Genomic DNA, 61,351 nt, shown 5'->3' on the forward strand with positions numbered 1-61,351 from the left:
ATTACAACTAAAATAAATAAATATGCACATTGGGGTTAGATCAGACCGCTCAGAAGGATTAGCCACAAGTAAAAAAGAAAAAGCCAAAACAAGCACTTCTGAACTTACTCCAACTCGCTGAGTTATGTTGTGAATGTATTTAAATTGCAGCTGCATGTTTTATTTTATGCAAGACATTTACACATTATATTGATACCCAGAAATGAACCATTAGGGTCATAATGAAATACATACATAAAACCAAAAACGCACAATAAATCAGACAATAGGTTATATTTAACCATGGGTAAAAAAATAAACACCTGACAAAAAGTAAATTTTTTTTATACTTTATTACCTTGTTGTGCATTTAATATCAGGTAATCTGAATGGAGGAGGATACAGCCCACTGTAGCGCTCGCTAGAGTATTTATTAACCCTACAAAATATCTCTGGAAACAGAATGTCTTTCTTCCAAATGGAGATGTAAAAACCTTCCATGGCATGCTGTGTCATGGTAAGGACCTTCTGACGAAGTAAAACGTTCAACTCAAAAGGCAAGAACCAGAGGGTAAAGCGGCCAAGTGCTGCTCAGAGTGAAGGGGGCAGGATGGACGCTCCCGGTGTTGGATATAGGGGCAAAAATCAGCAGCAGCCAACAGTGGTACGAAATTCTCCTTCCACAGCAACCAGTATTAAAAGGCACTTGGCTGGATGTTAACAAGGAATTTGTTGGAGAAAAAGAGAGATGCCTGGTGCTCAAGAATTAAAATGAATCTGGTGGAGGGGGGGAAAAAAAAAAGCAAAATGAGGGCTGGGTTATTGTCATTATTACACAAGATACTAAATCAGAAACTACAGATTTCATTTCATTATTACCTGCTATAGGGACTACAGATCTCCAAGTGGAATGATTTCTTCATTGATGAAAAACTCAATGGTCTCCTCTTCCCAGTCATCGACATTACTGTCAAGTTCATCTGTGTCCACATCTATGAAAAAGGGAAAAATAAATAAAGTGCATAGATTGCAATAATTTTTAAAAGCATATTACTTCTACAACATGCATTATGGAATTGTATGGAAAGTTAAGGAGATACACCCTGCTTCCACAAGGGTCCTAAAGGGTTAAAAAACAAACAAAAACACAACCCTAACATAACATCCATTTCATTCATCATCCTCTTCAACCTAAATGTATCTGAAGCATTCACATTTGAGACAACAGCATTCATATTAACACATAGCACAGGCACGTTTGTCCTGAACAGACACATTTACATGATGTTATGAGAGTTGAGTCAGATAACCATTCTGTTAAATTTAGCTCAAGAAAATGGCATCATTGTGCTACATTGTGTCGGCACCTCTCTCCATTTTCTCCCCTGATTGTGAAATTTAAAAATAGACTCTGACAAGTGGAAATTCTGGGACGCAGCCATAATCTCCAATCAACGCACCTCCTCTGAGCTCAAGGCGGAGAGTTCTCTGCTCCTGATACACCTTCATGGCGGCCTCGCGGTACTTGCGATAGTCCTCCATCATTGAGCGTCTCTTGTCGACCAATTCCTGCACAAAAATAAATAAATAAATAAAATTTGCCAGCTAGATCCATAGGGACAGACCAATGTAACAAACATAAGATAATTATTTTATATGGCTAACCTTTGAAGCCTTTGATTGGCTTAGTCGATCTTTTTGCTCAAAGATCTTGGAGTACTTCTTGAGGTCTTTCTTGATGGCCTGGTAGATTCAAAAGAATAACAAAAACAGTGCTCAGCTTGGTAGGAAAAATTAATTGATACATTTTTATTAAGTAGATCTTGTTCATTCAGGCATCACCTTTATCTGATCCTGGGAGAGGAGAGAAGGAGGACGAGGCCGCCACAGCAGCTGGCAGAAACGGTCTTTGTTGTTTTTCTGCAGTAGCCGCCCTTGAAACGTCCAAAGCCAGTACGCATTGTCTACCTGCATTTTTATATATAAATGTTTTTAGTTGCAGAAGAGATCAGTGGAGAGTTTTTTTTCTGTTAAATCAACAGATCACTTTAAGCCCCAAAACATTTTACCTTGTGGCTCCACCAAGAAACAGAGGTGACAACAAATCTGCCAGTTGGGTCCCATTCCACATCAGATGCCATGTAATGCTCAGCGATGTTCATCATGGTGCAGTCTGAGGTGTCTACGAATGCCAGAGCGCCGTTCATGCTGTCAAGCAGGAACAAAATGTTTAAAGTGAGAAAACAGGAGAAACTAAAAGTTGATTTTTATTAACTAGTGAACCTTCTGAACCTTCCCAGAAACCTTCAACTGCACAGCTACGTGTTCCAACTGAATCATAAATTCAGAACATGTCTGCCAAGGTGAATAATGTATATATATACTTGAGTACCAACCTCCTCAATCCAGCCAAGACCAAGAACTGGCCCTGAGGGCTCCAGAAAATGCTGTTGGCCTGCTGCTTGTCAAACATTTCTTTAAAAAAAGATAAGATGTTCAGGTTCAAAATATTGTTGTCAAAAGATATTAAGCTGTACATGCGTACGGATATAACTCACTGATCAGCTCGATTTTGCCATTGCTCTTTACGTCATAAAAGGATGCATTGATCCTGGGGGATTCCCCATGCAGCACTGCAAACCTGCTCCCATTCGGTTCCCAGGCAAAGGCAATAATGCCCTCTGTAACAGACAACATTTTTACATTAACATTAAAGTATTACAGATTTATGCTTCAGCAAGTCCCCCCCCTTTAAAACCTCCACACTGCTAACCAGAGTAGAAAAAGAAACAGCCAAAAAAATCAAACTAATGAGACCTCAGATGCTTGACTCTTAATTTGCAAACTTCTTTTTTCAGAAAAGAGACTACTTTTAAAGGAGACGAGAAAATTAGGTGCCTCTCTGTGTGCTTGTTTGTCCTTGGATACCACAAAGTGCATGAGATCAGGAAGAATCGCACCGTTGCACCGATTTTTTGCTCAGCACATCAAAACAACGAGCTGTTTGAAATGCAGTAAATAGAAATGAGGTTTAATACCCCAGAGACTTTGGGAGGTAAAAAAAAAAAATCGGAGCTATCCCTCCTATCACGTTACCTTTCATCTCGACAACGTCGACAGGAACCTGCTTCTCCCTCATCCTGAAGAGCTCAAAATTTGTGACGATTCCCTAAAAGTAAAAGTGGCATACTTCAGAAAGAAATCACTGCATTTATATTCAAATACAGCAGGATAACAATAATTCTTCATAATGTAAACGTTAATATACTTCTGAGATACTGAGAGTTATTTTATTTATTTATTTATTATATATAATCCTGTACCTGTGTTCCCTTAGGAGTCCTGTCCACCTTTACGCAAAGATAATCGCCGTTCTTCTGCCAATGAAGTTTGCAGTCGACCACGTTAAACAGATTACGCACTCGGATCTCATTCCTGGATGGAAGCTGCATGAGGGTCACCCTGGCTGGGATGTCTTTGTCCTCAGGAACCCAGAATGCAATGATGTTATCACCAGGAGACCAGGAGAAATCTCTGTTGAAGATTAGCACAACGAGAGTGCATTTAGGGGCATTCTAGCTTCTGATTACTTGTAAAGTTCTGTTATACAAATAGGTACAACACACACTGAACACTGTACCTATTTAACTTACTTAATTCCATTAATCTTCAAACTCTTCTTGTCCAAAAGACCCATTGACTAGAAGAAAAGCAAAACATTTAGAAATGTCAAAATGTGCATCAATAATAATAGTATAGAATATAAGAAAAATTACTAAACATTACAATTAAAACTGCTAGACAGGCAAATTTTATAGCTCCACTTGGCCTAATGTAAAATTTACCGGTGTTTCATAGATGCTGAGGGTGTCCTGAGTCATTCTGGCAAAGAACTTCCCATCCGGACTCCACCTGAAAATGAAACGTACAATAAACCATAATTCCTTTACATCTGAACAAACAAAAAAAAAAAAAGTACAGCATATATGTGAAAATGTATTTATACTGACTTGAAGATCGGCCAGTGGGCAGAGCTCTCACAGTGGAACCCTCTCTTTTTCTGGCCAGTCAGAACATCCCAGATTATGATGGCCTGTGGGTCGTCTTTCGTGTCCATCAGGGGACTAAATGTTACCACGTACCTGCCCAAAAAAAGGGAACATGAATATATATATATATATATTTTGGAAAAGCAAGCTGCTTTACAGAGGATTCACCAAATCATAATTGTCCATTTATTTTTTTTTGTCTGTAAAGTTTAAAAGTGAACTAAAATAAACATTTAAAAAGCAGATAAAAGAATTTGTATGAGAAATTGTGCTGTATAGGATTATTGCAACATGGGCTTTCCTTTACGCTTTGGCCTACATTCAGGATTGATACCTAACTGCAGGTTAAAAAGTCAATGTTGGTTAACCCGTCTATTGAGGAGAGTATTAGTACTGAGTATTAGCACCAGTAAGCAGCTCTCAGCATTATATCTTGATGCCAGATTATGGGAGCCGTCAAGGCCTTACGAGCTCTTTATAAGTGCGAGTACTTCTTGTGGAGAGTCGTAAAAAAATTTAGCAAGCAGTGGTTTGAAGTCCCCATGGAATCAAACTAGAACATTTGTGGCTTTTAGTGTTAGGCTTCAGGTTATCCATATACATATCGCCCAGGCTGTGAGGTAAGGTAAACAATAACTGCCTATTTAAAATCAATATTGGAAATTTGTCAATATTTATTTCCCCAAGTTTCTCCCTTAGCACATCACTCCATTCTTTTCAACTTGAACACCCAGACTACACAAACCTCTCGCAAGGGGAAAAGTCGATGAGCTGCACTCCCTGATGGCTGAACCTCTGAATCTGTTTGAACTTCTCCCCGCCCCACAATGCAATGCCTCTCTGATGAAACGTGGCAAGGTAGGTGCCTTTAGGAGACCAGCGCACGTACGTTTCGGTCCAGCGCTGAAAAAGACACGCGTGTTTATATATATATTTATTTAAAAATTATAAATAAATAAATAAAAAAAACACAATACATATGGACAAATAAATAAAAAATATATAATTTCTCACCGCTCTCTCTTCAATCTCAATGGGTTCCTTGCCATCATTGGCGAAGATGCCCGTTTTCTCACCAGAATCATAGATCACGCTGTACTGATCACGACAGTCGGGGTCCTCCAACCAGTGGCGCAAATTTCCCTGTCAAGAAACAAACAGAATGAAGTATCTCACAATGCTGTGTAAAGACTGACTGAAGCCTGGGTCATGCTTTAATTAAAAAACAGGCTTTTGTGCTGAGGGGGAATGCTGCTCTGTGGAACTCCTGAAGAAAATCGCTTCCTGGAGAACAAACTGTCCATTACAGATTTGTGTTGATTAAAGTGAATTCATTAGTTTAAAATGTTTCCATTTCTGAGGTGCCATTCTTTCTAGATACAATATTTTCATTGTGCTTTATCATACAATGCATGATGAAAATATCGTACATTGGATCAATCAGATGGTTGGAGATTGGTTTCTTTGTTTAATCAGAATATTTATAAAGATCTAATGTTAAATGACCCCATCAAAATAATTTTTAAAGCATGTCATGGGATGCATTTGAGATTAGTAACACAATGGTTCAGCTTTACTCAAGCAAATACCTTACAAAAATGCAGGAAAAATCACTCAAGTAGGAGAAAATAATAATAATAATAAAAAAAATGTCAATCATTAGTCTAAAAGCAGCCGTTTGAATGAATTTGCTCAATCACACAAAAAACGAAAACCATACTTTAACCTTTATAAAAAATTTCAAAACAATTTTAATCGAATGTTGATATCTTGTAAAAAATAAATAAATAAATATATGCTTACAAAATCTTTAAAGGGCTGCTTCTCGGGTGCTTCCCATTCATCACTGATCGTCATGTACCTGGAGAACCAGCAGAGAAAAAGCATTAAAGACTAAACAAAAACGAACATCTTTATATCTTGCTCATTAAGTGCACCATTCAGTATCACATAAAAACTCATTTTCAGTTTTGTAATGACGTAATGAACACATGATCAGATGGAGATAAGTGGCAGTTACTAATGACTTCATGTCAGTGAGTATGGTAGTGAAATGAAGCTGAACGTACTTGTCGAAATCAGTGAACAGGTTGACACGGAAGGTATGCTGCTTATCCAATTTGTAGCCGTCAGCGTTCTTCACTGCTTCGTGTGCGTGGCTGGGGACGGAGTATTCCAGAAAAATGTACCTGGAAACGACAGGGATCATTAAAATACACAATTAACAAACATCTGCAGATCTGACAAGTCAATCCAATATTATTTGTACACCCGTTTTAACAGCATGGTGAATTGGTGTGAATTATAGTTATTATATTAGAATTTCTTTTTCATACTAAATAAAAAAAAACGTGGAACATATTTTAGCTGTTGTGCAGTATTACACCTCTGGTCATCCATAGTCTTATTTACCCCTTGGTCTTTCCATCTGCTTCTGGGTAGAACTCATTAGTGATTTTGCCGAACTTGGAGAAGATCTTGTGGATGACGTTCTTTAGTTTCTCTAGACGATCGGGTCCTACTTGGGGAACGTTGTCGACGACGATGACCGAGTCGATGCCATCAGCCTCTTGAGGTTGCTCTCTCAGGACATCTCCCAGCAGCTCTGCATTGAAGATTTCATTCAGTACTGCCATCTTAGACACTTTGCCATTAGATTCATTGCTTTTTTACATGCATTTGGGGACAAACTAATCAGACATCAGTGACTCTCCCGAACTCATTTCCACTCTCCACAAGCTGAGACAAAGAGGGTTCACTCGACTCTCAGCTTGTAAAGCCTGAATGTGTTGCCTTAATTCCTGTTGGATAACTAATAAAAGTGTATAAGCGGTTCCTTGCTACTACACGACGCCTCTCTTTGTTTGCGCTGTATTTTTAATAAAGTGTTGTGTAAATTCATGAAAAGTTCTCTTGTGCCATAAGCAGACAAGCCGTCTTTCAGTAAGAAGTCTATAATCATTAGGATGGATTTGGACTGTAATAAATATCAACAGTCTGCTACAATGTCCTAGACTGCGATTTACATTAACATTTCTGCATCACTAAACAGGACCCCTCAAACAATGATAAAACTATAATGAATGAACATTTGGTGCCACCTTGGTTCCCTTTTAAGTCTGGTCCCTCAGTGAGTTCTTCCTCGCCACTGCTGCCACTGGCTCGCTCATTAGGGTTTAAACTCACAAAGAACAAACTTATAAGTACTAAACTATACATTCCAGCTTTATAACCTCCATCTCTGTAAAGCTGCTTTGGGACAATGCCCGTTGGTAAAAGTGCTATAAAATAAAACTAAATTGAATTATAGTTCACTATTTTACTTTCAAACAAACCACTATTTGTTCTCACTTTTGAATTTAGAATCCAAGGGGCACCATTTTTTGCTAATGAATATGCAAATGAGCCTGATGAAGACATTAACAAACTGATTAACTTCTTTCCATCAAGAAGGAGTGATACAGGAACAGTCGCACCAGAACCAGCAGGTTCAGAGGGGGGGGTCATCTCCCATAATCGTACTGAACTCTACACTACAACGTTAGGACACTGATGTCGCCCTGGTGCTGTTCTGATTCCTCCGCCAATAATCGTTACTGCACCCCGTATCGTCCAATTCATCCAGTCCTAACAAAGCATCTCCGGATAATTATAACTGTATATCATTGTCAATCCATGGAACATCCTACAGTATCTAGATATCATCTGCATATACGTTGTACAACTTTTGCACAAAAAAAAGATGCCGGACTTCAAATCAGAAGGTTGCGAGTTCAAATCCCAGCACTATGCTGTCCTCCAAATCTTCCAGATCTCACGTCCTACATTTATATATCCAATATTTCTCTACACGTATTGTGCCTTACACACATCACGAGAGATTAAATCTAAATCACACACTACTGTGCACTTACTCTACAGCTTCTGCACATGTTTTCAATACCCATAACCTTTATATTGATTTACTTTACATATATTTACATATTAATCTGCACTTGTCAGTTTGGCATAATGCTCTTATTTACCCTTCTTGTAGATGCTAGAATGCATTTGTATAATTGTGATGAATGTGTACATTATGCAATGACAAATATCCATCTATCCATCCATTCATCCATCTATATATCTGCAAACGAGCCTGTGACGTCACAGCGTGCCCATTTTCGCGTGCTGCATTATCTACTTTTATGACAAAGCTCTTAATATACAGAAAAATCATTTTAACAAACAAAATCACGTTCCTAAAAAGAAAAAAGAAAGAAATTTAGAAGCAGAACCTAAAACCAGAAGTAGATTTGTGGGGGAGGGAAACTCGTTTTGGTGGGGCTTGTTCATGGCAGATAAGGTAACGGACTGACTGAAAACCAGTCGGACAACAACGAGAGCAAGTATTAAGCATCCAGCGAGCATGTTTAGCGAGGAAATTGTATATTAATGTATGAATTTGGCATCAATGTAGCTGTTTTGTTTCAGGAAACCATGTCGTTTTAGCAGCGGAATTGTTAGCAAGTGTAAAATCGCAGGCTGTTGGGCTTCATCCCATTCAGCGACGTGCTCCCTAGATAAGTGACCTACACTCCGTTCAACACAACAGAACGCGCCCCCTAGGTAGAGCACTATCTTACTGACAAAGCGTCATTTAAGATTCGGCCCGGGGCCTAAGTTACATCAAAATGGCTGCCAGAGCGAGCTAGACAGTTTCTTATAACTGGCGTTCTGGGCCAAATACGGAAAATAGCGAAGAAAATATATATATGAGGTTCACTACCTAAATGATCAGTTTTAATGTGAAATTGTGAATCGTGATCAGACCTTTGCAGGCGGGGCCTGGCTACAGCCGGCTGGTTTCCTTTAGAGACCTACCCTGATCACTGATATCATCCTCAAAGTCCTCAGGGTCGCTGAACGAGGGCTCGTCGCCTTCATCGAACTCTACTTCAGCTTCCATTTCGTCCGTGCCTCTCATCGAGGTTGTAGAAACGCGCACCGTTTAATCAGAAGGCGCTCTGTTACACGAGCTTCTCCAGCACCACCATGTGCGCTAGAGCCGGCGCAAAGAAAAGGAACGTACCATGTCACCGAAACGGTCTTCACCTACCCTCAACAACGACAAAACAACAATAGTATGTACAGATTTACAGAATGCGATATATAAAGAGCTTAGATATTAAATGACGTCACAAAACCATTTATTGAAATATTCCCCATATTTATTGCTGTAAAATAAAGCTGGTCTAAAATATATCCTCAAGAACCCCCCTCTGTCTTGTTCCAACTTGGTTTTGCCCAGTAAAGGCTCACTTCCTGTGCGTCAGTATAGCACGCGACGCAGCGTTCAGCTTCAGCGATATACATCTCATATACACACGCGACATCTGGCTAAGAAGCGTATGTACGTGGGATTTGAGTATCGCTGCTTTTCAGCGGAAGTCGGAGATTTTGACGCGGCCGACGTGTTTTAGAGGGAGAAGATGGATAATAAAAGTGTGTTTCTGGAGAATGTTTTATATAATAAAAGTCTCGACGATGCCTATTCTGGAACGGTTTGTGTCTTTTTAAGCCGGATTTTACAGTTTATTCAGTCTTATTTCCTTATTAGCAATCAAATAATAAAAATAAAGAAATAATAATAATTAGAAGTATAACCCTATTGTTATTATTAATAATATTAATAGTAATATATATATATATATATATATATATATATATATATATATATATATATATTTTTTTTTTTTTTACAATTTACACAGAACTATTTTACACTATCTAAGAAAAGTGAATTGTGATTAGAAGCTTCCAAGGTGTACTTGTCCAAAAGTTTGTGGACACCTGACCATTACACCAATATGTGCTTGTTGTTGGATGTCTAATTCCAGATGTATTCCTATTTGCTGTTATAATAACCTTCACTCTTCTAGGAAAGCTTTACCATTTATTCATTCTCTCAGGGTTTTCAGTGCGGTTAAGGTCAGGTCAGGGCAGGATACACAAGTTCTTCCACTCAGGACCTTCTCACACCTTGGAGCTCAGTAAACAGTGTGCATTTTAGTTCCAGTGAAGGGAAAATGTATTGCATTAAACATCCTTTTATAAAATTGTGATTAATGTTTAAAACTTTTTTTATGGCAATTAGCAGACGCTCTTTTCCAGAAAGTGCTTTGAACTCTATCAGTGAATAAATCAACACTGGTTCACCGAGCTGAAGACTCGGGATACAATCAGCCTAAAACTCTTCTGGGAGGAATTACAGCACACCTTTTCTTTTTTTTTTTTTTACATAAATACATAAAACAAACAGAGAAAATAAGTGCTAGTTAAAGTGTTTCAGGAAGAGATACACTGTACAAGTCATTTACACTGTTTATGTTTATTTTGGATTATCTCTTCTGTGTGTGTTTCCGCTGTAGACTGGGTACTGAGGAGGTGCACAAAGTTTCTAAGGCAACAAAACACGGTTTATGTCCAAATGATGCAATCAGAGGGTCAGTGAACGGAGATGTTTTTACTATCAAGAGGTTTGGATGCGGAAAATAACAAAGTTATAACAAAGAATGGAATTTAGTTTTCTTCTCTATTTAGTGTGAAAGCTACTTTTTTGTGTTGTGATCAGTATCTACATGGTGTAAACTACAGTGGTACAAAGGGTTCTGTACATGTGGTGAGTGCGATCGAGTGAATGATTATTCAGTTGTATGCAAAAGTTTAGGCACCCCCGACAATGTCCATGATTTTCATTTATAAACATTTGGGTGTTTGGATCAGCAATTTCATTTTGATCCATCAAATAACTGAAGGACACAGTAATATTTCAGTAGTGAAAATAGGTTTATTGGATTAACAGAAAATGTGCAATATGCATCAAAACGAAATTAGACAATTAGCGTAAATTTGGGCAGCCTTCTCATTTTGTTGATTTGAATACCTGTAACTACTTAGCACTGATTAATTGGAACACACATTTGGTTTGGTGAGCTCATTAAGCCTTGAACTTTATAGACAGGTGCATCCCATCATGAGAAAAGGTATTGGAGGTGGTCAATTGCAAGTTGTTGTTCTCTTTGACTCTCATCTAAAAGTGGCAACATGGGGGTCTCAAAACAACTCTCAAAAAGGGGAAGGCTACAAAAAGTCATCGCAGAGATATAAGCTGTCAGTGTCCAATGTGAGGAACATAGTGAGGAAATGGAAGACCACAGGCACGGTTCTTGGTAAGGCCAGAAGTGGCAGGCCACATAAAATATTGGAGAGGCAATGGTGAGAACGGTCAAAAACAGCCCACAGACCACCTCCAAAAACCTACAACATCCACTTGCTGCAGATGGTGTCGCTTGAGGTATGCAAACGCACATTTGGACAAGCCAGCTTCATTTTGGAATAAGGTGCTGTGGACTAATGAAACAAAGATTGTTATTTGGTCGTCATAAGGGGTGTTATGCATGGTGGCAAAAGAACTCAGCGTTCCAAGAAAAACACTTGCTACCCACAGTTAAATATGGGCGAGGTTTCATCATGATGTGGGGCAGTGTGGCCAGTGCCGGTACTGGGAATCTGGTTAAAGTTGAGGGTCGCATGGATTCCACTCAATATCAGCAGATTCTTGAGAATAATGTTAAGGAATCAGTCACAAAGTTGAAGTTACACCGGGTATTACAAGTTACGCTAGATAATTTATCAAGACAACGACCCAAAACACTGCTCAAAATCTACTCGGGCATTTATGTAGAGAAACAAGTACAATGTTCTGGAATGACCATCCCAGTCCCCAGACCTGAATGTCATTAAACATCGGTGGGGTGATTTGGTGGGCAACCATCAAACCTAACTGAACTGGAGATCTTTTGTAAGGGGGAATGGTCCAATATACATTCATTCAGAATCCAGACACTCATTACAGGCTATAGGAAGCATCAAGAGGCTGTTATTTCTGCTAAAGGAGGTTCTATTAAATATTGATTTTTTTTCTTATGGGGTGCCCAAATTTATGCACCTGTCTATTTTCGTTTTGATGCATATTGCGCATTTGCTGTTAATTCAATAAACCTCATTTCACTACTAAAATATTAATGTGTCCTTCAGTTATTTGATATATCAAAATGAAATTGCTGATCCAAAAACCCAAATAATTATAAATGAAAATCATGGACATTATCAGGGTGCATAAACTTTTGCATACAACTGTAGATGCTTTAAGAACATCATATGGATGATATTTCAAGCTTTTCAGGGGTTTTACTCAACTGAACACTGGTGTAAGAAATGCTTTCACTCAGTTCACATCCAAAATAATGATCCATTTACATTTACTTACATAATTTACTTTCTCAGTTCCTCCACTTACTCACACACTCACTGTCTCTCACTCCATCAGTCTCTCACTCCATCAGTCCCTTACTCCACTTACTCACACACACACTCACTGTCTCTCACTCCATCAGTCTCTCACTTCATCAGTCTCTCACTCCACTTACTCACACACACACACTCATTGTCTCTTACTCCATCAGTCTCTCACTTCATCAGTCTCTCACTCACTTACTCACACACTCACTGTCTCCCACTCCATCAGTCTCTCACTCCATCAGTCCCTTACTCCACTTACTCACACAGTCACTCTCTCACTCCATCAGTCTCTCACCCCACTAACTCACACACTCACTGTCTCACTTCATCAATTTCTCACTCCTCTTACTCATACACTCACTGTCTCTCACCCCATCAGTCTCTCACTCCATCAGTCTCTCACTCCACTTACTCACACTCACTGTCTCACTTCATCAGTCTCTCACTCCATCAGTCTCTCACCCCACTTACTCACACACTCACTGTCTCTCACTTCATCAATTTCTTACTCCACTTACTCACACACTCACTGTCTCTCACTCCATCAGTCTCTCACTCCACTTACTCACACACTCACTGTCTCTCACTTCATCAGTCCTTCACTCCACCTACTCACACACTCACTGTCTCTCACTCATCAGTCTCTCACTCCACTTACTCACACACTCACTGTCTCTCACTCAATCAGTCTCTCACTTCACTTAGTCACACACTCACTGTCTCTCACTCCATCAGTCTTTCACTCCACTTACTCACACACTCACTCCATCAGTCTCTCACTCCACTTACTCACACACTCACTGTCTCTCACTCCACCAGTCTCTCACTCCACCAGTCTCTCACTTCATCAGTCTCTCTCCATTTACTCACACACTCACTGTCTCTCACTCCACCAGTCTCACACTTTTGTACACAATTCTTTTGAGATTTAGCTGTAATTCCTCCACCAGATGGCACTTTTGTCCTCAATAAATTTTATTAGCAATTTTCACAGGCAGGAGGCAATTTCCTAATACTCCCAATACATGACTCATTCCAGATTGGAAGTTCATCATGTGGAAAAAAAAGGTGCCTTTCTCCTTTACCTTCTTTATGGCAAACTGAAAGAGCACATTATTATGATTTTAGTCAGCTGAATGCTTTGGCAGATCCTCAACAGCAGCTGCTGCTCACACTGATTGCTGATTAACTAAATATCAGAGTTCAGCATAAGACCAGTGAAAGTCAATGTGAGGAGAAATGCAAGGATAATCAGAGTCATGAGTATTAATTCATGGAAACAAGCCAGCTTCAGCATGAAGAAAGAGACGATTGTGTGCTCTGACATCCTGTCAGTGCTTTATGTACTACTTTGTTTTGTGTGCGTGTGTGTGTGTGTGTGTGTGTGTGTCAGTCAGTAACTGGATTCACTTAAACATTGATATTTAAAATGACAATACCAGCGTACCCGTGAAATGAATCCAGGGTTGCCAGATCTCTGACAAGTATGCTACAAATCAGAAGATTCCAGATGAACATGTGGGACACATTGTAATGTAGAGATGTTAATGTTAAATCTAGAGGGGGGGAAACCCAACCCTCATAGGTTACACATTAAAAGTGGCACAGATCCCTTGAGGGGAGGATTTAGGGGATTTTTCTTTTGCTGGCGGATGGAGATGTGGACGTGACTGCACACTGGTGTGGTAATGTTTTGCGTAGAATATATGTAAGCAATTTAAATGTCAGTTCACTGAACGGAAGGTCCTCCTGGGTGAAGACTAGGGGGGGCAGGAGGTGGGTTCAGGGGTGGCGTTCAACAATGAGATCTATCGTAGCTTATGCAATTCATCTGTTTGGATTTCTGCTCTGAGGGATTGACAGAAAAATGCAGGGGCTCAGTTTTCTTGGGGGGCAAAATGATCATCCCATAAACCATAAGACCAGCATTTTTTACCCCTTCACCTCAAATTGAAATAAAAGAGCATGGGGCAATGGAAACTTATAGTGGCCAATTCCCATGCTAGTGAGCTGCCTGCTGAATTCATCACATGCCTGCCTCGAACCGCTGCAGGTTATTCATCTCAAATAGCTTTGCCTACGAGGTCTTTGTCACTAATACTAAATTAACTGTAGTACCTGCCATTATAGCTCAGATGCTCTTGTTAGATTTACATACCTAATTCATTTACATGCTTCTAAGCATCGTGCAAAAATCATGCATCTCTTTTGGCAAGAGAGAAGAAATGATAAAACCCTAATCTTATAATCAATTATTAATACAACAAACTGTTTGAGTTCTCAAATCTGATTGGTCAGAGGGGTTTCTGATTGCAGGCCAGAGTGTGATTTAATGTTAGGTGGTTCTATTATAGTGCATCATTATTTCTAGCTGGCCAAAATAAAAATATCTTGAATAAATATCAATTACGGTCAGTTTATCAATTTAAAATATCAAGTTTTATTTTATTAATGTGGAATGTTTTTGTATTACTTGTATAATAAACCACCTTTTTTATCTCTGTTTTATTGGCGGATAATATTGCTCATTTTAAGCACTGACTTGTAAACAAAGGCAACTGTAGAATGAGCTGGAGAGGAAAATGTGCTTTCTGATTAGCTTTTCTGCTCATCATGGTTGTAAAGAGGGTTTATTTAAGTTAACGTCCCCTTAAACCCACAGCTGGATCCATAAGTATTCCCATTTGTATTCACCACCTTGATTGTCTTCACAATTTACTGTGTCAAAAGTGTGATTACATAAGTATTTACCCCCTTTGCTGCAAAACCCTGACAGCAGTTACCATCAAAATTCAAAAGACAGCAGCAAAAAAAAAACATAAAATGTTGTATTAATCATATAAATGCATCTGTTCCTGGTAGGCCATAAACAGAGCTTATGTCAGGGAGCTTGTCTAAACATCCAGCATCCTGAAGACCAAGGAGCTCTCAAAACAAGTCCAGGACAACATTTTTGGAAAGTAGTAATCAGGGATTGTTTTTTTTTTTTTTTTAAATCCCAAGCTTGAAAGTATTAATAGTTTACTGTTCATATACTGGACAAAGATGACACTATATATTTTTTTTACTGAATTTATATAGTTCTTATATACAGGAGTACAGTTCATCTGAAATGTTCACAATTTTTTTTACAGTCACTAGAGGAATAAAAAAAGAAACCATTTAAAAAGTCACACAGAATCTGTAAAGAAACAGTACAGTGAGTCAGAATGAGTCAGAGGAAATGGATCATATTACCAGTGATCGCTATTAGTGAATATTTATCAGAGCAAACTCTCAGGGCATTTCCTTTTCTTTTCTTTTTTTATTTTGCTTCTTGACACAGTACACTGACGATTTACAAAGTATTTTATTCTTAATTATAAGCACAAGTTTGAACACTTTAAAAGTATTTTTTACCCTCTCGTTCTCAACAACAGGACTGTGTGTGTGTGTCAACTGCTAGTCTGATTTTATTTCCAAAAGTTATGAATTTATATAATCCCTCATTCCAACAGGTTTCTCTCTTGAAGGCATAATGTCGGTGTAAAAAAAAATAAATACGTGTAAATTAAAATGAATAAGGCTTTTGCGAGCTGTTTACTTTTGGGAAGATATGGAAGGCAATTTGAACCGTCTGAAACAACAGCATGGTTTCGGACCCCCTCCCGGCCGCTTCAAGAACATTTTATCAGGGGCAGATGGACTCTGCTTATTTCTGACCAGGAGTAAAGTTGTAATGTTTGTCAAGCCTGAACTTGTTTCAGACAAACTGATGAGAAAGCATCCCAGATACTCATTGTCTTCCTCAGATCAAAATAATTCGCCCCCAGGACAACAGAAAGAAGGGATGGACGTGTCGACATGTCTTGTACACAACACCGAAGAAAAAAAAACTCCGCCAAAACAGCACCTGTGTGTAAAAGCCTTATTTGGAGGAGGTGATATGTTACTGCAGAGTGCATGACTCAGCACTGCTTGAAGAGGGGAAAAAAGGCAGCCATGGAAAAAGTCAATCTGCTGCATTACTGATTTCTCAACGTTTGTAAATCCCCCCTGGGAGTTCATAGTGTTCCAGCAGTGGGGGAGCTCTGGAACTTTGTAAAACACAAGACTGCTGGTCAAATGAGATCAGTGTTGTTTTGGGTCAGAGCTGTGGGAGAAACTCTTCACCTCCTACGAGATCAGAAGCCCCCTATTTTTTTTTCTAGAATCCTGCTTGGACCGAGTCTTCTTCTATATTAGTCAGACAAAATGCAATACACAGCATGAACCATTAAAACACAAAAACCTACTGGGTAACTTTTCCCAAAATATAAAGTACACACATAGTGCAGAAATCTCAAGACACTCTCACCAGTGTCTTAATCATTGGAAGTTAGTGATGTTTGGAAAAAAAATTATATATATATATTACCAGTGATTTGACACCAACTATCAAAAGTACTTGTGACCCAGACCCAGAGATATAAGTGGTATTGTTAAAAGTGTCTAGAAAAGAAAAAATAATAATAATCCTATGTACAAAATGACACATTTATACACATCTCCAGCTTAATTCAAATATAATATTTAGTAAGGATCATCTTAGGTTCGGATATAAAACTGCAGTGATCTGGAAAACCAAAGGCTCAAACTCAATTAGTGCAGAAGATCAGTTTTTGGTTGGTCCTTATTGAAGAAACTGTAGAGTTGTAAAAGAACTAGCTTGTAACAGAAGTGCTTGGAGTTTTATCCTTGATCAAAAAGCAAAATACAACCGTAAAGAGATGCTCAAACTTAGTCAAAAGTCTTTTCCTTTTCAGCCATTTCGAATCGGAGAGCGTCTTCAGCCGCAATTTGGGGGAAAACAGGTCTATATTTAATCGACTGTATGACCATTTACTCCAATGCATCTTTTCGAGTCTGGGAGGATTCGGCAAGTCGATGCCATGAGACCTTCTTTGCTGCTCGTCTATTTCCTTTTGCTCATGCGCACATACACACAAAATCTTTCATTGTTCATTTTTCCCCATCAAATATGCTCATATACATGTACCACAGTTTCAAATCACACTTCCTAGATGCCTTATCTACATAGTGGTTCACCGGGCCAAAAGCACACACAAGAGTCAGTCAGCTGATAATAACTCAGTAATGCACAACAGTCTTGTGCATCTACTGTATCGGTTCATGTGAAAGTGTAGACATGGTGTGCAGAAAGCAGTCTTGTCTCGCAGTGGTGAGAATTACAGTGGTCATGTTGTGTGTCATGAAGGTGAGTTTTGTCAGTCACTGTAGCATAATGTCTTTCAGGTTCTCTTGCAGAATGGTGTCTTTGACGGCATGGAAGACGAAGCGGATGTTCTCCGTGTCGATGGCCGTGGTGAAGTGGTGGAAGAGCGGCTTGCTGCGGTTGCGGCGCTTGCGCTTGAAGCACTGCACCAGGTAGTTCTGGACATCCTCCAATCGATGCGGGTCTCCGCGGAAGTCGGGGAAGTGCTTGCTAATGCTCACCTTGGACACTTTTTCCACCAATAGGTCCATTTTGTTGAGAAACAGGATTATGGAGACGTTGGAAAAGAGCTTGTTGTTGACGATGGTCTCAAAAATGTTCATGGACTCCACCAGGCGGTTTGTGTGGCGGTCCTCCATCAGCACCTGGTCGTACTCGCTGGATGAGACCATGAAGAGGATGGAGGTGATGCCGTCGAAGCATTGGAACCACTTCTGCCTCTGGGAGCGCTGACCACCTACATCCACCATTTTGAATGGGATCTTTTTGATGATGAAGTCATGCTCCACTATGCCCTTGGTGGCCTTGCGGGCCAGGAGGATGTCCTGAAGACTTGGGAGATAATTCTTTTTAAGACACACACAAATATTAAAAGAAAGGATTAAAAAGTTATAATACACAATTCACATATTTCACATACATAACAGCAGCATTTACTGCATTTAGAAAATCATATATACAGAAATATAGTTTTTCGAATAAAAATTAGGGACACCATACGATTTATATGTGTTTTTGAATATCCCTGAATATTCTACATTTATTCCCTATTTACTGTTATAATAACCTCCACTCTTCTGGGAGGATGTGCTGCTATATTTTGTAGTGTGCTGGTTAAGATTTGTGCTCATTCAAACACAAGGGCATTAGAAATTCAGATACTGATGTAGGTAAAGAGGCCTGGGGTGCAGGCAGTTTTCAAATTAATCCCAAAGGTATTCAATAGGTTTAAGGTCAGAGCTTTATAGCAGGCCACTCCAACCCATGTAAACTATATATTCATGTAGGTGGCTGGAACAGATTTGGGTCTCCTAGTTCAAGTGTAGGGAAATTTTAATACCACTGCATCCAAAGACACCCTGAAAAACTGTGCCTCCAACGTTGTGCTAAAAACCACAAATGGCTCCCAGTACTTTTGTCTGTATAGTGTGTACCGTAATTTCCCGGACTATAAAGCGCACCATATATAAGCACTGAATTTGACAAATATTTTTATTTTGAACATAAATAAGCCGCACCTGTCTACACTAATGGACTTTACACAGGCTTTAACGAAAGACACGTTACACACGGTGTAACGGGTGAAATATGTTGCGCTTCCTTTAGGAGCATAGTGGTATTTTGGGAATAGCATGCCACTGCATTCTTTCCAGTATTACTGCGTGTGTTTAAGACGAGGATTATGTCCTTATTATTTTCTGATGCTCATTTCTAAGTTTCTTTGACTAACCCATAACGCTGTTGACAAGAAAAATAAAAAAGCACGAGTTTTGGAAATCTGTCTGTGCTTATATGATTTCTGTTGCAACTGGAGTTAGCGAGCTCTCCCATGACCCTGATTCAACGCGTTACAACGGCTTGTATCTAAACAGTAGCCTACCAAGAAAGTCATTGTTCACTGTCTTCCTCCTTCCTTTCACAACTATTTCTCTTGGGAGTTTATCTTTTAGCATCATCTTGCGTTTAAAAAAAATGTTTTTTTCTCCCGAAGCCGTGCAGCTCAGAACACAGGTGAGGTACGTTTATTCGTTTCCGTTAGAAATTTCATTGGTTTAATGATATGGGGTTCAGTTTTTTGGCTTGAAGTTTGTGAAACCGGGAAAAACCCAGGAAAAATTCATAAATAAGCCGCTTCGTTGTTTAAGCCGCGGGGTTCAAAACGTGGGAAAAAAGTAGCGGCTTATAGTCCGAAAAATATGGTGTATATATTAAGTGATTTATTTCCTCTTATCTCGCAGCAGTTTAGGAATTAATGCATTTTTGGGATTAAATGGTGCACATTTATTTGTTTTTTTTAACATGAAAGTTTCTGTTTTACTTAGTGTGTTATAACATCTCAAAACAGTTGTTCTCTTTTATAAGGAGAAATACTGTTTATTGAAAACTTCACCATAGCTCCATACAATTTTCTTTTAAAAAATGTTTTCTTTATTTTCTTGAAATTCTCCATTCATATCTAGTAATACAGTGGAACCTCGATACTGACAATCGAGACCTTGATAGTTTTTATTTTCATAAGAGTAACCCGTGAAAAATCCGATAGTTCGGGAGAAGCCGGATCACATTTCAAAACAGAGTTTGTACTAATAAACTACATAAAAGTGTTTGAAAACTATTGCATTACTCATTTAAAGTAGTAATTAAAACATTTAACATGTAATTTACAATTTTTGTTGAGTTTACAGTACAGTACATGTACAATACAATTTGACAATAATTTCATCTCTAAACACCAGCTTACATTCGTTGAAAAAAAAAAGTTAGTGACTCTTTAAAGCCTCTTCTTACTGTCACTTTTCAGTCATCTCATAGTAAATAGTGATGCTGTGTCATCATGAGCTCATGCTCCCATCCATATCAGTTTTCATTTGTCCTAACCGGTGTACAGAACTACAGGCCAAAGAGTGGGCATTTTGACAACAATGACTCCTCATGTAAATCTATCTGACAAGAAACAGAACCAAAAATATGTGCTTGTGCAATTTCACTGGAAAGATCAGAGAACTATTTAAAAAAGCACTGAAGGTGTCATGACTTACCAGCTGTCCGATCTGATCCAAGTTGTCCAGGAAATACTTCACTGACTCACTCTGGAAACAAAAAAGTTGATCACAAAAACAATTTAATGGTGCAGCATAAGAGTTATCATTAAACAGTTTCGGTTTTAGAATGAGTCATATTTTATAATTAAATCATAACAAAAAACATTAAAACTAGAGCTGCAACAACTAATTCGATAAAATCGATAATAATCGATAATTCAATTTGTTGTCAATGAATGCCGTTATCGATTAGTTGGGCTGCAAAATTACAAAGCTGTTAAAAAACACAGCGGTTCATCTGTCTCCATACCTCCCTGTCCTCTACATCTGCCTCATTCAAACCAACTACCTGCATGTCTTCTCTCACCACATCCATTAACCTCCTCCTTGGTCTTTCTCTTTTCCTCCTTTCTGGTGGCTCCATCCTCAGCATTCTCCTACCGATATACCCCATGTCCCTCCTCTGCACATTTTCAAACCATCTCAATCTCACCTCCCTCACCTTTCTCCAAAACGTCCTACATTCGCTGTCCCTCTAATAAACTCATTTCTAATCCTGTCTAACCTCATCACTCCCAACAAAAACCTCAACAGCTTCAGCTCTGCTACCTCCAGCTCCACCTCCTGTCTTTTACTCAATGCCACTGTCTCTAAACCATACAACATCACTCTTGCAGATACCCTTCTATCACAAATCACTCCTGCTATCACTCTTCTCCACCCACTCCACCCTGCCGGCACACTTTTCTTCATCTAAACTCCTCCACCTTCTCCACCTCTTCTCCCTGTAACCACACCACTCCACTGCCCTCCCTCTCATTTACACACATGTACTCTGTCTTACCTCTACTGACTTTCATTCCCTTTCTCGCCAGCGCATACCTTCAGCTCTCCAGGCTCTTCTCAACCTGCTCCCTACTCAACCCACAAATCACAATATCATCCGTAAACATCATAGTCTAGGGAGACTCCTGTCTGACCTCGTCCTTCAACCTGTCCATCACCACTGCAAACAGGAAAGGGCTCAGAGCCGATCCTTGATGCAGTCCAACCTCCACCTTAAACCAGTCTGTTGTTCCTACTGCACACTTCACACTGTCCTCATGTCCTGCACCACCCTCACACACTTCTCTAAAAGCGTTGTACGCTTTCTCTAAATCCTCAAACACACAATGCAACTCCTTCTGACCTTCTCTATACTTCTCCTTCAACATACTCAAAGCAAATATTACGTCTGTGGTGCTCTTCCTCTGCATGAAATCGTACTGTTGCTCACATATGAGAATTTTATATACCGTAATTGCCAGACTATTAAGCGCACCCATATATAAGCCGCACCCATTGAATTTTTCAAAGATTTTTATTTTGAACAAAAATACGCCGCACCTGTCTAAAAGCCGCAGGTTTCTACACTAAAACTAATGAACTTTACACAGGCTTTAACAAAAGACAGTGTCTGTTACACGGCTTGTATCTAAACAGTAGCCTACCCAGAAAGTCATTGTTCACTGTCTTCCTCCTTCCTTTCACAACAATTTCTCTTGAGAGTTTATCTTTTGGCATCGTCGTGCGTTTAAAAATCACCATCGGTGAAGCTTTTCTCCCGATGCCATGCAGTTTAGAACACAGGTAAAGTGTGTTTTTTTTCATGCCTGGTTGTTTTCAGTGTGACGAATGATTCACATTTCCTGTTGCCAGTCCGAGTGAGCGGCAGGTCAAACGTCAGAGAAACATCATCCATATTTATGATGTGGTGTGGCCCGATTCAGTGGGAGCGCATCTGATTTAATATAAAGAGTTTCATTGGTTCACCTGAACCCGTTTGGCAATTTCATTGGTCTAATGTTATGGGGCTCAGTTTTTCGGCTTGAAGCTTGTGAACCCGGAAAACCAGGAAAAATCCATAAATTAGCTGCTTCGTTATTTTCATTATTTAAGCCGCCATGTTTAAAGCATGGGAAAAAAGTAGCGGCTTATAGTCCGGAGAATACGGTAGTTATAATATACTATATAATATACAAAAACTTAATTCATTTTTTAAAATCCGAATAATCGAAATAAAAAAAATAAATAATAAATAATAATAATATTCTCCCCATAAATCGATCATGAAAATAATAGTTAGTTGCAGCTGCAGTTGCTTAAATCTGAAGCTAATAATATGGATTATTGCATTACAGTGGCGTCTGTATAGGAGTAAAATTTATTAGGCAACAAGTCCTCAAAGCTGATATGTTGGAAGCATGAAAAATGGGCAAGCACACCAAGTATGCTCTTTCAAGTCAATAACAGGATAATTGTGCTCTGCTACACTGCAAAATGGTTAATGAATGTTTTGAGGAACATAATAAAAGAGTTTAAAGTGTTGAACTGGTTGCTGTATTCCCCAGATCTCATTTCAATCAAGCATCTGTGGGATGTGCTGGACTGATCCATCCAGGTTCCACCTCACAAATTGCAGAACGTAATGGATCAGCTGCTTAGATACTGTTTAATGTTTTAGCAGATTGGTATAATTATCCTAAACATGTCTCCCTATACACTGTCGCATGCAGCAGCAAAGTAAAATAAATACCATGCTTTTATTATCCTTTGCACAAGTTCCATTATTTCTGAAAAAAAGGGGAAAAAAGGTCCAATTTTGGACTGGAAAGTCTTGCACTAAGATAATGTTCCTATCTTTGTCTGAACACTTCTCCAATACTCTGCCTAAAAGCAAAAACCAAAATTAGAAAAGAACAAAACCAAAACCAAGCATTTGCTTATTAAATCCAATCGTTCTGCGCTTTTTTTGTACTCGTTTGTAAAGGTTAATGGGATAGAATATATAAACATTATTGTGCCAGAACCAGAATAAACTAATAACACTTATCTACTGATGATTAATTTTTGTTGCACAACTCTGAAATTTCCACTTGTTTCCCATAAAAAAGCTCCCAAAATCTTTACCCAGGCTGCAAATGCAGAAGCTAAATAAAATTAGTGTTGAGTTGTATTTCCTGTGGTTCTTTTCTTTTCACTGGGTATGGATAGTGGCCTTGGTATTTCACTGAGCATTGTCTATGAGAGCCAGCCATATATGTGTGTGTGTGTGTGTGTGTGTGTGTGTGTGTCACACACCCTGACCTGGATCATATTCCCAACAGGAAACAGCTGTGTGTGAAAACAGAGAATTAATGAGATAGAACCACCCTTCAGTCACAAGCTACAGGCCTACACCAAACACCCCACACCCCAACATCTCTCTATCTCTCTGTCTATCACACACACACACACACACACAAAACATCGGGCCTACACAGACAGGAAATCGGGCAGATATCTGATAGCAGTGCCTGTAGCTTTTATCAATCCCTTGCTTGAAAAATGCACACAGAATCAAAACATTCTTTGCTCCCTTGCAATAATAAAAAATCCGGGGCTGTCTTCAGACGTTAAAGCCGCAGCTCAGAGCTCCAGCTGAGGTCGAGGCCCTGCGGCGCACTGAGGCGAAACTTCCGCTACGTGGTGCCTATATGTATAAATCTGGTCCACTTCTCAGCAAAAGGGCACAAACCTAAATGTTAACATTGGTGTAAAGCACTGTTGAGGGAGTACTAATGCTTTGAAAATATAACCAGAGAGGGAGAAAGAGAGAGAGAAAGAGAAACAGTTTGTCGCCTCCCCCAACCCTCACTACCAAAAAAGCTTTCTACAAGTGTGGGAAAGCACATGACCATGGACTAATGGGCCACAGTCATCAGCTTTAGCGTAGCGTGCTCAAGCCATCCCCTTGGGTATTCCTTGAGTGAGAAAAGGGAAAGGATGATTAAGCAGAGCCAAGCAGAGAGCTGGTAAGAAACAAGTTGGAGGAAGCTATAACCTCTTCCTCCCCAGTGGTAATTCACGTCAGCCAAAGGAACAAAGTTTGAGAGCTGAACAAAGGAAAAAAAAAAAGTCAAAAAAAAACAAAGATAAAGATAACTCAGTTTCTCAGTTCGACATCATGGGCAAGTAAATGAATCATTATTTTATGTAAACAAAATGCTGAAATTATTCAGTCTAGCTAAACTCAATAAATTGTTGATATGCATTCGGGTCCAGCTGAGCTAACAAAGACCTGCACCCGAACCTCTGAGTCAACAAATTTCACGTCGAAAACAAACATCATTACTTCTGCTTTATATTTTTTTTAGTATGATACTTATTGTATCATATTATTGCGATTTTTATCGATGATCTCGCAACTTCTCTAAACGTATCCAAGGAATTTTATACATAAGCTATTTTCTGGAATAATGAATAGATTTGCTCTCTGCAACTTCAATTAACGTTTGATATGACATTCAAAAATATTAAATCCATAACAATATGGCAATTGAATGCTCTGTTGAAACTCCTCCTCTGTGGCCTGGAACAGAGGCCAATGTCTCTGCTTCTCGTCCGAGTAAATGTAAATAATCCTCATGCAAAACAAACCAATCTTGAGTTCCAGATCCCTGGAGTGAGATTAATTGTTTGGCTTGGACATAAGAGAAGAAATCCTATGAATCCCCCACATGGAGTTGTGGCACCTTCTCCAGAACATCTCAGCTCTCCAGGCCTACCAAGCCCTGTTGATTTTACTGTAACTGTAAACCTCATCCTTTCATCTTTATATTATGTTTTGACAATGGCAGACCTGTATAAGGAAAATGGATGTGTTTTATAAACATATCTTAGCCTAAAACACAATGTGTGAAATATGTAAGCAATTACACAAGCTGTGCAAAAAAAAAACTATTCGATGTGAAATACTTCACAAAAGTTGAGGATGTTTGGAGACTTCTATCATGATTTTTTTTCTGCTATAGTGTTCTGTTATATCTCCAGAGCTGAGATTAGGCAGTATCGATATGGGAAGATAGGTCCTGGAAGATAGCTGGTTCTGCAAGGTTGGATTTCTACTTACTTGTTTTTAGAGAAAGGCTTCTGTTAAATCACTGATCTGGCATTTTCCGTGTGATGATACATAAGTCTAAACAGTTACGATGGTAGTGTAGCATGATCATCTGCAAATATGATACAATTCTCAATAATATCATATATAACTTCAAATATTAAAGCCTATTAGTTAAAGAAAAGCATTTCACTGCATGTCGTACTCTGTATGTATGTGTATGTGACAAATAATTTTTTGATTTTTCGATAAAGAAGGAGAGACAGCAAAGTACAAATCAATGTGAGCTAGCTAAGCCAGCTAGTCGACGGGCTCTGTGTGTAGGTGTTTTGTGATCGATTTTCTTTAGCACACTAAAAATAAACAGAACATTTAAGAATATGTTGACTGAAATATCAGTGATTCTTTGCTACAGTAATAAAACTGTTGTATTATGAGTAATATAATTTCAATTCACACTGAGTTGCCATGGCTGCTCATCAGGGATAAATACACATCGTTCACCTTAACTGTTCAATTCTGTAAAAGTGCTTTGAGATAATGTCCGTTGTGAAAAGCGCTATAGAAATAAACTTGACTTGACTTGAATATTGGCTGTGATTCTCTACGGCCTAGTCAAATCAGTGCCTACATGACCTGATGAACCATGACTAGTTAAACACAGCTCAAACGCAAGCTGAGACTGAATTGAAGTGATGTTTAAATAACCAGAGTATAATGACCATCAGATGAATCTAATTGGTAGCTGTGGAAATCAATCTGCAACTAATTGCAGTGTACAAACTTCTTTATTTCAATCCCTAAACTTCTGTCATATAAATAGCTCCAGATTGTTCATTGTAGGCAGTACAATGGAGGAGCCTGATCAAACATAGCTTCAGTCTGAAAGCAAAAAACAGCTATGAAGATAGCTTGGTTTATGCTGCCTTAAAAGTCAGTGTTTTGAAAGCTATGAAGGTGTCTGGGTTTTGAGACATGTTTTGAAAGCAACATATTGTACATGATCAAATTATTGCCAAGTTACTGAGATAGGAGTGGTGGTATTCCCAAAGTCCTGATGGATAGAAGTTCCAAAATTGTGTTAGGACAGATGGAATAAAGTATTGTTAGGAGAAACAGAACAAATGTTGTGTGACTGTGCCAGCTATTTCTCATCAAAACAATACAGATAGCACTGCACAAAAACTGCATTTCTCTTGGCTTTCTCACCATTTTTATAGACTTCGTTCTAAGTGACAATATTATGTGATACATTAGATATTAGATAGCCAAGTATGCACTTAATAGCCAAAAGTTTGTGGACACCTGACCTTCAGACCCACATGTACTTGTTGAACTGTGCATTCCAGATTTGTTCTTATAATAAGCCCCACTCTTCGAGGAAGGCTTTGCGCTGGATATTGGTGTACAGCTGTGGAGATTTGTGTTCATTCCGCTCCAAAAGCAAAAGTGAGATCAGGCACTGATGCTGGATTAAGAGGTTTTGAGAAATTTCAGTTATTGGAAAATGTACAGCATTAAGAATATAAATGGTCACCAAACAAAAGTTTGTGAGTGATGGTTGTATTATGGACACCCCTCTAGCTGCAAGCTGTTTTCTGTGAACCCCTACCAGACTCAGGACTAGAAAACAGAATATTCTGGTCACAGGTGTAAGCCATTAACTAGTGAATCAGTAATTAACCCTGTGACCAGGCAGACACCGAATTTCTTTGGCAGATCCTCATCTGGTTTCTATTGGTGAAGCCAATAGAAGTTTTAAGTTCAAGTTTATGAGTTCAAGAAGTATAACTTTAACTTCTCCAAAAGGCTGTGGCTCACACAGGTTTACTGTCCAGCTGTGTCATTCCATCTGTCCATTTGTTCGAGTGCCTGCACTCTTCCATGACAGCTTCATTATGGAAGCCCCATCTGGCCCTGTTCGCCATCAACATGCAAATACACATAACACATTAACACACACTCACACAAAACCTCTGATCTTAAACACGACATCTTTGACTTCTTTTCTAAATGCAGTAACACACCACCCTACTCTACCTAAGCTAAACATAGTCACGCTTTTTGCTTAAATTTCAGCATGTGCCAAAAAAAAAAAACAGTGCTACACTTTATCACACATTTCCCAAATCATCATAGTGGGGCATTCAGTAGTGTTATGATCACTGACCGGTATGTAAAAAGTAAATAATGAAAGAAATAAATCATAAGCTTTCAATAGTTTATTTAGCCTCAAAAACAGCAAGTTTTTTACTCTGTGTTATTACAGTACATATGATCACATGCTGTGTATATATACTGTATAACTATGTATAAATGCTTGAAACTAGTGCTAACAGTAGCAACTACTGAGTACGTTAGCGTGAGAGTGAGGCTAGAGGGCAAGCACAGGGCAGAATGGCGAGGTCAGCCACTTCAGCCAGGTCAGCATGATTGATTGATTAAAAAAGGCTGTGACTTGAGGGATTTTGTAAACGATACATTAGAATATATTAAGCTCTGTGGCAACGCCAGATGCATTTTTCTTTGGTCAGAAATAGAGCTCTCAAAGTTAGCTAAATGCCCTACAGCACATACATGGTCATTTAAAAGATACTGAAGAACTCTTTTGTTTTATTTTTATAATGATGCACATGTCTGTTGTTGCAATCCAGACTTATTGGGCGATCAATTGAGGTTACCATAATTTATCTTAAAATAATTTACAAGACTAGTCAGACTTTGTCCCCTGGTGGTCTAGTGGTTAAGATGCAGCGCTCTCACTGCTGTGACCCGGGTTCGATTCCCGGTCAGGGAACCATCCCCAGCCACTCTCAGTGCCGGTCCCAAGCCCGGATAAATTGGGGAGGGTTGCGTTAGGAAGGGCATCCAGCGTAAAACATGTGCCAAATCAAAAACGTGCGGAGGATCCGCTGTGGCGACCCCTAATGGGAGAAGCCGAAAGGAAGTTAGTTAGTCAGACTTTGTCCCCCAAATTTTTGGAAAATGGAATAAATATAATGTTTGCCATATATGATTAATATAATTAATATAAAAGTTTAATATGGTATGTGTTATAAAATGTATTGTTATATTGTGTTATAAGAGTTGGTACCACCTCACAACCACTGGCCCTCTGGGATGCACCTGGTTTGATTACCAGTTATGGTGCTTGTAAGAAAACGCAGCTGTCTCACCCAATAGCCCCATCCCAATTTTATTTAAATGTGTTGCTTGCATCCAAAAAGTACAAAAATATTTGTAGCATTTGATATGGTGTACTTTTCTACTTTTAATTAAATATAGGTTTTTAAATAATTTGTATTGTGTGCCTTACACCAGTGTACACTATTAATTCAAACACAAAAAAGAAATCCGAACCAGTTTTCCTGAAGCACCTCCCGTCTCAGAAACTATCCTGTCACATTACTTTTTCTCTTTTTTCTTTCAGTCTGCTTCTCCCAGACGTCCTAGCTCTATCTTATCCTCCTGAGACCTGCCTAACTGTAGACAGGCCTGGAATCAAGCACTCATGGCTAGATTTAAACCCAGTGAGAGACAGGAAGTCTGAACAAGAGAAAAAACAGACACCAAAAACAACGAAAGATGACGTTCCTGACAACACCAAAACAACCACAGATCCATGAAACGCACACATTTTTTTCTTCCTCTCTTCTACTTATCCGCTCCCTAGGGTGAGGGCGGTTGTTGAGAAAATAAAGCCTACTTGACATGTGCTTCACAAGAGCTTATAGCTTAATATCAAATGAAAATCCTTGGGTTATCCCTGGACACCTTCTCAACATGAAACAAGTGGTTAAGTGAAGTCCATGTTCAAAGGAAGCCACAGACAGGATTCACAGGTGGGATTACTTATAATGCTACACAAAGTCTTTCAGAAATCTCGCCTGATTCACTGCAACTTCAATTTAGTGAATGATCCAAAAGCTCACTTCCAAAAAAGGGATACTGTGTAAAAACAGAACGCAATAACTTAGAAATCATTTAAGCCCTATTTAACTAAAAACAATACAAAGGAAATATCCAAACAAATGTTAAAATTAAGAAGAAAATATTATTGTTACTATTAGTAGTAGTATTTTGATTATTGTCTCATTTTCCAGATGCCAGCGACATTTTTCAAAGGGAAAAATCTGGAACAGGGGCATGTTTACCACCATGTTGCATCACCACCCCTTTTAACAAAATGGTTTGAGAATTGAGAAAAGCAACTGGTGTAGACTGGCAATAAAAACATTTTTTCATTCTTGCCTGATAAAGAATTTGAGCATTTCATGGCTCCCTTTTTTATATTTATGTGGCTCCCTTTTGAATATATTTTTGTTTCAATATAATAGTTTTCAGTGGGTGACAGGTTTAGACTGCAAGCAGGCCAGTGTAGCATCTGGACTCTTCTACTGGAACCATGCTGTTATAATACAAGCAAAATGTTGCATGACATGGTCTTATTTAAATAACTATAATTGCCTAAAAATAAGTTTTATATTTATTAATAATTGCTTTAAAATATAACAAATATGCAAGACCTTCCAAAATAAAAAGACATCACCTGGATGGCAGTGAATGTATCTCCAAAACCCAAGCATCACTCCATGTTAACTGGGGCACTTACAGATGTGCAAGTTACATATGTTATGTGTGTTATAATGCACCCCAGTTACAGTTTTACTTGTATATGTAGATGCAGTGACAAACTGTGCTCACTGACAATGGTTTTCGGAAGTGTATCTAAATTTCCACTACAGAATTGTGTCTATTTTTAATGCAGTGCCACTGGAAGGTCTAAAGAGCAGGTCTTTCCAATACAGTTTTTTCGACTGTGCGCTTTGACTTTCTCATATTCAACATTAGATATGCTGTCTTTAGACTACTTTCGATTCAATATACATTATTGAAATCATTGCATACTGTTTATATTTACTTGTTGTATCACAACTTTATTCGTACACAGGATTGTTAAAAGAAACACACTGAAAGAGACGGCAAGTCAGGAATTAGTGTACAGTCTGTTACATAACTAGTCCAAATGAATAGATGTGTGAAATGTAGTATGAGTTATAAATCTAATCCTACATTATAGCAAAACATCCAGGTAGTTTCTTCATTGTGGTTTATAAGATTATAGTATGTTCTAGTGACAAGCCTCATAATATCTTTCAACCTTGGAGAGCTGCAAAAAAAAAAAAAAGGACTAAATATACTAGTATAGGTTGTAATCTCCAGTCAGAGGATGCCAGGGATTTATGAGCCATTGCCAGGTTCATATCGAGTTCCAGTGATAGCTCAGGAGTAGAAATCAGTCAAAATATAAAGACCTAGATAGGAGTGGACAGAAAGATACAAGAACGGAAGAGTGCTCTAAAACGAGCACAGATTTATGGCTCATGACAGAGGCTGTCCTATCTGCAGATAGCAAATGACACGCAAGAGATCTAGGCTTAAAGCTCCAGTGACACTTTTCACAGTCACACGCCATTCTGCCCTGTCACTTCCACTGTTCATCTAAAGAGAGAGAAAAGTGCTAAAGCAGGATGTGAAGCCTTTATATAACATGGGCAATTGAAATAAAACAGAAGTGTAAAGCCACAATTTATTAATATGAAAAGTGTTCTTTCTTTACTGGGCACCATACAGAGAGTCGATACACCCCTTATTCAACCCTACAGGAGATTTAGTGTAAACAAATCAGCTACATGTGTATTCTGGTGAAAATGGAAGGAAACTGGAGAATCGTAGACACAAAGAGAACACACAAAAGCTCAGGGTTGGTCCAGGAAGCCTTGATCTGTGAAGCAACTAATTGAGAATTGTTACATTTACTAAAAATAAAAGCTGACATGACATCAAAATTAACAAGTTTACAATATTAAACATTAAAGTAAAACATTAACTGCTTTGTAAGTGCCTAGGGGTATTCTATAGCATTATTATTTCAGCATATTAATTACAATGCTCATTCATCCAGAACAAAGGCTAATTGAAGCCTCCCTAAATATCAGTCAAATCCTTATATTAACCCGGTTTTGCTAATACAAGTTCAAAGCAATCCTCTGCAGACATTCTTGCAGTACCACAGTCATGCCTAAATAAATTATATATAATTAAAATAAAAGATTTAAGGTTCAAATAACAAAAGACACATCTAAAGCAGCACAACCTTTAAACATATTCCTCACCCTAAGGCAATGAAACAATACAGACCACAAGTGCAGTCCTGAAAAAAAAGAAAGAACCAGGTTTCAACTTATGGCCACAAAAACACAACTATGAACTGTACTGTAGGATTGAGGTCTATACTTTTAATTCCAAAGCTGCAATGAAACCCTGTTGTCTTGTATATTTTATTGTCAGGTGTCTATATATTCAATGGAAGCATTTCATTGCTGTAAGTTTTCTTGTAATAAATTAAAAGGCAAATTAGATTAGTCTTCTCCTCTCCTTTTTTTTGCTGATCCAAAAAATTATCCGATCCGTGACTCATTAAGATTAGTAGAGCATGACGACAGAATACTCTTGTAAATGTTTTAATCATGGTGTTTTAAATTACGCAAATCATCAGGACACCAAACTGAACTTTTACTATGTATCCACACGGACGATTTTAATTGCCGGATGTGTGCACCAGGGCGGAGTTTGGTGCTTGATTTGAGACTTCAGTAAAATAAATATTTAGTGACTAGTGACTATTTAAACTTTACACTTTGGAGTGTATTATAATTTTTTATATCTGAGTAAATCTTCTATATTAATTTATATATATTTTTAAATCGCACGTTAATAAAATGAGTGCAATTAAAATTGATTTGCATTAACGAGTTATTAACACATTCGTTTTAACAGCCCTGATATATATAAATATATATATATATATATATATATATATACTGTATAATAGATTCTATGTGCTTTTCCACAATCTTTTGTTCCACTAGATTTTGTAGAGTGGTTGTAGAGATTTAGCCACAAGGTCATTAGTAAAGTTGGTTCCTAGACTTGGCAAGAAGTACTTGGGTGCATCCAATGTTCCAATTTATCCCAACCCATGTAAACCATATCTTCATGGATCTTTCTTTTACTGCATCCAAAGTCATCCTATACAGTACTGTGCTTCCAACTTTGTGGTAACAGTTAGATAAAAAAAGATATATGGCTGGAAAAGTCAGGCACTTCTCTCTCTCTCTCTCTCTCTCTCTCTCTCTCTCTCTCTCTCTCTATATATATATATATATATATATATATATATATATATATATATATATATATATATATACATACATACAGTACAGACCAAAAGTTTGGACACACCTTCTCATTCAAAGAGTTTTCTTTATTTTCATGACTATGAAAATTGTAGAGTCACACTGAAGGCATCAAGGGCTATTTGACCAAGAAGGAGAGTGATGGGGTGCTGCGCCAGATGACCTGGCCTCCACAGTCACCGGACCTGAACCCAATCGAGATGGTTTAGGGGTTAGCTGGACCGCAGAGTGAAGGCAAAAGGACCAACAAATGCCAAGCATCTCTCGGGGAACTCCTTCAAGACTGTTGGAAGACCATTTCAGGTGACTATCTCTTGAAGCTCCTCAAGAGAATGCCAAGAGTGTGCAAAGCAGTAATCAAAGCAAAAGGTGGCTACTTTGAAGAACCTAGAATATGACATATTTTCAGTTGTTTCACACTTTTTTGTTATGTATATAATTCCACATGTGTTAATTTATAGTTTTGATGCCTTCAGTGTGAATCTACAATTTTCATAGTCATGAAAATAAAGAAAACTCTTTGAATGAGAAGGTGTGTCCAAACTTTTGGTCTGTACTGTATATATATATATATATATATATATATATATATATATATATATATATATATATATATATATATATATATATATATATACCTATTTTACTTAGTTATGCTACAAATCTGCCAAAGGTCCAAATATCAGAAAGTGTACAAGCCTAGCAAATTCAGGAAAAACTACTTATCCTTTGACTTCCAAGGAAGTTCATTATCCAGACATCTGGAAAGAAAATTTGGAAATAAACACCAAAAATGTGCTGACTTCAGAAACCGCAAAGGAGACGTTAAGTACTGAATCCATAAATTTTTATCAATAACAATTAATCAATGCGCTAATAAGTCACAATGATAATAAAAATGTTGCCAGTTTGTACAGTTAGCAAGGCAGCTGCATAGATAAAAATGAGACACCTGAACTTCCCATATCTATGCTATGCAACAAGCCTCCATAAATATTCCTTTATTTCTTATGCCAATTGAAAGATTTAGCAGGACCAGTGGATACTTTGTTATCTAACTGATCAAACTAATCTTAATATCAATCATATACCTAATCCTTTATAAGCTTCTTGGGATGTTAGAGTCTAGAGTCTAGTTTGAGCCTGGACTGCAGTCATGAAATTGCATACAATGTGGCACAAACATGCTGAAAGCTTAGAAATAATTAGAGTCTTGTATACCCCTGGATGACCTGAATGACCTTATCTATATCTGATGAATATTCGCATATATTTTTCACACACACACACACACACACACACACACACACACACACACACACACACACACACACACACACACACATATATATATATATATATATATATATATAAGGGCTGTCAATAGATAACTCATGATTAATCGCAACCTAATTTCCACATTCTTTGTCTGTTCCAAATGCTAAATGTACCTTAAATCAATACTTTTTCAACAAATATGATGCTTTATGCAAATGTATGTTAATTATTAGTGAAACCATACTTAACATAGAACATGAAAAAAATATGGTTTAAAGTAATTATTGTGTTTTGTGTTGAAGGTTTTAATTTTGCCTCTTTTATATTAATTAATTTGTATTTCTTTTATAAAAATGGTCAAACAATAAAAGTTGTGTAGTTAAAATTAATTTGTTATTAATGCGTTAATTTTGACAGCTCATATAGATAGATAGATAGATAGATAGATAGATAGATAGATAGATAGATAGATAGATAGATAGATAGATAGATAGATAGATAGATAAATAGATAGATAGATAGATAGACAGACAGACAGACAGACAGACAGACAGACAGATAGATAGATAGATAGATAGATATGTATAAATAACAGTGAAATATATAATTTATATTGTTATTTGCTTAATAACTACTTACTGCTCATTAATTTTAGCCCCAATATTGCATACTGAAAAACAGCATATAAAACAAAGCGATGACATGCTATAGACTGTCATCGGGGTAAATCCATTGCCATTTGAAAAATCCATTAGTAGAAGAAGAGTAAGATTTAAACCTTTACATATTTGTACGCACATTTGTAAGACAAAAACAAATAATGACATACTGAAAAAAAACAACAGTGGTAAAAACTAGGGATGCACCGAAATGAAAATTCTGGGCCGAAACAGAAAACCGAAAAAGAGAAAAGCAAGGCCGAAAACTGAAACACCGAAAGAAATTATGCCAATTATTATTACCATTGCTTTTATGGCTATGACTGTGTACTAACCTAACTAAAATCAAGGCATTTTAATTGCATAAATTAATATTACATTTTCAAAGAATAAATCAATTACAAATTATGAAAATATTTATTTATAGCACATTGCAACAATGCACAGGATAAAATACATTTAAATTCAAACTTAAATGTTTAACTTAAATGCGCTCATGTGTACATTAAATAATAATGTACAGGCCCTCTGGCCTGCTGAAAGGTTGTAAAATTAAATATGTTCTTTCATAAAAACAAAGTGCATTTAGAACAAGTGCAACTGCTTAAAGATACAACAATAAATACTATCACAGGGAAACTTCCTGCCTTTCCAAAAACGTCCGCCACAGACGGAGTGCGCATGCTCAGAGGGGTTTTGCTTTTCTGTGCCGCGTTTCTCTCATATTCAGCATAGCGATCGGGATGTTTGGATTTCGGGTGATAAATTAAACCCAACGTGGAGAAAGTCTCTGCAGACGAAATTTCGGCATTACATGTTTTGCAAATTGTTATCCGTGGGTCTTTCTCAGACATACTGAAATACGTCCACACCGCAGGCATGTTGTTTTAGACATGCAAGTGCGGGCCACGGTTTCTGGTTGCGTCATCACAACAAACTGTTTCGGCCCTGTTTTTTCGGTGATCAAAGTCTTTCGGCCGAAAACCGAAAATGCACTTTTGGGCGATTTTCGGCCGAAAATTTTCGGTGGCCGAATATTCGGTGCATCCCTAGTATAAACCGTAGACAAAAATGTCTACATCTAATCAATATTCATTAATTACATCCATTATTTTACAGTAAAACCTCATTCACCAAATTAAATAAACAAATCTGATCAAAAAGATGAATTAGATTAGATAGAATGGCGTGTCTGGGTGAATACGTCTGGCTGTGTTCCGGGGTGGAGTGTGTTCCCCTCAGCCTGGTCTTGCGTTTACTGAAGCCTAGCAGGGCAACAATGGCCTATTATTTATACGACCTCGGTCACGAGCAGAAGGCACCGAACAGAGGGACGTCCTTCCAGATCCTACGCCTCCCTAAAAAACTGCTCATTACACACACAAACACCAAACCCCACACATAAACACACACTTCAAAATGAACACATGCTCAAGGACGGATTTCCTTTAATTACAGAGTGCATTAAAACCAAGCTGCGATTGACTCAGCACACTCGGTTCAAGCAGATTCCACCACATCCTCAGAAGCCTAAACCAAAAAAACTCCAATACACCCAGCATATGACACAAGTGTAGTAGATGAAGAAGCAGCAGTAAAAAGCTGGATAATCAGGAGGCAGAAAAACAACTATTCACGGCAGTCAAAAGCAAAAACCTGCGAAAGGAGAAGACCTAAAATGTTAATTGTCACGGTCTCTTCAAATTTGGCACTGGCTAAAGCATGCTCTGTTGCAGTAGTTTCTTGGCTGGACACTGAGCTCTGAGAGGTGGTTCACATGGTGCACCAACTGGAATGCGAACCCTGCTGGTTATCAGACGGCTATTTAGAAGAGCTTCAGTTTTCTAATGCAGCATACACACACACACACTTCAATTGAATAGAATCCATTCACTTGTTTCGGACTGTCCGCCTTACAACATCAACCATTTCAACCAAACCCTCTCTTTCTATAAGTAGAAACATTAGTCCAAGTCTTTAGACTTAAGCTACATTCACACATGCAAGGATTTTATGGCTGCAAATCACCAGTTCCTCTATTAATAAGTAGCCTGTAGGCGTCTCTCCAACTGGTTACTACAGTAACTTTTATGCAACCAGAAATCCACTTTTGACAGCAAATCCATTTTCTTGCGGAAAAAAATTAAACATGCTGGAGGGGGGAGCTTTGTGTATGTAGTTTTGCAGTGTTTATATGCATAATTATAGGGCATGAAGAAAAAGCTGTATGTTCCATCTATGGAAAAAGCAGGAATCTCAGACTATCAGTAAATCACATTTGCTCTACTAAATGTATTCCCTTTCGCAGCCTCCTGCCTTACATTGTGTTTGTCCACCTTTTGCTGCCAAAACAGTTCTGACCCGTCGATCATTAACAGCATTAACTTCAGCAGTTTAAGCTACAGGAGTTCGTCTGTTGGATCGGACCACACGGGCCAGCCTTCGCTCCCCACTCACATCAATGAGCCTCAGCCGATTATGACGCTCTCACCGGTTTACCAGTTCTTTCCTTGGAAAACATTTGATAGTTACTGACCATTTCAGATCGGGAACGTTCCTCAAGAGCTGCAGTTTTGGAAATGCTCTGACCCAGTCAACTACCCTTTACATTTTGCCTCTTGTGAAACGCTAGCTCAAATCCTTACGCTTGCCGATTATTCCTGCAACTCTTAGGAGAAAATGTTCACTTGCTTCCTAATACAGTGCCCTCCACAATTATTGGCACCCCTGTTTAAGATGTGGTTGTGGACTTCAAAAATAAAAAAAAAGAGAAAAATCCAACCTTTTATTTAAGTACATAACTTTGGTGGTAAAAAAATCACACATTTAGAAAAAAAAAAACTTGAAATCATGTGTGCCACAATTATTGGCACCCCTGATGTTAATACTTTGTACAACCTCCTTTTGCCAACAAGACAGCACTTAATCTCCTCCTATAACATTTCACAAGATTGGAGAACACAGAGAGAGGGATTTTTGACCATTCTTCTTTGCACAATCTTTCTAGATCATCCAGTGTCCTGGGTCCTCTCTTATGCACTCTTCTGTTTAGCTCGTCCCACAGGTTTTTGATTGGGTTGAGGTCTGGGGACTGAGATGGCCATGGGAGGACCTTGAGTTTGTGACTGCTGAACCACTTTTGTGTAGATTTTGCCACATGTTTTGGATCATTATCCTGCTGAAAGACCCAATGACGACCCATCTTCAGCTTTCTGGCAGAGGCCATCAGGTTTTTATTTAAAATATCCTGGTACTTCAAAGCGTTCATAATGCCATGCACCCTAACAAGGTTCCCAGGGCCTTTGGAAGAGAAACAGGCCCACAGCATCACAGATCCTCCACCATACTTCACGGTGGGCATGAGGTGCTTTTCTCATCTTTTGTTTTACGCCAGACCCACTTAAAGTGTTTGTTGCCAAAAAGCTCAATCTTAGTCTCATCTGACCAAAGCACACGATCCCAGTTGAAGTCCCAGTACCGCTTAGCAAACTCCAGACGAGGTAAACTTGGGACCTCTTCCAGCCTTGTTTGTCACTGTTCCAGTTGTTTTAAACTTCTTAATGATTCCTCTGACTGTAGATACCGGCAAGTTAAGGCGAGTGGCTATTTTCTTGTAGCCATTGCCTGACTTATGAAGGTCGACACACATCTGCCTTACTTGAATGGTGTGTTCTCTTGTCTTTGCCATGTTGACAAATGGGTAAGAGAATTAGGCCTCTGTGTCACGTCATATTTATACCCCAGGGAAACAGGAAATCATGAATTACTAATTAAAAGTCCCTAGATACCCTGACCAACCTTAGCAACTACAGAAAAATATATATAAAAAAAAAAAAAAATTAAATTTTTCAGAGGAATTGTTAGGGGTGCCAATAATTGTGGGACACATGATTTCAAGTTTTTTTTTTTTTTTCTAAATGTATGATTTTTTTTACCACCAAAGTTATGTACTTAAATGAAAGGTTGGATTTTTCTCTTTTTTTGCATTTGGGTTCTATGTTGTTTTAAAAAAAAGAAGAATTTTTAGAAGTCCACGACCACATCTTAAACAGGGGTGCCAATAATTGTGGAGGGCACTGTATAAACCCCTCCCACCAACAGGTGTCAGGATGAAGAGTTAATCAGTGTTCACTCACTGGTCATAATGTGTATTTGGTTTGCTTTGGAGCTCAGTAAGGTATTCATTTATTATATATTATCTTTGACAGTGGTTCTAAATTCTATATCCTTGTCAATACAGAAACTGATCAATATACAGTGAACCGATTAATCACATTTTATTTCCCATTTTTTAATTAGATGTTTTGAGGTTTTTGTTTTTTTTTTAGTTTGAAGTAACAATTCCTCAGATGTACATAATAGTTTCTCAGATATTTTTTTAATGTTTTGACTTACATATGTGATCTGAGATCTGCTCATATTACTGCCAAGACTCTGATGGACTTTTGGTCCAAACAAGTTTGTTGTCAGTGTATAACAATGTACAATTCAACAAGGGATTTATTCAATGACAAAAAAAAAAAAGGTTTTAGATTTTTGTCTAAGTGGTAATATTTTCAGCCACATCCTCATGGTCTCGATCTTCTTACTGGAATGTTGGCTGACAATAAGGAGTAGTGGATGTATTTATCTTGGGTTACATATTTTGAAAAAAAACAAAAAACAAAAAAAAAAACAGGATTTTAGTTTTCTTTGGGTCTTCTTGAGATTGAGTAAAACTCCAGTGCCTCAACTTTGTACCTGTGTTAACTTTACTGGTGATGGAATGCTTTTGTAAGCTGCAGGCTCTATTTAGATGGGCAGTGGGGTTTACTCTGATAATAAAAACTAATGCTTTCAGGAACAATGTGAAGACAGGATAAACCTCATTGGATTGTCACTTTGGAGAGCCTCTGTGTTTAAACTAAGGTCTTGTACTCTTCTAACACTCCTCTGTCTGTCTTGTATTGGCTCTGTATTCTATCTTCATGGCTGCTTTTGTTGGCATATATTCCTGCTTTCGTCAATATCAATGTTTACTTACACTTCACAAGCATCAATTCATCGTTGTTTAGTAAGAAGTGAGACAGTTATAGTACACCTAGTGAGTGATTATCAACCAAGCTGAGACCCTCGACTCTCTTTATATGAATCCTGATCACAAAAATGTTCTCGGAGGACAGCTTTAAGTGTTGCATGACTCATTTAATAAATATACCTAGATTAAAACAGATGAGTAGTGTGGAGAAGGAAACCTCTATCCACCTCCTCATCTTTAAATCAAAGGGAATTAGCAAGTTATTTGCTTAAATAGTACTTCCTTTATTTCTTTCTTTACTTAAGCTGCCAGCAGGCATTATAATGGATTATTCATCATGAAGAAAGCTAGAAGCCAGAAGTTTGTTTTTTACATATCATTAAAGTCTGGTTATGAAAGCTCAATCGTCAACAATATTATCTTCACTTTACGCGTCATAAGGAAAATTGTTCATGAAAGTGTTCATGAATACCCTGGTTTTTACCAAATATTATCAAACTCGACATTTTCTCCAAGCCAGAATAGATCAGAACTGGTTACTGGAGTTGTTCAGAAATGTCTTTGTAGTGCACATTTCCCTTTAGCTAAGTAGCTAACTATGACAGTGAACTTGTCATGTTAACAAAAAATCTTAAAAGCAGAGCTTGCTAGATAGAAACATTGCTTGCCTAAACTCTACATAAGGGAACCTTGCTAGGCAATGCTAGATAGCTAGGTCATTTCCTTACTGAGAAGCTGCCTATAATGGAGAAGCTTTTTTTCTCAAACCTCTCGAACTTAAATAGCTTATTCAGCTTATCAATGTGTGATGGCATCTGTTACAGCACCTCGGCTCCACAGAACACTATATCTGAACATTAATTTTTTTTAAATAAAGCTCTATATAGTAAATAATGAATGAGTAAATGAAGTGACAGAAAGCAGGTTTTAACTGGAAGCAGTGACAGTACATTTGGCTGAAAGGAATATTACTGTATGTTAGTAAAATGAATCAGGACTCTGACTCAAGTCTGACTAGAGAAGCAGACAGATTTGTTCACTAGTCTGCACAATGGCTGCAAGCCAATGTGGTTTTCTGGAGGTGGCAATGTCAACTTTCAACAAAGCACAATTACAGACTTCCTGTCCATGAACTCTCTAAAGCTTTTAAGCAAAGCAGTGCTCACCTCCAATCATAATATACAAGAATACTTTTCTTGGAAATGTGTGGGGTCTAATGATTTTAGGTGTCTAGGGAAATAAATAAGATCTGTTCGTCTAAGGGTCTTTTATGTTTTAATGAAAGTTTTCCACTGTTTTAAAGATGTTCAATCAAGCCTTTGCTTTAAATTTCTTTCATACTCAACAGTGGAATGATATGTAATGCTTGTGAACTGTGACAAGACAAGCCATTCTGCCCTAATAAGAAGTGATAGAAAGTGAAAAGAAAAACTCTAATTTCAGAACAATTCTTCCCTAAGCTTATGAACTCTATGCAATAGTGCCACAAATGGGATATTTTACTTTAGATAGGGTTACAAGCAGAAAGCAAAGTTTCATTTTCTCATGGACTGTCAGTGCCTTTTTAAAATAAGCATTTGTTTAAAAACAATAAAATGGATTCTCTGATACACTACAACATCATGAGAGGAGAAAGCAGGGGACAAGGAAAGTCCAAGACCATCGCGATAGGCTGTTTTTTCTGCTTAAAATAGGTGGGGAAGACATACTCTCTTCCCCTGATAATTTTATTAACACTAGCTAATCATGGGCACATGTGAGCTCATGAATGAGGAAGAGTGTGACATACCATGAATTTAAAAAGATGCAGTTGGTTGGTTACACAAAGTGTTTTTCAAAAAATTGTAAGGTAAATAGTTTGAAATATATATCATTCAGTAAAGTCTGGTCTTTATTTAAAGATGGCAGCAATATACAGATACAAAATTTTTTTAGCCTACCTTTGTTACTCAAACAAACTTTGATGTTATAATGTTTTGGTATACGCCATTGTTCACTGTACTTTGAATTTGAATTTAATTGGTTTTCTATCCTTAACTAGCTATTAAGGTTACAAGTTATTACACGTTTCTCATTTTGTTGGCCAAGAGCAAAACTGAAAAAATAAAATAAAAAAAATAGGGGACTGGGCAGCATACCGGAGCTTCCACTTGCCATCTGGGTGGTCTGATAAATGCATGATTTGTCCAAGTTTGGTTATTTAAACTTTCTGAAATATATAGTAGGACAGTATTGTGAACCATGAAATACTAAAATATATATGATACATGAGCTCAAAAAGTCATAGAGTAATTTAGCTGTAACAACCAACCAGCCAAATACATGCCAAAAAGATCATGAAATATGAACTAATAGCATAAAAATTTGAAGAAGTAAAAATGCACACAAGCACAGCTTTGTCCAGTAAAAACATTAGGAGCAGAAATAAAGCCTTTGGCTCTGGCTGATTAAAAGGCATGCGGGTTGTGCAGTTCACTAGTGTGACTGAACACTGTAACATCCTCCCACTCAATGTGCCCCAGACTGTTCCCATAACAAGAAAGCCCTCACACAGCAGAATGGGAGAGCAAAACAAAAGCTGTCAGTACTCTGACCATGCCTTTTTACAGATTTGGTTCCTTCACACAAAACACTGGGTTTATTCCAATGCTGAAGACGTCATTTAGTTATTATTAATGCACATTATGCACATAACTGTTGAAGGAAGACCCTTGTATACAGCCACAAAGAACAGGAAGGCAAAATGTTTTGTCCCTGGGAGTGTCATATGAAATGTAAAAAAAAAAAAAAAAAAAAGCACAAATCTCAAAGACATCGTCTTAAAACACATGCTGTAAAAATGCAGTGTTGTGGAAAATAATTCCCCCTCCTGATTGCCTGATTTTCTGTTCAAGCATATTTCTCACACAAAATAGTTTCAGATCCTCATAAAAAAATGCAATATAACACATTCAGGTAGTGAAGAAGAAAAAAAAGCTGTATGAAAAACTTCTTTTAGCAACAACTGCGAGTAAAAGCTTAAAGTAACTGAAAACCTGTGTGGAAGTATTTTAGCCCACTCAAATTCTGGATCATTGTCTTGAGCACTTAAAGGAGCATTGTGATAATTGTGGTAAATCATCCATACCTCAAAGCAGCACAGCATCCCCACACCTTTACACTACCACCACCATGCGATGATCTTATCTTAACAGATCATCATCCCAAATGGTCTGGTGTTTACCAGGCTGTTTTATAGAAATGTGAGTGTTTTATTATATTTTTCTTACGTAAATAAGCCTAAGGAGGGCTGTGGATTCTTAGATGTTTCTTTGTTTCTTTGGATTATTTTTGACTTCCTGGATGAGTCATTAAAGTACTCTTGGAGAAGTTTTAGTAGGCTGGTCACTTCTGGGAATTATCACCACTGTCTCTATTAGGAGATAATGGCTCTGACTGTAAATCGCAACAGCCCCCTTGCCTCAGAATGACTCTGTAACCGTTCCAGAATGATATATATCTATAACATCCTTTCTCTCCGCTTCTGGATCACAACATAGTGTAATTAACACTGCATGAATCTAAGTACGTATTGTTGATCTTTAGATTCAACAGGCCTAAAAATAATAATGCCTGAGTGTATATAGTCTAATAAAAGCCTATTATGAATTAGTTATGGTTTGTATGAGTAAATACATTATTAAACACAGGATAATCTCATGTTACTGAGGGTGATTTTGTCTTTATGTTTACTGTTTTAAAATCTGGAGGAAAAAAAATGGCATGACAAATATGCACAAAAAATTAATCAGGAAGTCAAAGCCCTGTAAAAGTTTAGAGAAGGTTGTCTCAAAGAGGAGAGTTAATAAATCAATACTGGCCCCTAAATCAATTCTGCCTTAATTAAATTGTCAGACCTGAGGAAAAGTGACCATGTCCTGTCTTATTTCATTTGTGTGCAATGGACGTAACAGATCAGTGATGATGAGTATAAGAATAACAAGCATAATTTATTAAAGTGATTCAAGAGTGTGAGCTGTGTCTATCCTTTCGCTTCGTTTTAAGGGATTGATATGCTCATCAGCAAGCAAAGGTCGTTCTCTGCTCATCCATGCGTTGCCATTTTGTTCTCAGAACTCTCAGTAACAAGCAATTACGGTTTCTTTCTTCCCTCAAGATGAGCAAGTGGAAGGGTTTGTTATTTAACCGTATGTGAACAGCAGGAGCCAGGTACAATAAGGCACAGCACAAAAGTAATACATAACTACACAACTCTACATAGCTTGAGGGGTTAGAATTTTTGCCCTCCATTCTACTACTCTTACCTAGTTGTGCAATGGAGAATAATTTTGAATGATCGAGAAATTTGCTGACAAAGGCATCTATACCCCTTCTTGAAAAGGCAACTTAACATAAAATAGAGGTGTGCTGTTAGTGAAAAAAATAATCAACAATGTAGTTCACATACCAATCCCAAATGATTATTTTTGATTATTTATTTATTCTGTCTCAATGTGGTTTGTTGCCTTTGAACCACAGCAATATTCATGCTATTATTTTTTTATTAATTATAATAAAAGTATACTGAAAAAATGATTTAGAATTTCTGTCTGCAGTTAATACTTGAGGGTTGGAACATCTACAAAGTAGGTATTTCCTGTTATGACGCTCCCATACCCGGTTCCCTTTTTCTCTCTCTTGAAGTAGAAGATAAATGCAGCTTGTCATGTGGAAGGAAATTTTTTTTTAATGCTTTATGTTTGGAAGACTTTCCTGCAGTGGAAAACTTAAAGCACCTACCACTGACAGCTTGCTGACACTAGAGACTCCTTCCATGAAATGCTGAATAAACATCTCCTTACAGATAATACATTTAAAATCCATTTATATAGAGTGTCCAATATAGAAGTCTACTACAAACACAAAAAAGTATTAGAACAAGTGTTCTTTAAAACCTGTGGCCTTCCTCGCAACTGTTTAAGCAGTGGTGCTATAGAAATAAATCAACACCTTCTGACTAATCAGAGAATATAATACCACTGGATCTTTATTACCAAATGTTTACAAAGTTCCTGCTATAAATACATATATTATGAAAGTTTTTATATTAAAACAATCACTTTTTGTCAGTATTTTGTTACAGTAAGCATCAGCATTTACCATTAAAGACAATTGATAGTATATATATATATATATATATATATATATATATATATATATATATATATATATATATATATAGTAGATTTTTAAAAGCAAAAGTAAGCACAGAAGGCTTTTGATGAGGTCACTGTCAAGGTTAAACTTCAGTTCTTGTATGTCAAGTTGTTACTGCCTTCAAGGTGAAATTGTAGTTCCCTGCCTACAACTAGCAAACCACAGAAAACACCCCCTCAATTTTATCTTACCATTTAAGGTAGTCTTCTAATCTATCAGTTCTTTTGCAGGTCAAATGAAAATGGCTATTGTGTGTTACTTTGCACACAGTATTTGGGTAAATTAGCCATAATTGAACTCATTATTGTTTTTAGTCCAAAATATTGAATAAATTTTTTAAGTTCATTACAGTAGAAAGAACCAAGGTTCCCTGGTGGTCTAGTGGTTAGGATGCGGTGCTCTCACCGCTGCGGCCCGGGTTCGATCCCCGGTCAGGGAACCAACCCCAGCCACTTTCAGTGCCGGTCCCAAGCCCGGATAATTTGGGAAGGGTTGCGTTAGGAAGGGCATCCGGCGTAAAAACATGTGCCAAATCAAACATGCGGAGGATCCGCTGTGGCGACCCCTAACGGGAGAAGCCGAAAGATAGTTTACAGTAGAAAGAACCAACAGCCACACAGTCTTATAACCGTGATTTGTAAATGTAGCTGCTGTTGCTTTCTACCCTTTTTTTAATGCTCTGAAATAATAAAAACATGACAGAAGTGTATGTTTTTTCCCCTCGCTAATTACCACCTACATTGATAAACAGCAAGTACGAAGCATAAATAAGATGCGCTAATGTACTCGTATCTCCTTCGCACTCCATCTGCATGCTGATAAAGGAAACATAGTTGTTTGCAAATCACAGAGTTTCTTTTTTACCCGAGTTGGCTTTTTCAGTATAATGACATGCTTAAACAGGAATCAATGATCTGCACTGACACACCTTTAAGAATGAGTTTATTTATGTTATACTTTATCAGCAGCTGCTTTCAAAAATCTTTCATGATCAGACCAAGCGTGTAAGTATGAGACACTCCTGTCTGTGTATGCATTTTTGTATATATGTGTGTGTGTTGTGTAGTTACTCACCAGCTGGAATTCGCTCCTGCGGCCATAGGCCGCCTGGATGCCCGAGTCAGCCCAGAGCGCCTGGAGGGCAGGCACGTACAGCTGGAAGGTACAGGGCTCCACTGGCATTCCCGCCTTGTTCTCGAATGACATAACAAACATGCCATGTTTCTCATTTTCCAAGTTCTGCAAACACAACCCAAGCTTGTCCCGGGCATCCACCAATACCCTCATGCCCTGAAAGAGACCAAAAGACAAAAAGTGTTTAATGGATAAGTCACTGATGAGTCATGCCTTGCTCATTCTAGACACAGTGGCCTCAGCCTCAGCAAAAAAATGCTTTGCCCCAGGGGTTAGCATGCAAGTGAACTTTAGACTACAGTACAGCTCGATTCCCAGAAACTGCAGTGAAATCATTACTCTGGCGACAAAATGCCTACTGTAACGCAATACATACTAAACACTTGAAAATAGAATTTAATATGTTATTTGTCAGTAATATGTAGTGTTTCCAGTACGTTATGGCTTCACTCAGTCTCAGGGCTTTGGCACAATTTGTCATTTTGTCCACAACCATCAATGTGTAGTCACTGCAATACCCAGCATGCAATCAATGAGGATCCTAACCGCAAACAGCCAGAGATATGCAAAAACAACGATATTGTCAAAGCGGTGGATAATGAGTAAGAAATCTTTAAATAAAAAAGTTGTGACTATTTACCATAAATTGGTATTTTTCCTTTTGCTAAAATTGTGGAAAATGTAAACGTGCACTTCCAAACTCTTAATAGTGCAATCTGATGCCTTCAAGTTGGGTTAATCATATGCCAGGTCAGGGATGGGCAGTATTTATGACACATGTATTTCAAATATGTATTTTAAATATAAAATAAGATATTGTAAGTTGTACTTGAAAAGGTTGATGAAAATGATACCATATTTTTTATCAAAATACTTGTTTTGTATTTTTGTAATTTAAAAAAATCTGTAAAATACTTTTTTTAAGAAATCCATGATGACATCCTACAAATCTGTTCTCTAAATAGTGCCAACTCAGTAGTTTTCCCAGACTTGTTGAGATCAGAACAGAAAATTGAACCATATGGTTCACAAGGAGGTCAAGGTAAGAAAAGTGCAAGCTGCCAGCTTTCATATTGATCATTTAATAATTGTTAAAATACTAAAATGCTTGTTTTTAATGTCCAAACAGGTGTCCAGTGATTGATAAATACATTTTTAATTGCTGAATATTGTACATTAATTGAAGTAGCTGTTTAGTAGGATCATGATTTTGCAAGCCATTGCATGAATGACTGCCTGACACATAAATGATTCAAATGATTACTTACAAGTGCCATCAGTTGTCTTCTTATGAATAACTTGTTTGTCATTGAGTCAGTGTTACTGATTTAAAGCAGCCTTTTGTTACTAAACACCCAGTAACTATATTATGATACAATTATGAGTCATTCGCAAACTGTTAAACATTAAATTCTTGGTTAATTTAAAACTAACCTTCATCTGGGAGATCACACAGATTATGCATGTGAATATTTAATCTCTTAACTGGTTACATATGTCAGATTTATTGCATGACTCAGCCAAAGAAAAGCTGTTGCTATCAAACATTGTTTACTTAGTCAGTGTAATAGTGAAGAAACATTTCAAATAGGCCAATTGATGGAGGGTTTGCGAAGAAATGTCATGCTCCCTTGTAAAAGTATTTTGTAGTTTGTTTTGATACATTTAAAGTTAAAGTATTTGGTATTTTACTTAAAATACATTTTGATGCATCTTTGCCTAACCCTTTGCTAGGTAAGGTTTTGGCTTGCAACAGTACTGTGTCCAGGTACAAGCATAACTAAGTAACTTGGTTTGCTTTAATATGACTGATAGAGTTAATAAAACATACAACTGGACATCAGTTTGCAGTAAGTAAGAACAAGGAGACTGTTAGAATTATAGACTATATTTTCATTCAATTATTCAGCTTTCTTTTGTTTATTTATTTATTTTTTAAATACTTTATTGATCCCACAGGGAAATTGTTATTTCTGCACATATCCCAGCAATGTAGGAAGCTGGGGTCTAAGCGCCTGGGCAGCCATGATACAGCGCCCCTGGAGCACAGAGGGCCTACTCAAGGGCCCCAAGAGTGGAAGCTTGGCGGGCTGGAATCCTGACCTTCCAAACAGTAACCCAGAGCCTTAACCACCTCCCCTACTAACAATAACATTTTAATTTTTGTTGTTTAGTAATAAGTCATACATCAAGAGGAAAAATCAAACATATACAACGCTCTACAATCTATCAAAATGTACTCCTATGTATATAAAGTGTCACAAATAATAAGACATTTATAGGATATTTGATTCCCCCAAACCAAACTTTTCTATAAGTAAACCAAGTCATTAACTGTTTTTAAAAGTTATTGAGCAAAATTCAGTTATTCACCACTGAAATCACACTGTATTCCACCCAGGCTTCCTGTCGGTAGACTAAAAGGCATGTTTTGGGCCAAAAGGAAGACTGTTTAGTCCCAAATACAACAGAGAGCTCCAGAGAGTTCCTGTACTCAAATCCCTGCACTGGAATCTGGAATCCTAAAAAAAACCCAGTCTTCTGCTAATTACTATTGCAGCACCGTCTACAAAGGCAAGTTCTTCCTTTCAGAAAAACTGACACCTTTCTACTGCACTATACCAAGAATAACATGTTGAAAATTCATGACCCAAAAGGAAGACTCCATTTCTTTTCCTTTAAATCTACACAAACATCAGCGTGTCGCTGGTCATAACCGCATGGGACAGTGATTAGAGCACTATGCCAGCTTGTGTCTGGAAAGACAAGACCTGTTTATAAATACTACTGCGATATCTGCTTCATCAAATACAAGACAGGATGTACCCCACGCCGTTCCTGGAGTCACCATAGGTTCATGGCAGCAAGCAGCAATATTTTATAAAGCTTTTATATTTGTGCTATCCACATGCATAAGCGATTTGTGAAATAACCCGAGGCAGATTAACTGTAAAACATAAACCAGGAGGCATGTACAGGAAATGAATGTGGTACACAACCCCCTAGTGTCTTTTTTACATAGTAAGCAGTTTGTGTTTTAGGTTTGACTGCCGACACTGTTTAAACACCCTTAATAAGAAATAGTGCACAGCGCTGCCACTCGCAACATCTTCCTCCAGGCCACACACTCAATCTCTAGTCCCCCCAGCTCCCTTTCCCAAATGCCAAACCCCCTCATTCATGACCTTTCACCCACTTCCGCTAGGCGCTATCTGGGAAAGGATGCATCCCCTGTCCTCTTGGACTGCCTCTGCTGACACAACCACATCAAGAGGGGAGTTGGAAAAACAGAGAAGAAAGTGAGCAAGAAAGAGTGAGAGAAGGCTGCTTTATCAGAGTGCAGAGGTCAGTTCCAGGGCTTCCAATCACTCTCTGAGTGATGGCACCGTCCCAAAAATAGCTCCAAAAACCACCAAAACCTCACCTCACCACAAGTGGAGTGCCAAGTGCTTCTAAAAAAACTTCAGTAGAACAACACTCAATTGCTTGTTTGAAATGGCATCCATCAAGTTTGACTTCTAGGCCGTTGTTTTGCAAATAATTCACTGAAACACGACTACATCCCTCCATTTTGGTGCAAATGTAAGAAGCCCCTAGCAGATGCCATGTGATAGACTCTGTGAAAGCGTCTTTGTTGGGTTTTTTGGGGAGGTTTTTTTTCTCGGGTTTTTTTAGTGAATGGGGAATTCCCCTTTCTGTGTGACAGAAAGCAAAAGACAAACACCGTGCCTAATGATCACTGACCTAACTTCTTACAAAAAGCCGTAGTTATAATTCGCAGTGCAATTAGTGGCTGCACTGTAAGCAGATTAGGGGCAAAATTGAGCAGCTGCTCTTATTATTCCGGACCCAAAGTAACCACAGCTCGAATCACTGACTCCCAACCTATGAACAAACCGCCTGCATGGAAGGCCCCAAAGTGAAGGAAATCTCAAATTTATCACACAGGAAGATAGAATTGAAATGCGTAGCTCCCAGTGGTCACCCATTGAGCCACTTCCTGCATACTCCCCCATCAGCCTCTTGTAAGCTGAGGAAAAATGCAGCACTCTCTAGACTGGGGACAACAATGTTGCATAGAAGTAACTGCTTGGTCACCTACTTGACACAGCATAGTTACATCCAGAACAAGTTAACCGCAAGCCTAGTAATTGTCGTATGGAATAAAGGAGTAAAACACTTATTTCCACAGTTCCCTTTTCTGATCTGTGAAAAAAAAAAGACTTGTATGTAAACCCAGTTTATCTAAATAGAAATTCACATTCCATCGTCATGACCCTGTTTCTCCAGGAGTACTGCTGCATTGAAAATAGAGGTTATCCATTGTCCTCTCGTTCCAAAACAAGACATTCCTTTGCCCACCAGAATGCCATAAATGTTTTCTCAGGCTTGTAGTAAACAGAGGAAGCATAGCATACTTTTCATCCATGCTTTAACAAATGCACAGAGCTCACACTCGTGTGGAATAACTGCGCACTATCCGACAGGCAGAGAAGTGTTAGGGGCTAAACCGAGGTTAGATCTAATCATTGAGCAGATAGAAGTCAGTGTCAGGTCACTCTTTAGAAGGATCCAATAAAAGACCTTCCTCCAGGGACAGAGGGACAGAGAAAGGCCTTGTCCAGGCTGCAGATAGGTAACTGCTGATAAGGATGTGTTTCCCAGCATGACACAATAGATATTATAAGCCTTTACGCACCAAAATGTTGACGATGCAGGCTGAAGCGCAGGCCTGGATAATGTGCTGGAATGTTGTTCAGAATAATGGAGGGCATTTTTTTTGCTTGTGTAAAAAGCCAGCTGTACGGTGTCAAAGGAAACAAGGATAATATCGGACATCCCAGGTGGCTTTGGCGGACTGACTGAGAGAAAGTGTGAGGAAGGCTGAACCTCTGCCTCTGTAATGCTGCTGAACCAATGGTACAGGCAGCATGTGGGTTTTACAAAAAAAACAGGTTGCTTTTTTCATTTTCCTGACCAGTTCTGATCTCGAAATGAGCCAAAGAAAAATACGTTAAACGTTTTTTTTTGCTTTCTGTTTAACATACAACAATATTACACAATCAGGTACGAGCAGCTCTCAGCAGGGGTAGGTGTAGGTTGATAATACACAGATAGTGGGAGAAAGAAAATGTTAAGCTTCCTGTCTGTGTGTGAGGAAAGATGCTTCCTCTAGCTGTGGAGCTGAAAGCTCTGGCACTTATATCCCTCTGACGCTATCAGTGTGGAGCCATCCCGCTCCGACCTTGACTAGGACACTGGCAAACAAGGCCACAGAACCCCTCCTTTCACCATGGCGAAAAACACTCGCGCAGAATAATGCGACTCCTCACGCCTAAAAAGGCGCTTCTCGGGTTCACACCATTAATCCTGAAGAGACGTTTACTTTACTGACTGAGGCCTTGTTTGACTCAATCTAGTTGATGGTGCCAGATTGACTGTCTTTTCCTCCTTCACAAACACAACACTGAGGATTTTTTTCCCAATCAGAAGCATTTTCTGCCAGCTATTAGCTGTTTATACAGTGAGGTGTTGGCATTGTGAGGAGCACTTCTACACTGAAATAGACTGCACTACTGGAAGATTATTTACACAAGTTTTATTTGTAGGCATTTTGCCATTTAGGGAGATGAGGGAGCCTTGTAGTTAGTCCCCGCAACATATTCTATTGCTAACTCAGAGGTTGTAGGTCAGTTGCATAACTGAAAAGCAGTCAGCAGCAGTTACCTGTGAACGTGCAATTCTTAATACTATAAATATGTAAATAAAAAAAAAAGTGGTTATGTTTTGTTTCTCACATTGTGTTTCCCTTTTTGACTTCTGAACTGATGAAACATTTTCTGAACTTGAAACAGAAATCGGGCGCATACTTCTCCATCTAGTCATCTTTAAACATTCTGTTTTCATCATCGACTTTTCTTTAAACAAGCCAACATGTCAGTTCAATAATCAGACCAGAGGGGGTAAATAAAACAAAGAATCTGAAAATTCCTACCTTTTCTGAACTAACGTCTCTCTGGTATTCACAGCGCTTCACTTTTTCCACATTTTGTTACGTTACAGCTGTATTCCAAAATAGATTCAATTCATTTTTTTTTCCTCAAAATTCTACAAACAATACCCCATAATGACAACATGAAAGAAGTTTGTTTGAAACCTTTGCAAATTTTATAAAAAATTAAAATAAAAAAACTGCCACATGTACATAAGTACTCACAGCCTTTGCCATTACAATCAAAATTGAGCTCAGGTGCATCCTGCTTCCACTGAGATGTTTCTACAACTTGACAGTAGTCCACCTGTGGTTGATTGGACATGATTTGGAAAGACACACACCTGTCTATATGATGTCCCACAGTTAACAGTGCATGTCAGAGCACAAACCAAGACATGAAGTCCAAGGAAATTGTCTGTAGACCTCAGTCATTGTGGCCAGACAGAAGCCATTCCTAAAAGGCACATGACAGCCTGCCTGGAGTTTACCAAAAAGCACCTGAAGGACTCTCAGATCATGAGAAACAATGATTTAACTCTCCGGCCTGAATGCCAAGCATCATGTCTGGAGGAAACCAGACACCGCTCATCACCTGGCCAATATCATCTCTACAGTGAAGCATGGTGGTGGCAGCATCGTGCTGTGGGGATGTTTTTCAGCAGCAGGAACTAAGAGACTAGTCAGGATCGAGAGAAAGATGTGTGCAGCAATGTACAGAGACATCTGAGAGAAAACCTGCTCCAGAGCGCTCTGGACCTCAGACTGGGGTGACTGTTCATCTTCCAAACAGGACAACGACCCTAAGCACACAGCCAAGATAACAAAGAAGTGGCTAAGGGATGACTTTGTGAATGTCCTTGAGTGGCCCAGCCAGATTCCAAACTTGAACCTGATTGAACATCTCTGGAGAGATCTGAAAATGGTTGTGCATCAACGCTCCCATCCAACCTGATAAAGATTGAGAGGTTCTGCAAAGAAAAATAGGAGAAACTGCACAAAAATAGGTGTGCCAGGCTTGTAGCTTCACACTCAAAAAGACTTCAGGCTGTAATTGGTGCTTTTGTAAAAGGTGCTTTAGACAAGTATTGAGCAAATGCTGTGAATACTTATGTGCATGTAATTTTTTTGTTTTGTTTTTAATTTGTAATAAATTTGCAAAGAATTCAAACAAACTTCTTTCAGGTTGTCATTATTGGGTATTGTTTGTAGAGTTTTCAGAAATAATGAATTTAATCCATTTTGGAATAAGATTGCAACAAAATGTGGAAAAAGTGAAGCACTATGAATACTTTATGGATGCACTGTACATGAATGCACATGACTGGATAAACCTCAACCAAAGCTCTGTTACAGAAGCTGAACTGGTTAATGATCTGAAACTCTTGTTCTATTGTTCAGTCTAGTGGTGGAAAATATTTCCCTTTTTACCCAAAGTGATGAATGTGCATACTCTCTGTCATTGTCCCATGACTGCAATCAATATGCAGTGCAAGCAACACTACACATTTCGCAAGTCGAATTAGTTCATCATTCTCAAAAGTAACAAACTAAACAAAACAAAAAATCCGTTTCAGTATTTAGCATAGCAGCATACTGCATATCTGGAAACACAGTAAATTAGCACTAGCCAGCAAACTCTAAAAGTATGGGGAAGAAACCTTGAATAATGCTGAAACCTTGAATAATGCTGAAAAATCATTTTATTTGTACCCCAAGGACAAACATCTCCATAACCAGGAATTTCTATTTAAAAAACACTCATGGTCCAGATCAGCCTCAAATATTTAATGTAGCCTGGGGTATCATAGCATTAAAGAATGAAGCATGAATTTACCTGCTCAGGTTTGGAACAGTATCAGGATCACAAAAATATTATTGTCATGACCCTTTAAAGTCCCTGTGAAGTTCTTAAGAACAAGCAGCATAGTGTGACATATAAAGCAGCCATACCACTTTAAAATACAGAATATAGACAAAACTACTGGGACACCTGACTTTCCCAGCCATACGTGGATCTTTCCCAAACTGTTATCGCAATTGTATAGGCTTTCATTCAATGCAGTAACATGAAATTTTCCCTTCATTTGAATTAGGAGGCCCAAACCTTTTCTACTCCATAAAGATATGCTTTGCATGGGTTGGAGTGAAAGATCTCCTGCTATAGAGCTCTGACCTCAACCCTATTGAACACCTTTGGGATGAATTGAAACGCTGACTGCACCCCAGGCCTCCTCGCCTCACCTACATCAGTACCTGCCATTAACTGAATGAGCACAAATCTCCACAAGCACACTCCAAAATTTTGTGGAAAATCTTCCCAGAATAGTGTACCATGGAAGTATGCAAGGTTATTTGTTCTAATGTTCAGGCAGGGCACTTCAGATTACTGACAGCATTTGTTTTTACAGAAAATCTGAGAAGCTGATGTGCAGAGTCATCAAAACTGTTGATCCATAATGGTAGAAGAGAGACTACACACTTTGAATATACATATCTACTTTTAAATGTATTTATCTAAATGCTTATTTTGTAATTGTAAATGTTGGAGCACACTAGCGTATAAATAATATTTAGAATGTATATATTTATATAAAAAAAGATTCACTTTAATGTACAAGTCCTGCATATTCTGAGTTAAACATACAAGTATGTGTGTATTAAATGTTATATTGGACATTACTTATTAATATTCATGACTAGTAGTTGGTCTTATCAAAAAATGACAGAGTTAGTAAAGCATTCAAATTTAAACTACATCAAGCAATATGAGAAATTACGATTATATGTATATGAGAAGTAAAAGAAATCCCTGATGTTAGATTGACAGTTTGACAGTCACTGAATCAAAGACTTGTGTTGGCCAAAAATTCTTAAATTACAAATATAAAGTAAAACTGCACTACTGATTGTTGTTTTAGATTGAGTAATCGGATGTGTTTTTGTATGTCATACTGCTACTGAAATTAGGAAACGACTTCTTACTAATCAATAACAGACGTCATTAAACAGTTTCGTTTTTAGTTTCGTTCTGTTTAGGTCTTCCTATCAGTAAATAAATTCCATAAAATAACACACGCAAATGTACTACCAGGCTTGTTCTTTATAATATTAACTAGAAAGTGATCATTTTTTACCAGTATAAGTTTAAATACATGAGAATTAATGCATTATTGTAAATGCATCTCTATGAAAAAAAAGGCAATGAGGACTGATTAGCATGGTTTTGTTTAAATAATGCTAAGTATTTAGCATTATTTCCTTTACTATCAAACAGTATGTGGGCTTTCTGTTGAGATGCCTGTGTATAGTCAACTTGTACCATACAAATGTGCTCTTTCTGCCAGATAAACTATTTATTACCTACAGATTTGGACTGGTTGTGAGTTCAAATCCCAGCCACATCAAGCTGCCACTCCTGGCTCCCTTAACCACATAGCTGCTCAGTTTTCTAAATGAGATAAATGTAAGTCACTCTGGATAAGTGCATCTGCCAAATGTCCTAAATGTAAGCGTGCTAAAGTGTAAGCACTGATCGAGGAGAAAAGGGTTGATCCACTGTAAGATGCCTCAGCATGCTGCATGCACCAGACCACAGGTCAATTGTAAAGGCATTCCTGTTAGATGTGGTTAAATCTAATAGGGCATTGAACATCAAATGTTGCACCACTGAGTGGTAACTAGTGCGTAAGATGTTGGCTTTTTGTTAGACAGGTCATGAGTTCAAATCCCAGCACCATCAAGCTGCTACTTTTGAGCCCCTGAGCAAGGCCCTTAACCCTCTACAGCTCAATTGCTTTTTTTTGGTGCTATATATGTTATTTAAAGGATAAAACAAACACCTAGGCAGTGAATGAATGTGTCAAGGAACTCCTACATGTGAGTGTGTGAGAAAGCTTCGACACCTTCCATCAAAATATTCCAAAATAATACGAATCAGCTGAATCACCAAATCAAGAACAGATCAATGAAATACTTGTTCAGCAAGAAAAAAGAAAAAAAAACACCATTAGTCCTGAATCCTTGCTTTGTTTTATAGTATAATAGCATAAACACCCTTTTACATGGTTTATACTCTTTCTTCTGATTTTTGTCTATTCAGAGATTCTGATTTCGTGTGACAGATTAACTGTGGTGTATGACATGTGGTCTGTCAAATCGAATTAAACACACCTTACATGTCAGTTTGTATCACAGCACCACCAGAACAACTCACAGCAGCTCAGTATCATATTAGAAAGAATTCTCTCCCCTGACTCAATAAACGTGACTTACCGCTCACCTTGACTTAAACAAATCCTTTAATTGGCTGATATTTAGTGTAAAGATTTTTTTTTTACTTTTGAAACCACGGTAGCTTCAATGACAAAAAAAAACCACAAAGAAATCAGGAGCAGGGGCACACGAGGCCACTCTGCGGAAATAAACGTTTTCGTCTTTCTTCCATATGTGCGCAGCTACTCCTCCAAATTGGCTGCACTTTTCTTCTGACCAGAATGTAGGTAAAATTACAGCCGTGGAAAGTTTTCCCACTAAAAGAGCCAGGCGCCAGAATACATACCACTTGACCACTGGAAGAGAACATGAAAAATGGCTGCATCAGACCTTATTATTATTATTAGTAGTATTATTATTATTTACGGTCCTGCAGAGTGCTGCGTCGTGTGGACGTGTTTTCTAACATTACACAGGATTTTGACTCGAAATCAAAACGAACATCTGACAGGGATAGAACATCTGTTGCAACTCCCAGTGGGAGAACCAGAAGACGTATGTATATATGCGCCGAAAGACATTGATCTAAATGGCAAGGGATCAGCAGCTGTGAGGGAGAAACAAAAGAAACGAATGCCGAATGAATCCAAGGAGCCATGAAGCTACTATTCTGTTCATGTAACAAGTTTTTTCTTTTCCCCCTTGCCATTTAACCTATTAACATGGAACACTATATATCACACAGATCAGAAAACACAAGGCAAAGGATTCTTCTCATTCTACCCCTCCTCCTCGAACACACACAGAAAAAAAAAATTCTTCCTGGAATTACAGCGATTGTTAAACACAAAGCCAGACCCACTTGTAGGGAAATGACCTGGCAACACTCCCAATGCTTTTGCTGTCAGTCAGCTCATGAAAGCAGTCGACATCTAAAACTAACATTGTTTCTATCTATCATGGAGCATGAAGATGAGTCTGCATCAAGCACACCAATGCTGGCTACACCTACCTGAGCTAATATACCATCATCAGCTCTCTTCACGCAAATCAGACTTCGCAAGTATCCTTAGTATTTGTGGATTATTTCTTCATTTGTTGTAAAAAAGCTTTATGCAAATCATTACTTAAAGCTGCGGATGATGCGTTTAAAAAGGAATAAGTTACAGTCTTTCACACACTTAGAGCTTTACAGGTTTTTTTTCTTACAAGGCTTACTTCAAATTGAAATTTCTTACAGCAGCAGGATTTTTTAATCTCATCCTAATCTAGATGAATTGGAAAAGCAGGTTGGGTCGCGAACATGATAAACAATTCACTAGGATGCTGTCAAGACTTGAGTGGTGTCTTGTAAACTATATGAGAGACATAGTGTAGATACCGATAGAAAGCTAGATACAGGCCGTTGTTATCTTATGTTATGTGTTCTCCGGAAAGAGGTTCCTCAGGGGTTTTTGCATCTTAGCCTCCTAAATAGCATGTACTTAGGAAGGAAAACACTCCCCTGGAGGGTTTTTTTAAAACTTTTTGCAATATTGATATAGAACTTGACAGAGTCTTGCCAATTACACCGTATTGATTTCAACTAAGAGAGAGACTGGCCAGGTAATGAGGTAGACGGTTAGAAGAAAAATCCATCCAACCCCCTAAAGGATTTTGTCCTTTCGGGAGTTTACGTAGAACAATGTGAAGAAGGTTACAATGATGCATCAGGACAAGCTTCATCGCAATGCCAAAATGTGACATGTGCGTAAGTGCATCACGTACCATCGTTCTATTCATTTTGCCTGCAATGCATTTGCATTGTTTGGACACTGTTCTGGGAAGCATATTAAATCGAAGACATTTTTTTATATACCTGTACAGACAGCAGGCCTGTCATGCATTCCCAGGAGCCTGAAAGTCTGACAGACCCAGATTGCAAATGACTATCCATCATATGGATTATGGTTTCATGAGCACATCTTAAAAAGTAGCTTGCAAACAACACCAATGTTTGAGGAAACCGGTCATTTTACCCACTTTGGAGCTCATTATGAGTATGGACCAGTCCCTGGTCACTTTGTTTAGTTAATAAAAAAAGGATTGGGGCGAATTTATAATAATAATAATAATAATAATATTAATAATAATAATAACAATATTAATAATAAACTTCTAAATAGTTATAGTTATTGATATTTTTTTGTACAAATTGTATTGCTTGTGATTTAGGAAAGAAAATTGTCTTTAAAAATATTTTAGGTGCAACTAAATCGAGAAGTTTTTCTAAAAGGGTCCCAAGTAAATCTTGGTAAGAAGTTAAACCCATCCTCAGACCCCAACACAGGAAACATTTAAATCTGTTGGAAAAACAGGTAGGAAATAAAAATAAATCCAGATGTGGGAGATAAATGAGTAGTTTTTGTTTAGTACTTTGCTTTGAGATGTACCTTAATAATATTCTCAAATATGGTGTCTCTAAAATCCAGCAGCGCTTTCTGGTCGAACTCTTGGCCGTGAATAATCCTCATCTGCTTGAGAAACGTGGACTTGCCGCTCTCCCCTGCGCCCAGCAGCAGGATTTTGACCAGGCGGCGCACGGAGCGTCTCTCGCGCGCCAGCATGGCATCGATCTCGCGACTGCGCCGCTTGGCCTCTCGCGCCCGGTTCGCGTCCCGTTCGCGCGCGCCGTCCTTCCCGTTGCTTCTCTCGTGGCCGGGATCCGCGGGGAGCAGACACCGGCTCAGGGTGCGCACCACGCCAGCCATGTCTTTCGCTTCTTTCAGCCCGAAACACGAGATAAAACGGAACAACAGAAAGCAAAAAAAAAAAAACGGTCTCGTTCAGCGCTCGTGCGTTACATAGATCGGGTTTGTCATCGGTAAAGCAGCGCAGCGCAGCGCGCTCAGTCCTGCGTGCTCACACCACCACAGTACACATCAGCTGAACGCACAGGAGACTCATCCCCTGAAGGAACACACACACACACATCACATCCCCGATGGTCAAAAAAACTTTTAAAGTCATGCAAAAAGTTTGACGCGTCAAAACAAATCCAATTTCGAAAAAGAATTACAGCTTCCTCCTTTTTGACGCATTTCAAGAGTTATCTAGATTTTATAAAGTTCTGAGAGTGTGAGACTGTCTACTCTTTACAACTGCTTCCACACTTCTCTCTCTCTCTCTCTCTCTCTCTCTCTCTTTCTTTCTCTTTCGCCCCCCGCGTAGAAATGTTCATTTCTACGCACTAGCACTAGGGGGCGCTCTAGAGCAACATCAGTATAACGCAAGAGTATTGTCCAAACCCTCCACCACATCATTAAATTCAGCTTAGGTCCAAATGTCATATCCCCCTTTTTTTTCTGTGGACACCTATAACCTTAGACTCATTCCGTCCCATTCCAGATGTATTCCATCTTTCCTGTTATAAGAAGCTCCACTCTTCTGTTCTTCTTCTTCTTCTTCTTCTTCTTCTTCTTCTTCTTCTTCTTCTTCTTCTTCTTTATTCGGCTTCTCCCATTAGGGGTCGCCACAGCGGATCATCCGTCTCCATACCCCCCTGTCCTCTACATCTGCCTCTTTCAAACCAACTACCTGCATGTCTTCCCCTCAACACATCCATAAACCTCCTCCTTGGACTTCCTTTATTCCACCTTCCTGGTGGCTTAATCCTCAGCATTCTCCCACCAATATACCCCATGTCTCTGCACATGTCCAAACCATCTCAATCTCGCCTCCCTCACTTTGTCTCCAAAATGTCCTACATGTGCTGTCCCTCTAATGAACTCATTTCTAATCCTGTCCATCTTCGTCACTTTCAACGGAAACCTCAACATCTTCAGCTCTGCTACCTCCAGCTCCACCTCCTGTCTTTTACTCAATGCCACTGTCTCTAAACCATACAACATCACAGGTCTCACCACAGTCCTATAAACTTTCCCTTTCACTCTTACAGATACTCTTCTATCACAAAGCTCCACTCTTCTGTTAAGGCTTTTAAATAGTTTTAGGGGTTTGTGATCATTCAGCTACAAGAGCATAAATGAGATCAAACGCTGATGTTGAGGGAGAAGGTCCGGGGTCCAGTTCATTCTGAGGTGAGGGCTGTGTGGAGGACATTCGAGTTCTTCCACTCTAACCTTCTCAAACCATGTATAGCGCTTTTAACAAAGGACATTGTTGAAAGGAAGCTTTACAGAGATAAAGATGTTATAAAATGTGAATTTTTATTTTAGTGCCTATAAGTTTATGCCTAATGAGTGAGCCAGTGGTGACAATGGCAAGGAAATTCATTTCAAGGATACAAGAAAAAAAACCCTTGAGGAACCAGATTAAAAACGGAACCACATGTGGACCAAATGTCCAGTCATTACAGATCCTTCTTTGTTTACTGGTGTACTGTTCAGTGGACTGTTTATTTTAGCAGATTGTTTATATGAATTACAGTCAGTAAATTCGTGGCTCTTTAGGCTGCTCATGTCTTCATAGAGCTCACTTCATGCACAGGTACATTGTCATGATGGAGCAGTTTTGAGATCTAGTGAATAAATCCTTCAATAAAGGTGCAGTTTTGAGCATATATACTTACAGCCTGTTTGTAGCCTATATGATATATTTTGTGATTTCTGATTCGGCTTTGCTGCTATTAAAATGAGGAATGGAAAAGCCTGAAGAAAACTAACAGGACATCTACAAATATTAAATACAGATCTGCTCGCAAAAATATGATAACATTATACCGACATGTCCAGCCCCTCATACAACTGGGCAGTGTTACAATAAATGTTAATTGACCTAAAATTCAATTGCCTCAGACACTTGCCCCTTCTTTTAAATCAGCATAACATGTCTTCTCTATCTTTTTATGTGGACATTTTATATGAACAAATTATCTATCTATCTATCTATCTATCTATCTATCTATCTATCTATCTATCTATCTATCTATCTATCTATCTATCTATCTATCTATCTATCTATCTATCTATCTATCTATCTATCTATCTATCTATCTATCTATCTATCTATCTATCTGCATTATACAGTATATGGGTTAGTGTTAGTCTATGCTAGGTATATATTACAGGGTTTCTTCAGTAGGGGGCAGTGTTTGTCTGTGCTTTGATTAGAGTTCATCTGCTCAAACTTATGCTCCTGATATTCATCATTGTTTAAAGAGATTAGTTATTAAACTCATATCTATTCAAGTGAACTACAGGAAAGAGAAAATGTGAAATGATGATGTAAATCATTAGTGAGAAACCAACAAGTCATAATTTAATAACGTAACAAGAAAAAAACCCTTTTTTACCAT

General features: G+C 38.3%; 2 protein-coding genes across 2 annotated transcripts; both read right to left on the minus strand.

Annotated features, from left to right (window-relative positions):
* Positions 1 to 313: 313 nt before the first annotated feature.
* On the minus strand, positions 314 to 9,104 carry eif3ba (eukaryotic translation initiation factor 3, subunit Ba). Its single transcript, XM_046835321.1, has 19 exons — positions 8,892 to 9,104; positions 6,441 to 6,633; positions 6,098 to 6,217; positions 5,832 to 5,889; positions 5,043 to 5,171; positions 4,774 to 4,931; positions 3,990 to 4,121; positions 3,825 to 3,891; positions 3,633 to 3,679; positions 3,303 to 3,513; positions 3,076 to 3,148; positions 2,538 to 2,660; positions 2,376 to 2,454; positions 2,049 to 2,187; positions 1,822 to 1,947; positions 1,645 to 1,722; positions 1,440 to 1,548; positions 859 to 971; positions 314 to 756 (listed from the first exon to the last, which is right to left on the minus strand). Exons 1-18 carry the CDS (start codon positions 8,992 to 8,994, stop codon positions 871 to 873), a joined length of 2,046 nt encoding a protein of 681 aa, XP_046691277.1. The 5' UTR covers positions 8,995 to 9,104; the 3' UTR covers positions 314 to 756; positions 859 to 870.
* Positions 9,105 to 15,624: 6,520 nt separating this feature from the next.
* Positions 15,625 to 59,232, minus strand: gna12a (guanine nucleotide binding protein (G protein) alpha 12a). The gene is made up of 4 exons (XM_046834809.1): positions 58,488 to 59,232; positions 45,789 to 46,004; positions 20,385 to 20,435; positions 15,625 to 18,191 (listed from the first exon to the last, which is right to left on the minus strand). Exons 1-4 carry the CDS (start codon positions 58,803 to 58,805, stop codon positions 17,622 to 17,624), a joined length of 1,155 nt encoding a protein of 384 aa, XP_046690765.1. The 5' UTR covers positions 58,806 to 59,232; the 3' UTR covers positions 15,625 to 17,621.
* Positions 59,233 to 61,351: the final 2,119 nt, after the last annotated feature.

This window comes from Silurus meridionalis, chromosome 22, assembly GCF_014805685.1.
Source record: "Silurus meridionalis isolate SWU-2019-XX chromosome 22, ASM1480568v1, whole genome shotgun sequence".
NCBI classification, from domain to species: domain Eukaryota; kingdom Metazoa; phylum Chordata; class Actinopteri; order Siluriformes; family Siluridae; genus Silurus; species Silurus meridionalis.

Excerpts from the sequence above, each read along its gene's own strand:
- eif3ba (XM_046835321.1), bottom strand. The coding sequence starts at position 8,994 with ATGAGAGGCACGGACGAAATGGAAGCTGAAGTAGAGTTCGATGAAGGC. Across the intron at positions 4,932-5,042 it reads TTGAGATTGAAGAGAGAGCG|CGCTGGACCGAAACGTACGT; the intron begins GTGAGAAATTAT and ends TGTCTTTTTCAG. Across the intron at positions 2,188-2,375 it reads GTCTTGGCTGGATTGAGGAG|CATGAACGGCGCTCTGGCAT; the intron begins GTTGGTACTCAA and ends CCTGCTTGACAG.
- gna12a (XM_046834809.1), bottom strand. The coding sequence starts at position 58,805 with ATGGCTGGCGTGGTGCGCACCCTGAGCCGGTGTCTGCTCCCCGCGGAT. Across the intron at positions 46,005-58,487 it reads TATTTGAGAATATTATTAAG|GGCATGAGGGTATTGGTGGA; the intron begins GTACATCTCAAA and ends GGTCTCTTTCAG. Across the intron at positions 20,436-45,788 it reads GCAGGAGCGAATTCCAGCTG|AGTGAGTCAGTGAAGTATTT; the intron begins GTGAGTAACTAC and ends TTTTGTTTCCAG.